Source organism: Molothrus aeneus, chromosome 11 (genome assembly GCF_037042795.1).
Source record: "Molothrus aeneus isolate 106 chromosome 11, BPBGC_Maene_1.0, whole genome shotgun sequence".
Taxonomy (NCBI): Eukaryota; Metazoa; Chordata; class Aves; order Passeriformes; family Icteridae; genus Molothrus; species Molothrus aeneus.
Window position 1 is genome coordinate 20767676 of NC_089656.1, and position 71615 is coordinate 20839290.

The following is a 71615-nucleotide window of genomic DNA, read 5'->3' on the forward strand; positions in this document are numbered from 1 at the left end:
AATTATATTCAAAGACAGTTTAATTCCAAGCTTTCATTCAGATCTGCCTGGAGACAAGAGAGGCAGAACATCAAACAGGCTCTGGCGCTCCTCAGAATCCATGGGTTTTTTCTCTCAAACTGAGCTGTAAGTGAGATCCCCTGCAAAGGCTCTGCTGGGCCCAGGGCAGCAGGAGCCTGGGCTGGCAGCTGGGGTCCCTCAGTGCCAGCCCTGGGTGCTGCAGCCTCCCTGCTCCTCCTCAGACTTTCAGAACCAGATTCTGCTCACAGTCTGCTCAGAGGTCACAGGAAACGGCCCAGAATGCTACAAATGCAATTAAAAGAAATCAAAGGTATAATGAAAGCTTTTGTGTTTACAGGAATTAAAGCAGCAAACATTTCTTAAAATTTCCAGAAATAACTGAAATTTATGTAGGTATAATAGGACAGGTTAGGACATACTGCTTACACTGAAAACATAATTCCAAAAATTATATCGATGATTTCTGACAGTTTTCTACAATTTGATAATTACACAACATTTGGCTATTTAAAAAATTATTCCTGTTGTTCCTTTTCAAGCAAAGAATAAGGAGCCATGGCTGTAGTCCTCGGAGGCGGGCTGGCCTCCCCCCAGATTTGTGTTTATATATCTTGCAATATTTTTCAGTAATCAAGGCAATGCCTTTAAATAAAACTGAAAAGTTATGTGACCTTGGTTGTCAGACTCAATTTAGACTCTGCTGCAACACTTTGCATTTTATTTTTTAAATTAGCTGTTGCCATCTTTTACAATTTGTTTATAGGCAGAAAGAGCCACATGGAATGGGAAGTATCAGGGAGGAGTTGAGAGGTGCTGCTTTGGCCTCAAATGGAGGTATTTTTAATAACTTTAACAACTTTTTCTTTTATTTTTCCCTTTAATCTCTTTTCTCAGGTGGTGCCTTGATTTATTCTGGTTTTCTTTGCAAAAAATTTGTTTCCATTTTGAAGAATGTTGCGGTTCTGTTCCCCCTTCTGAGGGAGCACACTGAATTTTTGGGAAGCTCACTGTTAAAAGGTGTGCAAGGTAATGTTCCCTCTTGGGTTACACTTACCAAACCATTTTGTTTCCCAGCTGTTTTTTGCCTGTTACCAGGATCAGGAAAAAGGGAGTTTGCTGTTCCCGTGGTGTCCATGGCCTCATGCTGGCACCACCTCCCTCCAGTGCCCCATTCCAGGCTGGATTTTTCTTCCTTGGACATTTGCACAGGTTTTGATATTGACTCCTCCCTTCCCTTCCCTTCACTGCCAATATCCATGAGTTTTCCCCACCTTTATGGCTGAAGTAGGTCATCTGCTTTGCCAGAGACACCAATCAGCCCCTTTTGTATCTGACTTTTATTTTTCATAGGATACATTTTGAAAGCATATGTAAAATAGGACTGAAAATAGCATTCCAAATGTCAGCAGCCCTGTAGCATCTTGGCTGAGCTGCTCTGCTTTACTGTTTGGAACAGATAAAGTCATTCTGCTCAATGAAAACCAAAAGCAAACATGAATTGTAGCAAAACTACAACATTTTGTAGTTGTGGCCTGGCACACACGGCGGCAGCCTCTCTGCTTTTGAGGGTGGAATAGAAAAGGGAAAGTTTGAGGCTTGCATTCATGAAAAATACAAGAACTGTTTTGACCTAAATAGAATAAGAAATTAAGGAAGAGGAAGATCATATGGCAAACCACAAGCATCTGACCATGTTGTGCTTCTCTGGCTCCCTTTTGAATATGAGAATTCAGTGACTGTAAAATCAGGCTCTGACTGAAGACGGGGTGAGGGTGTGGGCAGCACCCCCAGAGCTGCTGCACAACAATGACATGGACATATCTCACATTTATCATTTCAGCCTTTGCTCTCCCACAGCTCTGCATGCATTTTCAAAGGAATTGGTACATTAAAATGCATACTGGGGAGTATTTTAGGCTTGATAGAGTCAATTGGGTTGTTCCATATGACTCTTCTGCTACCAAAAATTATAATTAGATCATTTCAATTGGTTTTAATTTTGTACTTCTAATAAGAACAAAACTCTTATAGTCTACTTAAGTAAAAGTAGGAAATTAACACACATTAAAATACATCTTTAAAGCTTTAACCCAGCCTATCAGTGTGAGAGACGATGGGCTGCCAATTACTGTGTGATGCTGTGGCAGCACCTCACAGTTTGTGACTCTCTCTGCAATCCTGTTTGGGGACAGTGTTGCTTGCTTTTGAAAAAGGAGCTTTTTAAGATGCTGAGTGCGCGGCCGAGCTGAGGAGGCACCTGCTGTTCTCGTCGGACCGTCAGAGCCACCACATCTGGAGCAGGAAACGGCGGTGAAACGTGGCTCACCCAAAGGGCTCCTTTCTGTTCAGGCCCTGCCGTGCCCTGCAGTGGCTTTGCCTGTCTGTGCCCTTTCCCCAGCCCCAGGCTGCTGCTGGTGCTGCAGGTACGGCTGGGCTGGCTCGGCCATCAAAGAGCCGCCGGCTTCGGAACGCGGGGCCGGGCCCCCGCCCCCTCTTTGAGCATATTCTATCCCCACGTTATTGCATCAAACATCCCTTCTAATACAATACCACAGGAAACTAAGGGCCCTATTCAGAGATTACATGCACCCCATGGAAGGGTGCTTTTCATCTATTGGAAACCTGATTTAAAACCCAGCCCTACGTGACTCTTCCCTGTACTGTAACTTGCACAAAACGGGGAGTTCTTGAGGTTTCCTGTATTAGTCCCTGCTCCTTTGACACGCCTGGCACAGGCCCGACAGGGTCTCATTGTGGCATTTTTATTAAGAAAGAGGATGCTGATTCTTTTTTCTCTGTCAGCTGCTGAAATAAGAAGGTTTTAAGAACAAAGAAAAAACTTGTGCCAAGGGGAGACACAAGAGGATTATGATTCCCAAAGGAATGTGGATGTTCCCCACACCAAAACACCGTCCTAATGAGCGCATGGGTTTTTCTGGTAAATATATTTAGGGAGAAGTACATTTGGGTGCCATCTCTACTCATTTATTCTTCAAACTGTAATGCCACACATTTTGGGTTTCACTATATTGCATTTTAAAACTAATGATGCATTCATTCTCCGAGCAAATCTTATTTCTAAGCCCTAATTTAATAGAATTAAACTCTAAGCTGAATTGGTTTTATGAGATAAAACTCTGAAGTTGATAACTGCATTTAGGAATAGTTCAGGTATTGAGTTTCTAATTTGCTTCCTGAGCATGGAAATCCCTCAGATAGTCAATATTGACGCCCTGTAATTGGTAAGAGTGGGGCTTGCTGAGTTTCCTCTCGGTGCTGCAGCGATGCTCGGAGCACGGCCCCGGGGCTGCGGCCAAACCCTGCCCGGCCCAGCAGGGCTCTGCCTGCCAGGGGCCAGCTCCACAGCCCTTCCCAGCACCTGCTGTGCCAGCAACAGTCCCTTGGCCTCCGAGGAAAATGGTGATTCCAGCTTTGCTGGGGGTCCAGCTCAGACATGGAGCCGTCACTTCGTGCTGCCGTTTTCCTCAAGAAGAGCGAGACGGAACTTGAGGAGACCATCTCTAGATGATCTAGAGTTGCTATTCACATCTAACCCAGGTCTTAATTCTGCTGCTCAGAAGCCCCTGGATGCTCTCTCAGGAGATACCAGCCAGGTGGGGAATTGATGCCACTTATGCTTTGTGGCACCTCCAGATTTTGCTCTGTGTTCCAAAGTACTTTGTTTTGCTGCTTTATTACAAGAATGGTTTGGGAACTAAGCCTGAAGAAGAAGAACAGACTTATAAAACATCTGGATTTTGCAAATTTACCAGTGTTTAATTACAGACAGGGAGAAATGCAAATAAAGTACAACCCTCTCTCAGGGAGATCACCAAATACTTCATTTGGAGCTCCCTGAAGCTTTGGTGACTGAGGGTGTGTGGACACAGATAATGCAGCAAGTTTCCACTTAGTGAAGTTTGTTGGTGGGTGGCTCTGTGGAGAAATCAGTTATCGAGCCTAGTTCCAAAAATAAAGTAAATCACAGAGTTGTGTGATTTAAAAAAAGAAGGGGAGAGAAAATAACCTCTTTTTATTGTAGTTGCTTAATAAAAGGGTTTGGTTTGTACCTAATATGTAATGATGTAAAGCATTGGGAAGAGGTTTGCCAGATAGTTTGTCTCCCTCATTAGGGTAATGAGATTTTTATTGAAATTTTCCCCAACCTTTTCCTGTTGCTCCAGGTATCTTCCTTGCATTTAAAACCCACTGTATAATATTAAATGAGGGAGAACACAGACCAGTTGATGCTTCCATGTTTTCTCAGGTCTAGAACCAGGCAGGGTTGATGATGTAAGGTCAGTTCATAGAGTCACAGAGTCACAGAATGGTTTGGGTTGGAGGTGACCTTAAAGATCATCTAATTCCAGCCTCCTGCTGTGGAGCAGTGGCTGGGCTCCAGTGACAGCGATGGTGCTCAGTGCCTGCTGGGCAGCCTGGAGGGCTCCAGGGGCTGATTCTCACTCCTGTGTCATTGAAGCCTGGGGCCAGGGGTGCTGGTGGCATTGGGAAGGGCTGCGTGGCATGGCACAGCTGGCTGGAGCCGTGCCAGGAGGGGAGGCTGCTCCGGCAGGGAGGAACGGCTGTCCTTGGCTCTGTCCATCCTTGGCTCTGTCCATCCTTGGGTTTGCCATCCTTGGGTTTGCCATCCTTGGCTCTGTCCATCCATGGCTCTGTCCATCCTTGGCTCTGTCCATCCTTGGCTCTGTCCATCCTTGGGTTTGCCATCCTTGGCTCTGTCCATCCATGGCTCTGTCCATCCTTGGGTTTGCCATCCTTGGCTCTGTCCATCCATGGCTCTGTCCATCCTTGGCTCTGTCCATCCTTGGCTCTGTCCATCCTTGGGTTTGCCATCCTTGGCTCTGTCCATCCATGGCTCTGTCCATCCTTGGCTCTGTCCATCCTTGGCTCTGTCCATCCTTGGGTTTGCCATCTGTGGCTCTGGCCATCCGTGGCTCTCTCCATCCATGGCTCTGTCCATCCTTGGCTCTGTCCATCCTTGGCTTCGTCCATCCTTGGCTCTGTCCTTGGCTCTGTCCATCCTTGGCTCTGTCCATCCTTGGCTCTGTCCATCCGTGGCTCTGTCCATCCTTGGCTCTGTCCTTGGCTCTGTCCATCCTTGGCTCTGTCCATCTGTGGCTCTGTCCATCCGTGGCTCTGTCCATCCTTGGGTTTGCCATCCGTGGCTCTGGCCATCCATGGCTCTGTCCATCCGTGGCTCTGGCCATCCATGGCTCTGTCCATCCTTGGCTTTGTCCATCCGTGGCTCTGTCCATCCTTGGCTGTCCTTGGCTCTGTCCATCCTTGGCTCTGTCCATCCTTGGGTTTGCCATCCGTGGCTCTGTCCATCCTTGGCTCTGTCCATCTGTGGCTCTGTCCATCCGTGGCCCTGTCCATCCTTGGCTCTGCTTTGCCTCTCTGTGCTGTGACTCAGCCAAGCCCCTAATGCGAGGTTTCGCTTGGCTCTCAGCAGCGACATGAGCGGTTCCCTGGAACGCCTGGAAATTTCAGTCATTTTGTGAAATGACTGGTTTCATAATCCCACGGTAACACGTCCACTGAGCCGGCAGTCGGGTGACAGGGTAACGGGGGCTGCTCTTTCCTCCTGCAGTAAAGGCAGCTTCTCTTCTGCATGCTCAGGGATTAAAGTTTCTTCTCCCTACCAAGAGTATAAAGGCGGCTGTTTAGTGATAAACAGTTGCAAATGATAAATAAATCAATATTTGTTAATGTTATGATGCACTCGCATCTCTCAGATACACATGGAATGATTTATAGAGTACAGCATTTCAGGGCTGACCCTTGCAGGTCTCAGAAAGCACTTAAAAAATAAATTTACCCTGGCCTCTCTCACCCCATTTCAAAAAGGGTGACAAAGATGAAGTAATTTATAAGTCACACTTTTATTAATGCTTTTAACTTTCATATACTTGGCTTTCTTGCCCTCTGAGCAGCTAAGTGCAGCTCTTGGTCGAATGGTAACCTTCGGTGCTTTGAGAGGGGTTTTGTACAAATGATCAACTCATAAATAGGTGCTGTGCTCCGCATTATCCTGCCATAAATTCCCAGGACCTTTCAAGTACATCAAGAAAGAGCAACTTGAACTAGGCATTCTGCGCTCGAGTTTACAGACTAATGCAGTCCTAATGAGCAGCTGGGCAAAGGGTTTCCAGAGCATGTCTAATGCTTTCTGTGGTGATCCTGGGCTGGGAGAGCCCATGAGGCAGGCGGGAGGTGGCTGTGGCAGCAGGGCCCCCATGGCAGCGTGGCAGTGTGGCTGGGAAATGTGGCAGGGGGACGTGGCTGGGGGCCGTGGCCGTGGCAGGAGGGGCATGGCTGAGGTCACCTCCCCTCTGCAGCTCAGGCACGGTTTTTGTTGTGAACTCACAGTCATGGGCAGTACAGGGAACGTTAGCTGGATTAATGCCTCTTGACTGTTTATCACCCCTCTGGTTATAGGTGTTGTTGGGAAAACATTGATCTAAAAGAGAACAATACACAGATAAACTTCAAAATGCTTCTCATGGTGAATTCTTGCCATGTGTGTAGCCCTCACACCCAGCCAGTGCTTGTGTGGCTGCCTACCAACATCTCCAGCACATTTTCCATACAATAACCACCTGCTTGGGGAAGGGTTGTGTGGTGATGCTTGTTTGAATAAAATCCTGCCTGTACCAAACAGCTTCTGCAGCCCTTAGCAGGTCTGGCTGACACAAATGAATTGTTCAGCTTCAGCTCTCCCCAGGTAGTACTAAATGTAACCCAGCCTGGGAGCTGCTGCTAAGGGAGAGCTCAGGCCATGGAGGGGAGATCTGCTGGTACACCTGTCCTGTCTTCTTGGTGAGCCCTCAACTGGGGAGCAGGGGCACAGCCTGAAACCCAGGAAGCTCCATTTCAACACCAGAAAAGCCTTTTTCACTGTGAGGGCAGTCAGACTCTGGCACAGGCTACCCACAGTGATTGTGTAGTCTCCATCCTTGGAGATTTTCATCTGGACATGGTCCTGGACTCCTGCTCTGCGTGTCCTTGCTAGAGCAGGTGGGTTGGACTGTGTTATCTGCAGACATGACTTCTAACCTTGGCTCTGTGACCCTGTAGTCCCCTTTTTGCAGCATCATGTCTGGGGGTTGATTTATTCCAAGAAGCAGAGCCAGCTCTTCCCAAGGGGAAGTGTCATCAGGACCTGTTCTGCCTTAGGAGAAAGAATGCTGTGCCCAGCTGCAGCTCCATGAGGCAGCCAGACCCCATCTCTGCTAGATCTGAGTGGGAGGCTTGGTCACTGGGGTCAGGTGTCTAATTATGAGTAATGAGGGAAGTGTGGCAAACACAAAATTCTTCTTTTCTGGAAGAATCATGTTTAAGGCCTCTCTGGTGCACTTCTGCTATGGGAGCCTATTGATAAGGAGCTTATTTTGGACTTAGGGCTGTAATGATTCCTCTGGGTTTATTGCTAATTCTTTTAGGGTTTTTTTAATTGCAAAGGGCTGCTTCAAGAGTGAGGGTAATGGGCTACACCTGGTCCCTGTGTGTGACCATACGAGCATCAGCTGCTGCTCGTTGGTGGCATCGTTACCCAGCCCTGCTCAGGAGTGGGAGCACAGGTGTCCTGTGGGCAGGAGTGAGAGGAAATATGTAAGGGTAGAGCAGGTGAGAGTTCTGAGGAGTCCTGGAAGAAGGAGGGAAGGAGCTGCTCTGAGAGGAGTTAAGGTACATTGAGTTTTCTTGCTCTGGTTTGCTTGTTGAGCTTCTCTGCAGTTGTAGGAGTCACAGGATAACTTTAATTCCAGGTGTCTCTGATGAAATGCCCTTGTGCAATGTAAGTAACCCGAGCAGGGAAGGTTCTGCTGGAGTTTGCTGTTCTCAGCCAGCCTGTCCATTGTGTTTGGAGTGCTGAAGTGGTGCTTTGTGGTCCCTCTGTTGAGGAGGCTTTGGGAGACCTGTGTGGTGGGGCTGGGACTTGAGATTTCTTGAGCCTTGTTCTAGTGAGAGAGCATATCCTGGCAGATCTTGATACTAAGTCCCCTTCAAGCTCCTGCTTTGTCTCCTTCCCCAGGCAGTTATGATTTTTTTCCTGGTATTGTTTTCACTGTTACTGTCTGAAATGTAGGCTGTGTGCTCAGGTGTCACTTACCTGGTGGCTGTGAAACCACCTTGAGCTGTGTGCAGCAGCAGCTCCTGCTGGGGTGTCCAGTGGAATACTGTGGGCTTGGGTATATGATGTAGCAAAAATACGCGTGATTTTTACTTGAAAGGAACTTATTTGTGCACATAAGACTTTCATTATTAATACTGTGAAAGCTGTGTTGGGTTTTTGACTTGATTGCAGGGAGACTTGCTGCAGCAAGCTGGAGTTTTTTAGAAGAAAATCTCCCATGAAAAGCTGTAGGAACTTTAATTTTAAAAAAATGTCCACAGACCCTTGTGTAATAAAGCATTTGAAGCTGGGGCAGAGCAGCATGGGTTGAGGCTCTTTGAGTGCATTGATTACCCTTTTTGGAATCAGATCCATCTGCCAATTACCCCAGAAGTGGGGAGAGGGGAAAAAAGCTCTTATTTTGGTATAAATATGTAATGCAGTGCATAGGAAAAGCAAATTCCCTGGATTCAAACCATATGGCCGGGCTGAACATGGGCACTGTCTGGTCTGTTATTAATGGATATTGTTAAGTCTGGGATCAATGTGGAGTTGCCCCTGCATGCGGTGTCTGGTGGCCAGGAAGAGCTGTTTGAGGTAGTTGAGGGGCAGCAGGTGGGGCTTGGAGGGTTTGGAACAGAAGTGGCTTTTCACCATCACTCTGTCCCGTGTGCTATGTTTGGAAAAATGTAGTCAAAGGAGAGAAGGGACTTTGCTTGGGATTTTGTGCTTTATTGAGACTTCATACAGTTGTGACACTTGATTTTTCTTTTTTGAATAGTTAGTGACAACAGTAGGGGTGTAACAGGTAGGAAGTTATTTCATCTTCCTAAGGCGAAGATGATGGAGACAACCTCAGTGAGCTGGAACCCACAAAGTTCTTGCTGCTCCTGTCCTGCTTTTCTTCTCTCACTTTCTGGAGTCTCTGGGGGTTTGATTTACACCAGTGTGTGATTTACATCTTTGCTGCTTGTGATTGTACAAGGTGTGTGCTTGGCAAGCATTGTCATAGTTGGTGGAGGAAGCCATGCTCCTCCCAGTCTGTGGTTTGTGCTGTTCCAAGGTCTTGGGGGCACCTGCCCAGCCCTGGAGGGTCCAGGCAGCGATGAAGGTGACGTGTCCTCTGTTGGGCAGCTCCAGGCCACTCACTGAGTGAAGGTACATGAGTGTCAATCTGTGGGTGACCACCTAAAGGAGCTTTGCCAGCTTTTTTCACCGGTATTCTCATCCTAACTTCCCCTCAGATCAGCAGTGAAATGAAGCAATGACATGTTACATACAAGCCTTTGTATGTTAAAGCTGCCCATTCCAGCTCTCAGTTGGTGTAATTCTGCTGTTAATAATTTAAATGATGAAGTAGAGTCGGTGAGAACAATAACCGTGAAACAGATGGAGCTGGGAGCAGCGCAGGGCATAAATCCGTGAAAACTCGAGGCTCTGCTGTGGAGCATCCGAGTGGATTAGTGGCTCTGGGAGGGCAGGGGAGGAGCCCCAGCAGCTCCAGCCCTGAGACAAGCCCACAGAGCACCCAAGGCACACCCAGCTACAGAGTAACTTCAGTAATACTGGGAACGAAGCTGCCTGTGGTGCTTTGTGCTGCTCTTGGTGTCTTGAAAATTCCCCCCTCCTCAATGATGCTTTTTATTCACACCCAGGTTGATTCTTACTCTCAGCTTGTCCTCAGTGTGGGTGGAGGGCAGGGATGGGTCAAATCCTTCAGCTCACATGGACTGACACCCTAAGGTCACATTGGTACAATCTCCAGGTTTTAATTAAAAAAGTTTGAGTGAAGCCTTGGCAGACAGGAGCTTCTGCACTCTGTTCTCACAGCTCTGTGGATTGCCCAAGTAGCAAGTGACATGGCAAGAGGAAACAGCCTCAAGTTACACTAGGGGAGGTTTAGCTTTGGTACTGGGGAAAATTTATTTGTGGAAACCCGTGGAAATATTGTCCAACGCTGGCAGAGGCTGCCCAGGGCAGTGCTGGAGTCCCCATCCCTGCAAGTGTTCAAAAACTGTGTGGATGTGGCACTTGGTGATATGGGTTAGTGCTAAACATGGTGGTGGTGCTGCTGGGCTGAGAGTTGAACTTGATTATCTCAGAGGTATTTTCTAACCTTAATGATTTTATGATTCTCTGACTCATTTGGATATTATACTTGCAGAGTCTTTAGGTCTCTTAAGTGGGAAGGAACAGGGTCTTCTTCCCATCCAGCCCTTGAGCTGTGCTGCCATGGCTCCAACAGCTGGAAGGTGACTTGGTCTCTGCTCTGTCCATTCCTGCAGTTCTCCAGAGACTCTTGGAAAAGAGACTAAAATTTCATGGTTTCCAAGAAAGGATTAAAACAAATCACCCCAGAAGTTTAGATAAAGAATCCTGAAGTGGGTGTTTTTGGGGGGAATTCCATGCTTTCCAAGCACCTAGACGTGAATTTGCACGCCTGGAAGTGTCTCTGTGCCCGGTGAGTCCCAGCAGTGGTGCTGTCCTTGGCTGCCCCAGCTGGGGCTGAGCCCAGCTCCCCTTGCCCAGCACAGCTCCCTGGCACCACAGCTCACTTGGAATGAGATCAGGCTTGTCACAGGACGAGAGATGAGGTGGGATTTGCAAATTGCTTAAGCTTACTGCAGTTAATTACAGGCAGACCTGCGGAGCAGCTGAGGGGGACTGTGGGCTTCGTTAGCCGGCTGTGCCACGGCGGAGCTCGCCAGACTCAGGGCCGCGTCCCTGGGCCGTCCTTGCACAGCGATGGGATCTGGCCGTGACATTTCATTATGCTGATTTTAACTGGCATGAGGAGAACTTGTAGACAGGCTCCAGTCTTGTGAGGGAGAGGAAAGAGTGGAAAAAGCAAACCATAAATTAAAATAATAACAGTATGGGCCAACAAACAGCACACACATGTGCAACAAAGAGAGGCGACCTAATAAATACATTCACTTTGATTTACGGTGTTGTGATAATCCAGACCGTCATCCTCGCTGTGCTTGGGAAGGTTTTTGTGTGGTCATGAAGGACAAAATCAATGGTGGGTCTTTTCATTCTTTTAATAAGAAGAAAATAATTCCCCCTCTGTGTTCTGCCAGTCTTGGGACTTGGCTTCAAACCCGTATAAATCTGTAAAAATGTAATTCTGCCTTAGGAGCCTCTTCCTCCCACTCCTGAGGAGGGTTTTCCTGGAGGTGTTTGAGCTTTGGCTCATAGGTCTGCCTGCTCTGGCCCACCTTCACCTTCCCCTCCTGTTGGCTCGGCTGGGGATGGCCTGTCCTGCCCTTGATTTGATTTCTTTGAAGTGAATAATGCACCTGAAATTCTGCTGCAAGAGTAGAACAAACATCCTTTGGGTCTGTAAGAGACAGGTATTCATTCTTAATAGCACAGAATCATGGAATGGTTTAGGAAGGGACCTTACAGCTCATCCTGTTCCACCCTCTGCCATGGGTGGGACACCGTCCACTATCCCGGGGTGCTCCAAACCCCATCCATCCAACCTGGGTTTTTTTGGGTTTTGTTGCTCTCATTGCATGAACACAGTAGAAAACACTGGGTTTAAATTGATAAAAATATTGATAAAATTAGCCTGTTTTATTTACATGTTATTTTAGTATAAGCCTCATCATCATGTGATATTTCTGAAAAGAAATTACAGCAATCTTAGCAATGCTTTTCCAGATATAAATCAAGATTCCTTCTTTGCCTGCCCTCAACCAAGGATATTTAGAAAAATTAAACATATAAACTCTTTTCTTCTCTCTGTGGAATTAGCTGATGAGTAATTTAATATATGTGCTTTGTGATGCATTATTGTGAAATATATTTTATTAGCTTTAAGTGCATTAGCTGATACTTTAAATTCTATGAAAATGGGAGTGTAGTTTTGAGCTTGAGCTTTTTGCACAGTGTGGGCACGTTCTTCCAGAGTTGGATTAGCAAACACTTCGGTGTATATATAGCATAGCCCTGGAAGGGAAGTTTTGAAGTTTGTGCATAGAAAACACAATTATTACCAAACTAAATTATCAGGGTAACAAACCTAAAAAAATAAAACCTAATAACCTAATAGATGTTTGTTGGTTTTTGTTTGGTTTTTTGTTTGTTGTGGGTTTTTTTTTGTTTTGGTTTGGTTTTTTTTTTAATGTAGGGAACCCCTGTTTTTTCGTTATAAATGTGTTCATGGTGTTCTGTGTTGCAAAGGCTTTTCCTGCTGTTTGGGAGGGTGGGTGTGTTATGTGTGTGTATCCATAATATTGCACAGGCTGGATTTCTGGAATGGGGAGATGGAGTGAGCAAAGGTGGGATTTCCCCACAGGGCAGCGTGGGGGGCTGGAGTGATGCTGGACCCCCAGGTACCACATCCCAGGGTCACACCAGGGGCTTCCCCTCACTGGGATACAGCTGGGCTTCTGCACCTACCAGACTTTCTTTCCAGCCCCTGAGCATCCCTGCTCTTGCTCAGGGTCCAGGACCTGTTCTTCCACGTTCTGTGTGATTTTTAAATCACTTTCCTGTGGCCTTTAACCCCCACAGATTACATTTTGGGGAGCTGCAGAGGACAAGCCTGCTGTCAGAGCAGAAAATCAAATTTTTTGATGTGATGTTGTTGCATTAAAAGGGCCAATCTCGTGTCATGTAACATGTGAATAATGGGACTAGCATGTGATGTCAAAAATTTCCAACTGCCTCATAAATAAATGCAGTCCCTCCCCTCCCCCCAAAAGGTCACCCTGCTTGAACCTGGGCTCGCATCCCAAATTACCAACGCGCTCAGAGTCAAGGTTAAAGGTACAGTATCCCCTTTCAAAAGGCACATGTCAGTGTCTGTGCTGGGAATGATAAATAATGCCTGGAACAGGCTATCAATTTCCCAGGGCCCTGCCTCCCCTTGCTGCTGAGCCCTGGGCCTGGGAGGGAGCAGATTCCTCCTGGCTCCCAGCCTGGCCTTGGTTTTGGCTCTGCTGGCTCCTGCCTCGGACCAGGGGCAGCTGCTGTGTGAGTGGAGCCTGTCAGTGTCACCACCCTTGGCCCAGAAAACTCCTTTGGAGGGCTGATTTCACACATTTTAGTGTTCAAAGCTTTATGTCCCCATAAGTCATTAAGGTTTCAAAATCAAGCAATGAAGTGGAAATTTTTGGAAGTGCTCAAGTTTGCACAAAAACCCTGACTTGCCCTCCCCGAGTGGATGTGTCTGATCCAGCCTGAAATGCCATTGGTTTGGGGGCCTCCTCTTGGGGAGGCCTTGGCTGATGTGGGCACAGGGAGCAGAGGTGCTGATGATGGGAACATCCCACCTTCTCCTTCCCCCTTCTCCTGCCTCTGTGTTATTCACTGTAGACAAGCTGAACAACACACAGGCCCCAAAATTTATTCTTTCCTTCTCAATTCATCACCTGTTGAGCGGCATTGGGACTTAGTTGGGAAAATACCCTCAACACTTCCTTGTGAAATACTGTTATCATATTGTATAAAGCCAAAATAAATTGCTTTTAAGCCCTTTTTGCACACAGGCAGCAGAGTTGCCATGGTTAAGGTCCTGTGCGGGAGTTATGTACCTGAATTTGGTTGGAACAAGGCTGCATGTCTACAACCAACAGAGAACTTGGTTGGTGATTGAGCAGCACCCCATAGCACACCTTGCTGTGCTCATTAAATGGGGTCAGGCTCCTGGCCAATGACGGCAAATTAGCATCCAATTCAGGCACGTGTAATAATGCATATGCAACACAGGGACAAGTTAAGGGTGAACAGGTAAACTTAATGGTAGTATTTTCTCAGTTTTTGCAACTTAAGCATTTTATACATAGTTTTTGTTGTTTTTTTTTTAAATAAGCACTATGCATAGTTCTTGGAGGGGACAGCTGTAAAAGCCAGGGGTTACCATGGAGGATGTCCCAGTGTAGACACTGGGAAGGTGGCTGATTCAACTGGCTTGGCCAAGGGGCTCCCATCAGCTGTGGGGCTGGAGAACACTTTCTGTTCATCTGCTGTGTCTCTGGGTTTCATGATCTCCAGACACTTTTGTTTTCTCGGCTGCCTCTGTGTTTGGAGTTTTGCTGTCTCGGGTCTCTGGCAGTCTGAGCAGTTGGGGTGCCTGTCCTTTGGCACAGGAGCGCTGGCAGGGTGCGGGTGCCACCTGGGTGGTGTCTGGTGCCAGTGGAGTTGGGTGCAGCTGTTTGAGCAGCACTCAGGGCTTGGTGTGGGCACAGATGAGCCCTCTCAGGGAGCAGCTCAGATGGGTCAGGGCACTGCCTGTCCCTCCCCAGGGAGCTGTTTGTCTGTGGCCTTGGCCATCCTGTGCCACATGGTCCCCTCCTGTGACCGTGCAGGGAGCAGGGGCTGCTGAAATCAGACTTCCCAAGGAGCCGGGTGTCTCAATGGGGACAGCAGCCCACCCTGCCTGTGCCCCCAAACCCTGCTGGGTGCTCAGGGAGATGGATGGATGGGTGACCTCAACCCTGAAGAACGACACATCCCTGGTGCAGCTGTTGGCTTAGCCAAGGGAGGGAAGGAGCTGATGTCACTGGTCCAGCAGGGATCATTATCCAAGTATCTGCTACTAACCAGCAGCTGTGATTGAGCTTCCCAGTCTTTAGATGATGAGGTGTCTGTGTGGTACCTCTTTGCACACGTTTTTATCTGGTACCTGCTCAGAGTTATTTCCTGGCAGGGTTGAATTTGTTGCCTGATAGCCAGCGTGAGGACCTTCGGAAAGAACTTGAAAAGGTTGATAAGTTCTACAGCCTTTTGTGAATTTAAAACTTCTTCTTTAAAAAGTGCTTAAAAATGCCTTTTCTATCCCTGGCTCTGTGCTAATGAAATGCTGAGTGCCATGTTTGTGGTGGGTCACTTCCCTGAGGTAGGATGATAATTTGGGAGGTGAAGCCTGTCCCTGCCAAGCAATACCCTGTCTTCTCCTTTTTACTGGTAGTGCTATTTTGCTAAATTATACTTAGACTAGCAGTAGATGAACTACATGGGCACATGGAACCACAGATTGATTTGGGTTGGAGAGGACCCTAAAGCCCCTCTTGTTCCACCCCCAGCCAGGGCATGACACTTGCCACTAGAATTGCGTGTTGGTCGCTCACACGGGAGGAGCAGGGTGTTGGGGAATTGGGTGCAGAGGAGGCTGGCAGGCAGCGCAGGTCTCGCTGGCACTGCGGGGTGGCTCTGGCTGTTGGCAGCGCTGCCCGTGCCGTGCCCGGCTCTGTGGCACTGCTGCCGGCCCGGCCGCGGCGGCTCCATCTGGTTTGGCTTTGTTTGCCGGCAGAGGGGAGGGAGGTGCTCGCTGTGGTCAGGGGCCAAACTACATGTCATATTTCATTACCTTCATTAGCTACTACAGAAGGCTGTGTTAAAAGGGAGAAGGTTGTGTTTAACTCTTCAGCTGCCAGGGGCTTATTTTCTGAATGCATTTTTAATTTTGCTTCCTGATCTTCTCAATGTGTCTTTACCTTTGTTTTGAGCTTATCAAATCCATAAATCGTGTTTCTGTGCAGGGTTCTGCCCCTTGGTGCTCAGGAGGTGCAGGCCATTCCCAGCTCGCTGCTCAGGCAGCTGCTGAACCATCTGGAAAGAGTTACAGGAGCAGGAGGGTAAACCCAAAAGGGAAAGTGTGTTTAGTGTTAATAGAACTTTACTTTTTATTTTGTCCACAGTTGTCTTTTTCTTTTTCACCTCTCATTGTTCTGGTGATTTAATGTTGCTGATTTGTCCAGAGAAGCTGTGGCTGCCCCATCACTGAAATGTTCAAGGCCAAGCTGGACGGGGCTTGGAGCAAGCTGGGATAGTGGAAGGTGTCCCTGTCCCTGGCAGGGGGTGGAACAGGATGGGCTTTGAGGGCCCTTCCAACCCAAACCTGTCTGTATTTCCATGATTTCTTTTGGGGGAAGTAAGGGCAAAAGGACACTTTGTGAACAAAATGTCATAGAATCGTGGATTGGTTTGGAAGGGACCTTAAAAATTATCCCATTCCAACACTTTGCCACGGGCAGGGTGTTGGCTCTAACTGATTCCCATTGTAACCTTGGCACTCCCAGCAGAGCTCACAGTGCTCCCTGGAGCTGTGGCTGTTTCCAGAGGGAGGCAGGATGAGCTGTGGAGAGCCACAGAGTGGCTGGGATGGGCAGGAAACTCTCAGGTCCTCTCAGCTGCTGGAAGTGCTTTTGGGTGTCACCCACATCGTGTCTGCCTACAAAAATGTAGGAATGGATTTACAGCTCCAGATGTTTTCATTGGTACTTCTGTTACAGATTTACAGTAGGACCAAAACCAAATTGTGTATTAATTAGTAAAAAAATTAATGAGCAAGAGACTATAAAGCCAGCCCCATTTCCCTCTCACTCTGTAAATCTCCATTTTCCCAGGCAAGTAGCTGGCTGGTGTTTGTTCCAGCATTTTGCAGAGATAGGCTGCGGCGTAATCTGCACCGAGGCAAGATAGCAGGGAGGATTAAGATTTAGCTTTTTATCTGATAGCAACAACAGCACATCCAGTATCTCCTCTATTATTCTTAAAATTCTGAAAGCCTGCTTTCTGAAATTACTCAAATTTTTAAAGGGCATGTGTGAGGGGCATTTGTGGCTCTGCCTGTAATGTCAAGCCTGCAGTGCTTTTTCTGAAAATTTAATGAAAATTTAGGTTTGGAATGAGGTTTTTACCTGGCTGTGTGTTGTCTGGGACAGATGATGGCTATGTCAAATTGTAAACCTTCAGTAAAAGGTGCTTTTTGATGAGAGCTCACACTACCATAGCCAGAGCCCTGTGAAAAAATTAAAAAATGAGGCATAACAGCAAAATACTGCTTTTAATTCATCATTTAATGTGGAATAAGGCTTGTTTACTTCTTTTTCATCTCCTGTGCTCCTAAGTCTTTCAGCCATTCTTTTGAAATGTATTTTATAGTAAAACCGTGGTGGTTACATTGCCTAGGGGTTTAGTGTCCGTTGTCAAGTAAGGGAGTATTTTTAACCTTAAAAAAATATTCTGCTGACTGATTATGTTTCAGCATTTGAGTTGGATGCTGCTGCCTTGATATATATACTTATTATACCAGCAATTTAACAATAATTCTTTGGGATCCCATGAATTCAGAAGGTTTGGTAATGTGTGTGCATTAGCCACACAATGGAATTTTTATTCTATTTCAAGCAATTAGTTGAGTTTTACATGGTTGCTGTGTGCTGTAGTTATTTTTAATAATAGCAGTAAATCCGGTTGCACATGTGTTGGATGATGTGTCCAGCCAGTGTCGAAGCAGAGGTGCCCTTTGGTGCCGGGGACTGACGAGAGGTGACGGGCTTGAGTCCCTGCAGCCCCGGGGCAGGGCTGCACCCTGCTCCTGCCCAGGGAGGGTCCCAGGGCTGCCCAGTGCCCTCTCCCAGCAGGGCTTTGCCAGCCCCATCGGTGCCATGGGGACAGGGAGCTCTTCCTGCCCCTGTGGGCCTCATCCCAAGGAGAGGGAGGAACGTGGACCTGGCAGGCAGGATCCTTCTCCAAGGCTTTTTTGCTGGAGTCCAAGTTGATCTTGTCATGTGCAACAATTTTTCTTTGCCCTGGGTGCTGTTGGTGCAGCCCAGGGTGAAATGTGTGGGTTACTCCCACGGCTGTGCCAGGCTCTGGGCACGGTGTGGTGATCCTGACCCAGCCCAGCTCACCACAGAGGTCCTGCAGCTGATGTGGTGCCTGGGAGCTGTTCTAACCCTCAGGATGCAAACGTGCAGAAAGACAGGGATTGCCAGGAGAAGCCTCTCAGGCTGTGGCTCTTGCAGCAAGACCTCAAATTAATTCTCCTCCATGTCAAGAGTATTTGGCCTTAGACACAGCAGAGACAGTCACATCTCATTGCCAAGTCAGGTTTCAAAGCCTGTTTGCCCAGGTGCTCATCCCGTTGTCCTCAGTGGAAGGACCTCAGGCGAGTCTGTGCTGAGCAGGAACGAGCCCTGGCTCACTCCCAGGGCCCTCAGGCCTGATCTCTGCCTGAGCCTCGGCCCAGCGATGCTCCCAGCAGGAATCTGAGGCAGGGTCAGTTGGCATGGGCACAACGTGCTCAGGAGATGAGTGGAGGGTAGATCCTCCTTTAACTCTCCAGTTCCCCCTGAAAACTCGGTGGAACTGTAATCCTACATCCTCAGTCATGTGGCAATTCCCAAACCACATTCCTCTTGTTTTTCCTGGGATGAGTAAGCATCTGCATGAGTGCTGAAGATCTCCTGCGAACGGCCGTGTTGTGAAAGAACAGTTACTGAATGTGTTCTCTAAAACCAGCTCTTCCTCAGGGCTACAGCTGGAGAGCACACCCAGAGTAGGGATGTTCCCACACGAGGAAGGCTGGTAATTATCATGTGCTACCGAGTGTTAATGCCTTGCATTATTTGCACAAGGTTTGCTTGATTTTTCTGGGCATCTAAACAGAAGGTTGAGTGGGAAGTGTGGAACGAGACGTGACTTCCTGGCTGTGAGAAGACACGGGAGGTGAAACGTGGAGGAAGGCGCTCGGGGTCTGCAGAGATGGGGGAAGGCATTTGCCTCTGGCTGCATGAGGCTGCTGTTTCCACACAGTGCCACTTCAGGGTTCCCCACTCACCGTCTGCTGGGAAAACCCAGGGGTTTGTCTTAAAGGTCAAAGAAAAAGTGGAAACAATAAAGAGCACTGAGTCCCCAGCAGCACCGTGGCTGTCTCCAGCTTGTGCCCCAGGAGCTGGGGGGGCTGTGCCCACCCTGGTCCACAGCTGGGGCCAGGTGTTCACCAGGAGCTGCTTCTCTCTGCACAAATTACCCAAGTGCATGTAAATATGGCCAAGGAAACAAAACACATAGAAAATCAGTGTATGCTGCAGCAGTCCTTTGATCACAGGTCTCTGTTTTGTCTTTCCAAGACTGGTGTTCAGGGGTGGAAAGGATGAGGAGTGTGGTACCTTGGCAGGACCACGCAGGGCTGGAGGGATGGTGCTTTTGGGCTGTGTAATTTAAGAGTAGGAATGTTGCTGAGGTGCTGTACCGAAGTGCATCCTTCCTGCCTCTGACTAGAGCTATCAGTGTATCACTTTCAAATGAGCAGCTGAAATTAAAAGCGAAACTAAATGAAACCTGGCTGCATCTGGGACTTGTCAGAAGCCTCATTCAGAGATGCCATTGTCACATTTTCCAAGAGCCTGAAGATGTGGAAGATAATTATCCCATCCCATAGACAAGTCTATTTGTTCCTTACACCAGTTGCTGTGCAATTTGAGTATCTCCTTTTTTTTCCTCCTTATTTAAAGGGTCCAATAGATGGTCCAGGCTGCTGCTCAAGTAGATTCCCTATTTGCATATGCTGCCAACATAAACATTTGGTAAAGCTAAATTTGCCTGGATTCCCCATGTGCCCATTCACCTTACAGATCTGCAGGTAAATCTGCTGTGCTGGTCCCTGGCTATCTCTGGGCTCCCATCCTGCTTGACAGATGTAGCAAGTGTCCCCTGAGTTTGGTCAGGCTGATCAGGCAGATGCTGCTCAGTCTGGCTGTGGTGTAGCACAGTGGGATTGGCTTTGTCACATCTCTGGGGCCCACAGGACCATCCACGTGTTTTAGGGTAGTGTGGAAGGTCCCCTGTGGGTCTGAAATCAGTGCCTGGACTGGCTCCTGCATCCTGACCTGGGAGTTTGGGGCACTGGAACAGACCCAGATCTGCCCTGTCCCATGGGCTGCCCTCCCTCCCTGACATTCCTGGTGTTTGGACTTGCCAGCACCAACACATCAGAAAGGACTTGTGAGGAGTGAGCTGTTGTGGTGACCTGATGGTACAGAGTGGAAATGATGTCCCCAGATTCATCACACTCTTTATTTAATACTCTTATTGCTTGGATTGAAGCCTCTGTAATGAACAGGCTGTGTTCTCACAGTAGCAGGTTTGAGGGGTGGATTCTTTTGTATCAGAAATCTTAGTGTTCACAAATATGGAGTATTCTGCAGAGAAAAATCACTCAGGAGAGTTTGTGCTGAGGTACATTTTATCTCTGATGGAGAATTTTCTTTCTGAATAGGCAGTCAGGGCCCAGCATCCCACACGTTCCCTGCAGAGTCTGGTGAGGCAGGCCCAGGAGCACCTGCATGGGCTGAATGACAGCAGGAGCTGCTGGGGATGGGGTGCAGGGTGGCCTCAGCCCCCCAGTATTATCACAGTAATCTTCACATTTGGCTAAGAGAAAATTGGAGATGCCCGTTTGTACTGGTGAAGGAGGAAATACAGATTTCAGGAGTGGAGGGAAGGAGGGGAAGGGATTGCCTTTCTTTGCATTAATATAAGATGAAGATTAATTCTGCTAGCAGGATTCTGTCTGCTTGTCAGAATTCAGTGATTTTCCATTTTGGATCAGTGCGGTGCCAGAATATAAATCCCACTGCCTTGTGTCTTTCAAAATAAAATCAAAAAGCCTCCCTGATTGCTTATATGGGCAGCTAGCACACCTTAAGAAGTAAGAAAGGTTCAGACAGGAATATAATAAGGCCCAGGAAAGTGGCAGCATGAAAGGGATGACCTTTATTTGCAATCATAGCTGAGATTTACAGTTTATTACTGATAGCTTTTATAAAGAGCCATTCAGTTCAGAGGTGAGAGGTTTGTCATCTGGAAATGCAATTAACTTTAGCCTTATCCCAATCCCCCTGGTCTTAGTGTGAGAGCAGCACTTGAGCAATATCATGATTTTCCCTCTAATTTCTTTTTTCCCTATATTTTTGTCTCTTCAATCCCTTGTTCTTTGGCATAAATACAGGTGCATGTTTTTTGCTGCTATTATTTCATTATTATTAGTTGCACCTTTGAATTGATTAGCTGCAACTTGATTATTGAATGAGAAGATTTCACAGAAAGAGTGACATTTATACCTGAGAATAACTAAGATCACTCATAGAAAGGAATTGTGCTATTTATGTCAAAAATTAATTACAGACATGGACAACCTAAAAAAAAAAAGTGTGTGTGGGGAAGAAGAGAAGAAAGAGTTGCTTTTTAAATAGCAATGCTTATAGCTGTCCCCACAAAAGCCTGTGTTCCACACCATCCTTGGGAATTTGTCTTGGGTGTTTGGTTCTATGCCCTTATCCACGATCCGGGTGCACCAGGAACACCAAGGGGTGTGGAGTGAACAAATAAAAGGAGTTTTGGTTTCCCTGCCGTGTGCACATGGGAAATCCTGAAATGTCTGTTTTGGTTTCACGGGCTGGCTTCTATGGCCCCCCCTCCCCTTGTCTGCTAAGTCAGGTCTGTAGGAATTTAAGAGCAGGACTCAAAGGCAAGAATTCAGTGTGCTCAGCCCATTGCTCTTGGGTTTTCCCCATCCAGCCCAGGAGGTTTTCCACAGTGGGCTCTGCCAGACAGAGCAGCTGGAGGCACTGACCCCGTGGGTGGCAGGGCAGGGTCCCCCAGCCCTGCTGTGCCCTGTGCACGGCCAGAGGGACCAGGAATTCCTACAGGCTCTGCCTGCTCCTGGGTAAATGAGAGCAGAATAATTACTGCCACTGTGGCTTTCATCTGCTTTTATTGTGCCTATTATTTTCATCAGTGTTAGAGGTTAATATCCCTATTTTTCTCCTCTGCTGCCTGAGCACAATGGGGGCTTAGTGCAGCCCCAGCCCAGGTAGCCGAGGCAGGACAGCAGCTCCGGTGAGCCCGGATCAGCACATCCCTCCCGAGGGTCCCAGCCCGGCTGGGAATGGCCCTGCTGCACCTGGAGCTGGGGGTGCTGCGGAGCACTGGGGGCGGTCTGCAGAGCACTGGGGGGGGCTGCAGAGCATTGGGGGGGGTGCTGCCGAGCATTGGGGGGGGTGCTGCCGAGCATTGGGGGGGGTGCTGCCGAGCACTGGGGGGTGCTGCAGAGCACTGGGGGGTGCTGCAGAGCAGTGGGGGGGGCTGCCGAGCATTGGGGGGTGCTGCCGAGCATTGGGGGGTGCTGCAGAGCACTGGGGGGTGCTGCAGAGCACTGGGGGGGTGCTGCAGAGCACTGGGGGGGTGCTGCAGAGCACTGGGGGGGGGCTGCAGAGCACTGGGGGGGGCTGCAGAGCAGTGGGGGGTGCTGCAGAGCACTGGGGGGTGCTGCAGAGCACTGGGGGGGGGCTGCAGAGCACTGGGGGGTGCTGCCGAGCATTGGGGGGGGGGGGCTGCCGAGCATTGGGGGGGTGCTGCCGAGCATTGGGGGGGTGCTGCCGAGCACTGGGGGGTGCTGCCGAGCACTGGGGGGGGTGCTGCAGAGCACTGGGGGGGGTGCTGCCGAGCATTGGGGGGGGGGCTGCCGAGCACTGGGGGGTGCTGCAGAGCACTGGGGGGGGCTGCCGAGCATTGGGGGGGGGGCTGCCGAGCATTGGGGGGGGGGCTGCCGAGCATTGGGGGGGGCTGCCGAGCACTGGGGGGTGCTGCAGAGCACTGGGGGGGGCTGCCGAGCATTGGGGGGGGTGCTGCCGAGCACTGGGGGGGTGCTGCAGAGCATTGGGGGGTGCTGCAGAGCATTGGGGGGGCTGCAGAGCACTGGGGGGTGCTGCAGAGCACTGGGGGGTGCTGCAGAGCATTGGGGGGTGCTGCAGAGCACTGGGGGGGGTGCTGCAGAGCATTGGGGGGGGGGCTGCCGAGCACTGGGGGGGTGCTGCAGAGCATTGGGGGGTGCTGCAGAGCATTGGGGGTGCTGCCGAGCATTGGGGGGTGCTGCAGAGCGCTGCTTCCTTGTCCTGGGTGGAAAGGACAGGCTGAAAAAAGGTACCAGGCATCCAACCTTATCCTGCCTCTCGGCCCCTCCTGCCCCACCCAGTGCTACCCAGGGGTCCAGCAGAGTGGAGAAAAGGCAGCTGGGCATCAGTGTCCTTAAAAACACCTTTGTGGGGTGCAAAGGAGTGGTGATGTGTGAGGGGAGATCGGCTCAGACAGGAGAGTAAACACTGCCCTTTGCTGCAGAAAGCTTTTGTTCTAGGCTGCTCTTTATCTTGATGATATTCCAATCCAAAAAGCCTCCTTCCTGCCACTTGGCAGCAATAAAGAAACCTCGGTTGTACTTATAGATTTTTATTTTTCCCCCCGAAGATGTGGGGCTGAGCTCGGGTGTCCTTGGGAGTGATGCCTTTTTATTTCCTGCTCTTTTTTTGTTCCTTTATTTTAAGTTGAGTGCTTTTATCTTAAACCTCCTGGTTGCACAGGAATGTTCGTGCTGCTTACAGTGCAATTATTTATTTTGTTTGGAGGCAGAGGATCTGATTTTCCTGAGCTGAGAAATGGGATCGGTTTGTACATCCTGAGGTAAATCCACCCAACTCCCACAGAGCAGGAGCAGCAGTGGAGATGCTGCAGGTGCAGCAGGACCCAGCAGGGCTGGGAAACAACTGGGTTTAGAGGCTCCTGGTGTGGCATGGAAATGGAATAAGCTAAAATGTAAATAGCTGATAAACATTCATGTTGTTAATATTGGAGACAAACTGTTCCATCCTGGTTTTTGTTTTCCTATTCCGAGTTATCAGGGATGAACAAAAGAGTTCACGGCTTGTCTGGGACTCAGCAGCTGGGTGCATTGGTAGAAGTTCTTGGTAAATGGCAAAAATAAAGGAACACCAAAGGAAAACTCGTGTTCTGCCTTTGGAGGTACCAGGCTGATAACCTCAACAGGGCTTGCAGCAACCTGCTCTAGTAGAAGTGCAGGGGGTGGAACCAGAGGAGTTCTAAGGTCCCTCCCAACTCAAACTGTTCATGATTCTAGTGAAAGAAAATCAAACAGGGCTAATTGAGATGGGCCCCAAAATCAGAAGTAGGAAATGCCAGTGGGTCAGAAGCTAACTTTAGGAATGCAGAGGAATAAGAAATATGTACTTCAGGTACAAAAATGATGTTCAGCCCAAAGGAATGAGTCAGAAAAGGGCCTGTCATGGGTTGCAATCACAATGTCAATGGCTTTTCCCCGTGTGGATGTGCTGGTGTGTGCTCCTGTCCAAGGTGTGTCAGGGAGAGTGAGGCAGGGCAGGACATGGCTCCCCTGGGAGAGCTCTGGGAAGTGCTGAGCTCCTTGGCCAAGGGAAGGGAGCTCAGGGCAAGGCAGGAGCTCAGCCATGGGCCCTGGGGCTGGGGCAGCTCTCCTCTCCTCCTGTGCCCTTTGCTTCCACTGCCTGGGACATGTGGCAGCTAAGGAATGGTTAATAAATTTTATGGTTTCATTTAATCCACTAGTAAATATATTCCCCATGTGCACTGAGTGAGTAATCTGTTACTTTTTGATCACTTGAGAAGATAAATGAAAAGAAATCCTGTGTTCTCATCCATTGAAGCTTTACAAAAATAAAAAATCTGATTTCAGTGTAATAAATAAAAGTGAGAGCATTCAAAAAACTTGCAGGGGCCATAAGGCTGATCACAGTGTGGCTGCTCCAGTGTTTGTACCTGTGTTTTCCTTAGGAGTGGGAGGAACATCTCTCTTACTCTCACTCTCTCCAAGTTTGTGTTGAATTTTAGGAAGACTCAGAGCAAGCCCCACTGGGAAAGTCTGTGGCTGAGGGAGCTGGGCTGCTCTTTGGTTGGCTTCCTATTTTCATTCTGGCAGAGAACATGGATTTTGGTACCAAATAAATATTGGTGCCTCCACTCCCTGAAGGTCCCTGGGAGGCAGCAGAAATGGTGGAGCTGTGTCTGTGTGGGGGCAGAGCCATGAGACAACAAAACAAGCACACCTTAGAGAGCATCAGCTATTTTCCCTTCCTCATTTGCAAATGAACACAAATGGGTTCACGTGAAACAGGGATAATAGCCAAGATGCGGTAGAAAATTAATTAGAATTTATTTATAATTACACACCTAACTCAGACCTATTAGTTACATTATATATGTTTTAATTGCATTCCATTTGTGGATTTCTTTGGATTTAAAAAAAAAAAAATCCTATTTAATTCAAGCATTCTGGGAAATTTATACCTAGAGGCATGTTTCATCCAAGTGGGGCAATTTTCTGCAACTGGGAAATTGTTTTGAAGAAATGCCCAATGCTTGACCACTGTTCCCCTCATTGAGGAAAGACACATTAAATATTATATGATGTTGCTACATTATTAAAATTCTACCTCATGGATTTGCTCAAACTGATAATTTCTGGATGTTCTTTAAAAGCAGTCGAGAAATAATTATGCATACATTAGATTCTCTCCCAAAAACTAGTCTGGTTCTCTCTCTGCTTATTGGTATAATTAAAGTTATATTAGTTTATTAGTTGGATGGATTATAATTTCCTTGAGTCTTTAGGGAGTTTTGTCTCTTGTGACTGCCCCGTCCCCAAATTTCACTGTTACAAACTGGCTCATTCCAGTCAGGTTTGGCCATGGTTTGTTCCTGAGCCTGTCTCTGGTTTCTGACTTGTACACGAGTGTGAGATGGGTTCTGTGATTGGTGAGACCTGAGTGGGAGCAGAAATCCTTCAGATTCCCCGCTCGGGGGTGAAGCCAGCCCAGGGTGAGTGGGGATACACGAGGGTGGTTTAAAGCACTTTGGGACCTACACCAGCAGGTGTGGCCCTAAACTGAATAGTTCTGCACTAAGGAGCAGCACTGGCAAGGTCAGCCAGATTTTCTGGAGAGAGGGAATATTCATTTCACAAAAATACTTTAAGTTCCAAGCTATTGACAACATTATTTACTCATGGTAGCAGCACTGAAGATATTCTATGAAATTCTCCTCTACTGACTAAAGCAGCTATGCTAAATGAAAAGATTAATTGTATGAATCACAACAATACCCACAAACACATCACATTTGCAACCAAATAGAATTTTGTATGAACCCATCAGCCAAACCCAACCAAGCAATCAGAAATGGTGGTTTAAAAGGGGTGTAAAATGCAGTATAGACAGTTTAAAAAATGTTAAAAAGTACAAGCCTTTTTACTGAGACAGGAGTTAGGGCTGGGGCAGCCACAGCTTCACTGGGCAATCTGTGCCAGGGCTTCCCCACCCAACTCAGAGACAGCCCACATAATAAAGATACAGGTGAGAGTGGGTAACCAGCCTGGCAAAACTCCTGGTTTGGACAAGACACTCTCCTGTTGCACTGAGCAGACAGAAGAATGATCTGGGTTGGAAAGGGCCTTTAGGTCATTGAGGCCAGCCATGGTGATGCTCTAGCACAGAGCTGGCAGCTCTGCATCCTTTCTCCATGGCACCCTCAGCACTGCAGAGGCAGAAATGCTGTGTGCTGGTCCTCAAGAGAGTGAAATATTCTCAGGATTGTGGATGCTGAGGTCTCCCAAATGTCCCAAAGCATGTTTTACAGCCAGGAAAGCCTGTGATGGGTGAGAACAGTCCAAGCTCAAGTAAACAGGGTGGTCAGTGTGGCTTATTTGGACCCAGAGCAGCTGTGCTGTTCTTTTCTGAGAGGTTGTCAAGTAAAATTGAAGGCTTTAAGTGTCTGACCTTTTGCAGGAATTACTTCAACAATGGCTTATTCTACTGTGTCAACTGTGGCTGTGGTTATAACAATGGATTTCACTTTGAGAATGCAAATTGAGTTCCTGATTGTTGGATTTAATCCGGGGTGGGCAGTAATCACTGAAGAGTTTTGTTCCTGCTAAAGCATTTTAGGTTCCTGCAAGAGTCAAAAGTACTGCTCCAAAGTTAGAAATAAGATATGTGTGGGGAGAAAAAAGGGAAAAATGGTGCTGTTCAGGGGAGCAGTGCTAGCATGGGAAGGAAAAGGCTCCAGGCTTTGTGAGACAGGGCAGTTTTAGATGCATAGGTGCAGATGTTCGTGGGAGTTCCTAAGGGCACCCACACAGAGAACATCTGGGCTCACTGGCATCTCCAGGCAGTGGCCACAGAGGAAACCACATCCTGTGGCTGGCAAATGTGGGCCATGGGCAAGCCAACTGGGCACCTCTGCAAGTAAGGGATTTAATTGATGTTCAGCTAAATTCTGGGCTGTTTTCTGCCATTTTTCATTTTAGTTCTGAGAAAACAAGTGGAAGGACTTGGATATCCTTTGTGTCATCTTTTAATTGCTGAGGATGTAGCTCTGGAAGAGTTTCTGAACCAGGCACTCAATATTTTTAGGTCCTGCAGTTTCACTGTGGGCTTTGCCAGAGATGTTGGAATGCCCATGTACATTGAGCAAAAATCCCCCAAATGGTGATTAAATACCACTTTGTGAGGCTGTACAATTAAATGTGTTTTACCTGTGAAGATAAAGATTTAGTGGAATTTCTTTGTGGTTTTTTCCCAAACCAAGTGTCTGATTTCTGTGACTTATCAAGAGGCTTATTTGGATAATGACTGCAAATTTGAAACTACTTTTGTACGTCAGAAGGCATCACAGAATTCCAGTGTTATGCCCTTTGGGTTCACACACAACCAGAGTCTTTTACAGATTAATGAACCCTGTCTTGCAAAGATTAATTTATGAAATATTTGTTGTCTGTTTCTATGAAGTCACACTGGCACTGTCTGCTTCAGCACAGTGTGTGCGAACGGCTGAATTTAAACATGAAACGCCAAGAAAAATTAACTTCCTGTGACATCAGGTCATGATTTCAGGAATGACAGAGCATCCTGCAGGAATGGGAAACGTTCTGACGTGAAACATCCTCCGCTGCTGGGAGACGTTAGATAACGAGCAGGAGGATGATACCCTTGCCAGTTCCACCAGATTTACTTCATGTGCAGGAAATATAAAGCTGGAAACAGTGTATAGGAGAAGCTTGGCAGCAAGTAGAATATGTAAAAAAACCAGTAAAAACTGAAAGTTGTGGTTGCCCCATCCTTGGGGGTCTTCCAGGCCGGGTTGGATGGGGCTTGAAGCAACCTGGCCTAGTGGAAGAGGGCATGGCAGAGGGGTGGAACTGGATGAGTTTTAAGGTCCCTTCCAACCCAAACCATTTTATGATTCCATGATCAGCAGCAGTTGGTTTTTATTTCCCCACAAGTTGCTGTAAAGCAAGAAAATCTAATTACAGTGAGTGTTCTAATAAAGAACCCTTTGAACACTGGGATCACCAACCTCACCCCATCTCGGTGTTGATAGATCCATCTTTTGGCTTTCTGGTGGCTTTACTTGAACTGTTCACTGGTTTCAGGTAAACAGCTATTTTCACTAGAAATTCCAATGCTTTTTTAGTGCATGTTTCCATAAACTTATGGATAGTTCAAAAAAAGTAATTTTCATGGGAGACAATTCTACTGTTAAACAGTCTGATGGAGGATTTTTAACTGATGATCTGTGTGTGACATTGATGTATCAATTTCCACTCATTTTTTTAGTTTATTTCTTTTTAATGAAACACTTCTTTTGACTATTATTTGGGTTTTTCTTGAAACTCCTGTTTGTCCCAGTTTGGCTCTTGGCAGCCAGGATGGTGTTTCCAAGTACCCTGTGCTCCTGGGGCACAGTGTGCCATGGGACCATTGTCTCACTGTGCCCAAAGTTGTGTGAGGCTGGTGTCCCACAGGAGGGGTGGGATGGTTTGGGGTGAGCCTTTTGTCCCCAGTTCCAGCTGCAGGAGGCAGCTGGGCCCCTGCAGGGTTTCTCTTGGCAGGAGTCAGAGGGGAAGGTGCAGCTTATTGGATTGGTAAACATGGGAGCAGGCAGCAAAGGCAGTGCTCTCCAGGCAGGATGGAAAAGCCATCCCGAGCAGGTCCCGTGCCTGTGCAGGAGCAGCTGAGCTCTGCTTTTGCGCTCAGCCTCGCCCGGCTCCGTGTGCAGCAGGGTTTGGTTTCACTGAATAAATCTTAGGGCCATTGCACGAAAATTAGACAGCCTGCAAAATGAAATGTAAGCATCTGGTAGATGGCTTGTAAAACAAAATCTTGGCAACCACCTGGATTTTAGGGGTGTGGGTTACCTGAACCGAGAGGAGGTTTTCTGGTGTCACTGACCTGTGTGAGCTTTGCTTTGGAAACCTCACGTGAAGCCAGTTTTACAGATGTTCACATTGCTGTGTGTGTTCCCCAAATGCAGGACGTGGTGTCACCCCGGTGACTGCCCCATGAAAAAGAAGGCTCACATGCAGCTTGAGGATTTATGGGGCTCTCATAGCTCATCTGAGCAGCTGCCCTGGTTGAGACTGTGGGGGTCTGATGGGAGGGGAGCGGGGATCAGCCGTCCATCCCTGCACAGCCCCTGGACCTGGGGGACCACAAGGACAGATGTTGACTTATGAGTTAGTTCACACTCCTCTCCTGGGAAGTGGTTCTGTGCTCATCCCCTGCTGGTGCAGTTCTGGGGCTCTGTGAGTTCCCTAGGTCTGTGTGCTCTGCTGATTTATGAAATATCATTTGGTAGTGATTGTGAACAATCAAGGCAGCAGAGACCAAGAACTGGCTCTAAAACAATGTTTCTTATCAACAAAGGAAGTAAAGCACAAGTAACTCCAAATAATGATCTTGAGCTTCAAAACTGTCACTCAAACTATATTAGGAACTCTGAAATTGTATTTTATTCTCTGAGACATCTGCTTTGTGTCTCATCTTCCTCCACAGGGTTAGACCAGTCTTGACTGGGCAGGATGAGCCCACATGAGTTTGCATCTGAAGGTCACGAGGACCCTCCTGACCAGACTGCAGGCACGGGCAGGCTCTGCCCAGGGGATTGAGTCAACTCTTGCACGTTTTCTTATGGAATCAATCGCTGTGGAATCTCCTCCTTTTACATCCTTTTGGTGATTGCCTTTTACCTGACAGATCCCTTCTTGCTCTTCCTCTGTGTAGGTTGTCACTTGTTATTTGAGAAACTACTTGAGGAATTCGGAGTGTCGTGTTATACTTTGCACATCATCGGTTTATGTGTGTGAGCTGCAGTAAAGCACAGTGATTGCTTAAAAACACTATAGTTACTTAAAAGAGATGACTTTGATTGTGTGTTTTTTGTTCCCATCACAATAACACTTTGCAGGTGATTATTAAATTAGAGATTTTCTTTGTTTTTTGAACAAAAAAACCCCAACCTTTTTCATGTCAGTGCCAATTATGAGTAGTAATTTTTCACATTTTACAAAAGAATTTTCTGTCCTGCCTCCACGCCCCCCCAAATAAAGAAGGGCTTTGACACTCTATGACAAGGAGGTGGGGGGTAGGGTTTTTTATTATTATTTTTTGCAAACACAGTGCTTTTGACTTTTCTTTAAAAAATCTGTTGACTCTATTGAAATGTGACAGGGCAATATTTAACCTGAATAGAGGCATGTTGACTCCTCTTATTAAAACTGACAGTTAAGGACATTTCTCTCTTTATTCCTTCTGATACACGCAGACAAGTCTTCACTGCTAACTAGTATACAAAATCAAAAACAAAAAAATACCGAGTGAGGAGATGAGTACCTTATAAACAATATATGAATGACAATTGCAAGTTTAATCTAGCAAAGAAACCTTTTTTTATCCTTTAAGAAAATTAAAGCCCTTTCAAATTAGCTTGATATATGAAGACAGGCTGACATCATTAATTTTCAAGTATTCATTCTTCTTCCCTCGCACACGGATGCGTTCCAGGTGCTGGATGGGTCCACAGCGACACCTATAGCGAGAGGTGCCTCGTGCCGAGCCTGGGGTGGCACAGGTTGGCTCACAGGTGGCACCTGCTCATGCTCTCCCCTGGGCCCTTGGTGTGGGCCTTGGGTTTCTTTTTGAGAGGAAAGACAATCCAGTGTTCCACGGTGAGCTGCTCTCCCTTTGGGTTGTGAAGAGTTTGTGGACTCGCCATTCCTTGGAGCGTCCGAGGCCAGGCTGGACAGGGCTTGGAGCAGCCTGGGACAGTGGAAGGTGTCCCTGCCCAAGGCAGGGGTGGCACAGGATCAGGTTTAAGGTCCCTCCTAAGCCAAACCATTTTATGGCCCCGTGGCAGCCTGACCTGCACTAGGCTCTTTGGGAAAATGGAAGTTAATTCTGACTTGTCGTACTCAAGGCTGAAATGCCCAAGATGTTCAATATTTTCCTGCTTGTTTTCTGAAGCAATTGTGTAAATATCTGTGTCCATGGGGTGTGCTGGCTGCTCCTTGCCCGTGGGAGGTTGGCGCTTCTGGGGTAGCGGCAGCATTTCTGAAAAAGGAATTGTTTCAAAGTAGCATTAAATGGAAGTTTGTACCCTTGAATGTCAGGGAGTTGTGAACATCAGAGAGGCAAGAGCCTGGAAACAGCTGGTTCTTAACCTCATCCCCTCTGCTGAAGTGCAGGAGTGAAGCTAGGCATGAGGTGAACCAGCAGTCATGGGGGTTTGACCAACCCTTCTCTTTGTACCAGCTGGTTCACTTCAAAGAGGGAATGATGTGTGCTCTGTACCCATCTCAGAGGAGATCGGGGAAGCTCCAACAGCCTCGGGCATCAGCTCAGGCTGTCTCAAGGAGGGAGCTGGCACACAGTGTGTCCTGCAGGGTCCATGCTGGAATCTGGGCTCTCCAGACATTTGCAAAGGCTTGAGAGAAGGATGACTCTTTGGAAAATCCTGGATGGGCAGTCAGTAGTTGGAGAGAGGACTGAAAGAAGAGACCAAAACTGGGGATTAGAAAATCTATGATGTTGGACCTTCTGTAAAACCAACTGAACTTAAGGTACAAGATTTAACATCTTTATAGTAGGAGTCATGTTTCAGAATTAAGCTGCTAGTGAATTTTTTCTGGCGTAATCTTGCTCCCAATACCTGTGTGTGCTTCCAAGCCACAAAAGGTGGTCCAAATCTATATGGAAAATGTGTGATCTGATGCCTTGGTTAAAGTGTGTGGTTAACAGCTGTGTTTCTACAGATAACATACGGATCAAGGACTGTGGGCAGAAAATTCCTGTATGCTTAGATGCAGGGACAAATGGAAACTTCCAGGTGATTGGTACAAGGGATGGGGAGAGGAGATGGTCTTGTAAAGCAGAGGTGGTAATTTTGTGCCAAATGGTGCTTTGTGCACTGTTCATGTTGTGTTGCTGTTTCTGCTCTCGAGACTCCCCCAGGTGCTATGGGAAGCATGGCTGTAACTGTGGCACACCAGCCACAGGCTCTGCTTTGTGTCAGGGCTGGGCACCGTCCCTGCTCTGGAGCCCAGCCCCATCACGGGCAGCCATCGCCGGCTCCCGGCCCTGGCTGCTGCTCTGGGATCCGCACAGATCCGCTCGGGCGGGCGGTGTCGCAGCCCTGGCTAAGGCCCGCTTTTGGCTCCGCTGCACCCAGCAGAGCTCTGTCTTTCTTTCAATCCCCTCGTGCTTTTGCCAGGGCTCAGCTCTCCGGTGTGGTTTGGGGTGGGGGCCCACCCTCCTCATCCTTTTCAATTACTCGTTTTTCTGATGAGTGTTTTTGCACCTTCTCCCGTGGTGTCACTAAAGGGTGAGAAAAGCACAGAGAGTCTCCAGAGGCACCGTCCTCCCTCCTTTTGCCTCTCCTGAGCCCCTCGGTGCCCACTGAAGCCTGCAGTCAGCAATGGCTGAGCCCCTGGTGAGCTCCCACGCAGCTCCCTTGGGAATGGCTCACAGCCAGCTGAGGGGAGCCCATGCTCTCCCATCACCTGCCTGCTCTATTATTTACGCTCCTCCAGGAGCTCCTTTTTGTATCATTATTATTATTATATATTACGCTCCTCCTCTTTGAAGGCTCTTGGATGCTGGACATGGGTCTAAGTGGACATTTGGAAGGACCCAGTGCAGCCCTTAGTGTTCTCTCCTCCGTGCGGTAGTTTTGGGAGAGCAGAGCTGCAGCTCAGTGCTGTTTGTGTGATGTATTGGAGCGATCATGGTCCAATCTGGTCACGCTCTCACACTCACAGCTCCTTGGACTCTAGCCCAAGCCCAGGTGGCCCATCATGGTGGTGGTGGCCATCCAGGAGGCTCTCAGAACATCGCTGTGGATTGGCATGTGACAAGAAATGGCCTTCAATTTGCTGGCAGTGTTCATCTTGGTCTTTCCAAGGATTAGCAGAGGAAGGTTTTAATGTTGAGGGCAGAGCACAGTTAGAGGCTGATTCCCATTTGCTCCTTGTCTTTGTCCAGTCCTGCAGCTGAAGAGAGGCTTGGTTTAGAAACCTTAATTTCAGGGTTGTATATAAAGCTTTTAAAAATAAGTCTTTCTTCTTCAAAAGAAGTGAACTTTTATTGCGCTTTTTCTATTGTTGTAAATTTGATTGGCCAGATGTTTAGGTTCGTTGTGGTTTTGTTCAGAAATTCTTTTTGTAGATTTTGATGGGGGCCTGGTTTGGTGCATGAGGAAGTTCTCAAAGGAGGAAATAATTTTATTTTGTTGCACCTTAGCTTCTGCAGATGTTGAGTTCTATGATTTCCAACATTTTCAGCACATCTTTGCTTTAGTTTGGTGAAATAAAATATCCTGGGTCTGCAGAGGTGATGGGTGACAAGCTGAATGTTCTCAGCTGAAAATTTTCTCCCTGGCAGAAAACTTCATCTGTAACTGTAGGTCTGTCCTGTGAGAAAGGGGCCATGGGTGTGTTCTGATCCCATCTCCTCCTGTCCCAACACCAGGCAAGTGTTACACAACCAAGGGCACAACAACCTCTTTGGTAGTGCATTAGGAACCCAGTGCAGTCTAACGCTGGTGGCCTTCAAACACAGAATTTTAACAGTTCATCTTCCCTTGGGATGATGGCAGAGATGCCTTCCTGTCACCCAGGATTTTCACCCCTCTCAAAAGTCTCTTGCTGTCCTTGTCTTACTGAAGAATCTTTGTGGTTTCTTGGTGGTTTCCCTGAGCACAGCGATGGGCGACAGCGAGTGGAAGGAGCTGAGGGACAGCAGGTGCCAATGTCCAGCACAGGCATGGCTGTTGGCATGACTGATATTCAGTAAAAAAAAATTCATCACAGAAGAATTTGTCTTAAAAATACCCGTTAATTTAGGCTTTTCTTTAAGAATAATGTTAATGCTGTGGCAGCCAGTTTGGCTGCTGCTGAGAGTCAGCATCACTGAACCACAGCCCAGCGAGCCACAGCGTCCGAGACCAAGGGTGTTCCTGAACCCTCATGCTATCCTTTTGGTCCCCTTTGGAATAAGAAGGGTCATTTGAAAGACAATGCTGTGTATGTCTGTGGGAAATTACGTAACATTCTGATCCAGAAATAAAAATTAGTCTTCCCTGGATGATAACTGCATTTGAATATGCTGCTGTTGAAGCATTGTCTGCACCTTTGTGTTCCTTATTTCTGTTGGTGAGCAGTGATGCAGCCTTCACCCCTGAATTAGGATGTTTCTCTGCACGTTCCAGTTGGAGTCATATTAACGAGAATTAACTTTGGTAGCCCCACACTGGAGCAGGAATGGCTCTCTTAGCTCGGCGCCGCTTGGGGTCCTCAGGTCAACCTCTTTAATTAAGTCTTGTAATGTTAAGAGTGAATTCAATACCCATCCTACCCTATCAGAGCTAACACTCTTTCCTGCACTGCTTTTATCAGCATGCCCAATTTTCCACCTGGAATTTGTTTTAACGAAGCCCAAATCCTATTTTGCCGAGCGCTGGAGGCTGTGTGGAACATTCCGCCTGTGATTCCGTTAGCCGCACTCTGGAACTCAGCACAAACAAGCTGTAAGCTGTGTTTTGATGTCAGGTTAAGCTATTATGGTACAAATTGTGTTTAATATATTTTTAAATACTTTCTTTAATATTTTATAGGGTTTTTTCCCTATTGAATTAGCAGTAAAACAGCAGTGCTTCATATTTCAGATCTTTTTCCACCTTTTGGAGGCCTGTGTTCCACATGATCTGGTTACCAGCTGGACAGCCAGAGGCTGAGCACAAAGCAGCACAGCAGACTCAATTTCTGCCCTAGTGTTTTTCCAAAAATAACCCACTTTCTTATGTACTCCCTTCCTAGTTTAATTCCACCCAAAAACCAGAGATATATTTCATTCTTCCTTCCGAGGGCCACCAAACCCATGGAAATTTGATGCATGTGTTTTTATCTGCAAGTAGGGTGCATCACTCACCCTATTTGCTCACTTAAATATCCATTCAAATTAGATACTCAGATCTATTTATCTCTAAGATGAGCAGTTTTGCTAATTTCTCTTTATATTTTATTTGTTTAATGATAACAGTGTGCTTGAAGTGTAGGTGAGAACTGTGGCATGACACTGCCAGACTTAACAAAACATGAAAAGAAACAAAGTTGTTAAAATACAGGTTTGACAACAGCTGGATTGCCAGCAGTGACAAACCCAGGGAGTGTAGAGGGACATGTGAGAAGTTAATTTCTCTGTCTCAACAAAAAGAAAAGCTTTGGGAGACGCCAGCAAATACTGTCTGGCCAAAGCAAGCACTGGTGCAGGTGGATCACCTCTGGTAAGATCCATGTCAGTCACTTGTGCGAGTGTGTCCTTGGAACTGGACATTGTCCCTCTTTTTGCCCCTTCAGTTAGACCTGATGAGAGCACGGTAAACATGGAGAATTTGACATGAGTACTGCTGCACATTTATATTAGCATCTGCAGTGATGTGGGATCACAAAAATTTGGCAAATAGCTGTTTTGTCACTAAAGTCAATGGGCTTGACCGTGTTTACATATGGGGAGGGAATCTTTGAGTATGAAGTTGTAGTTTCTCTTGTGATTTTTTTGAAGCAAAGCCACACTTAATGCTGCAGCTGGAAGGAAGAGGGGTGGGTCTGCACGTGTTCCATGTCCGCAGTGAAATCCCATTTGTTCCCAAATGCAAACATTGGCGTCAAACCCCTGAACTCGTCTGGTTTTAGCACTTACTCCTCCTGTGATCATGCTTAATTTAATATAGTTTAAAATTAAAAAGTTAAATGAAAGCTGTTTTTCTGCAGGCTGTTTTCCAAATTTTCCCAGTCCTCCTGTTTTTACTGTGGTTGTTGCATTAACCAGCAGCCACATATGTGTGTGTGTGTGTGGGTACATCTGTTCCGGGTGGGGATGGCTGTGTCTCAACATATGTAGGAATGAAGTGCAGCTCAATATTGGCTAAATGACAGAGCCAGGAGGTGGCCACCTGCCCTGACACGGCCCTTGGTGTGGGCAGAGTGAGCAGAGAGTTAGAAACAATTACAATCTCACATGTACTCGTTAGAGCAAAGGAACAAACTAAACTAATTTCAACTAATGTTTCCCCTAGGATGGGAATTCATTGACAGGATTGCCCTGTTGTTTGCACAGCAGAGAGTGTGAGATACAATTAATAAACTAGCAAAACTGTCCTGATATGTTTGATCTGTATGACAAAGTTTATTTTTTGCTTTCTGGTGAGAAGCCAGGATTTGAATTCCTATAGATACCTGAGGTAGATACAAAGCCCGTGGGTGGGGTGTCACTGTGGGGGCTGGAGGTGGTGGAGCTCCAAAGGGAGAGTGCAGCACTGCCAGGCCTGTCTGTGCCTGCTGTCCCCATCACTGCTGCTCTGCCATCTCTCACTTTCTTCCCATGAAATCATAGACTCGTGGAGTATCTTGAGCTGGAAGGGACCCACAAGGATCATTGCAGCCCAGCTCCACCATGAAAGGTGCTGGCTGTTTACTGAGAGCAGCAGCATCATCTCATGTTCATACACGTGTAGCTAGGATGACCCAGCTATTGCCTTATGTTTCATTTTCTTAATATATAGGGGTTTTTATATAGATATGTCCAGTGAGAAACAGACCAGAAATATCTGCAGAGCACAAAGCTATTGCTGTGATGGCTGTGGGTCCAAGGACACAAGGTGCCAAGGCTCTGCTGCTTGTCCTCAGTCCTGAAGGGCTCGCGTGGGGAAGTCGCTCTGGAGTAACCTGAGGTGTGGATTTCAGCTGGCTTGGTGCTGGTTCTCTGGGTGGGCAGGCTCAGGGCAGGGACCTTCCCTTGCCATGGGCAGCTGGCTCAGTTTGCAGCCTGGTGGGATGTGCTGGACCCAAGGGCTGTCCTTGGGGAACAGGGGTGGCAGATGCAGGCACAGGGACATCCCTTTGCAATGAATTCAAGTTTCAATATTAATGTGTAAATCTGCTTGAGACTCCAGAGGGACAGGACAGATGAGCTTTAAATGCTGGAGGTAATAGGAAGTCTAGTTGTTCTCAGGGTTCCTCCCTGCTCCCAGGGAATAAGGGACAGGACAAAGGAATCAGCCTTAAGCTGTGCTGGGGAGGTTCAGGTTGGACATCTGGCAGAATTTCTTCATGAAAAGGATGACCAGGCATTGGCAGAGGCTGCCAGTGGTGGGGTCCCCATTTCTGGAGGGATTTAACAGCCATGTGGATGTGGCACTTGGGGACATGGGTTAGTGGTGGCCCTGGCAGTGCTGGGGAAACAGCTGGGCTTAATGATTTAAAATCCTTTCTCAACCCAAACGATTCTGTGATGTTCACAAGTGCTTGTGTGGAAGGGTCAAAAAGCCACGTTGTGTCTCCTTTAGTACCAGTGCTCCTGGAGGATGGGTAGGGTGATTTAAATTTTGTCCTGACAAGTGTCCTTACAGAAAGCACCACGTGGAAACAAACTTCACAGATCCCTCACTCCTTACCAAGAGCAAACTTGCTGCTTTTCATTAAGCTGTTTGATTGCTATCGAGCTCCTCGTGTCAGTGCCAGAGGCAGCCAGGGCTTTGTGCACTGCACTGGGTAATTGTGCCGTTTCTGTGGCCCGCTTTGGAACAATGGCTCATAAAAATCTTAAGCAGCTATCACTTTTCATGGCTAATGAACTGAGGATCTGGGAATTAGATCCAGAGCCAATTCTTGGATTAAACCTTCTGAGCCCAAAACAAGGCTGTCTTCAGGAATAAAAAGCAAGCGAGGGCTGGTGGAATAGGAGAGTACAGAGTGTGACCTTCAAGATGTGAGATAAGTGACCAACATGAAGGGTACAGCAAAAACTAATCAAGGAGGAGGGATGAATACCAAAGGGCTTGTCGGAGAGTCAGTAATGCAGGCGAGGCACAGGGGGGAATTGTTTGTTTTTAGATGTGATTTCTAAAAGGCTTTTTTAGCTTCAGAAATATTTGAAGTAAGTGTCCCACAACATTCACATGCTGATCAGGGACAGAATGAGTTTGGTGGCCTCAGCCTGCCCCAGAGAATGGGGAGTGGGAGAAGCCCCCAGCCCCGCACAAAGGAGTGAGAGCAACGGTAATCCCGGGGCGGGTGGGTGGTCTGCATTCACAGGGAGCTTTCACGGCACATTTCATCCCCCAGACCAATAATATTTAATAACTGCATCCCCAAACCCGCAATCTCCTCTACGCCCTAAAAGCCAAAGTAAATATCTGTACAAAGTATAGATTTCAGCACTTCCTGAGAAATGAGAACATGAAGAACAACTGGAAGAGTTGTAAATAGCGGCTTTAACAGGAAAATTCCAGAATGTGTTCAAAGTAAATTAGCTCCTGCCATGGCTCCTCACACCCCCCTTCCCGTCCTCCCCCCAGCCCACTTTTATTTGCTTTGAATTTCCCTTCCACTCTCTTAGTTGACAGCATTTGCACTTATTTCTGTTAGGGAACACGGCCATTCTTTTTTATGGCAAGGTGAAAATAATTTTATTTTCATCACTTTTCCCCCACTCCTGTGATGGATTTACTTGAAAAAAAATAATGACGGTCTTCACAAACTGGCCTGACAGTTGTGATGCAGAGAGTGAGCTGGCTGAGCGGGGACAGTGAGGCATCTCTGTACCTATTATGGCAAAAATCGATAATGCTTTCTGTAAATTGCTCCTCCCAAAGGAGATGAACAAATGCAGGAGACAAGGGAAGCCATCATTCTGTATGAAAGCCCTGCACATTTGGACCAGTGCAATTATCAGGAAGGGCTTTTTTTCCCCTTTTCTCTCCCTTTTTTTGGGGGGGTGGAAAGTGAGAAAGAGTGGGATGCGAGAAAGGAAAGACTTATTTTTCCAGAAGTGTAAATTGAAGGCAGAGATTCTGTGGCTTGTCCAAACAGATTGCTTTGGCACAGAGCAAGGAAGGAATTAAGATAATCTTGGAAGTACTTGTACTCTTTGGATGTCTTTAGATTCCTGTTACACATTCAGACTTGATTTTTTCTGGGAAAGCAGTTCCCTTCTGTTGTCATCTGGAACCACAATGTTAATACTCCCCCATGTTCTGTTACCCTGAGTGGGAACACCAAGGACATGTTTTTCCTATTGTGAGGGTCATATAAATTCAATATCAAGTGGTATGGAGGGTCATCAGGAACCATGTAGGAGGAGCCTGTGATGACTTTACTACTGCAGGGACTGGCTGGAGTAAAGTCATTATTTGTCCAGTAAACAGGGAATAATGAGGAATATGAGAGAACATTCCCTTTGTGAATCTCTTTTCTTGAAGAAGACATGAGCTGACATGATCCAAAACAGGTGTAATATACAGTGGGTGAGGGTCTCCGTCCTTGGGGCACCACCTTACTACTGGTTTCCTGTGAGGCCTTTGGCAAGCCCTACAGTTTCACCAAGTCTCAGTTCTGCCATCACACAAGTGAGTTCATGATGACATTTCCTGGGTTAAGGTCTTCAGTTCTTCCAACAGCAATAGCTGAATGCTGATTCTGTTACTGATAGAAGCTCCTCTGCCCAGCAAATAGACAGTCTGTTCTTGTGAGACCCTTTGTGCTCTGAAAGAGAAGCATGAAACACAGCTCTTCAGTGACATGATAATAAAATATATGAATTTGTGCTGTTCTGTCACCTTTCTCTTAGCCTGACATTGCTGTTTCAGTGAGGAAACAGTGAAAATACCACAGATGAATGAGAAGTATATCAGAGTTGTTGTTTCTTATCAGAGATGGAAGACAAAGAAGAGAAACCGCAGGCAGGTGCTTGAATTTCAAGTGCCCTGAAGTTCAGAAAGACTTTTTGCAAAGACATATTTGGAAAGGGCATTCAGCAAGTTCGGAAAAAGCCATGGTAGGTAAAAGAGTTCAGCACCTATCACCTTGAATTAAATCAGAAGTGAAAGGATAGGCACTGGTGGGAGATGTTCAGCCCTTCAAAATGTGTCTCTGAGCTGTTGTCCCAGGAACACGGTGAAGTGCTCAGGGCTGTGTTGCCAGATGTGGGCACGTATCACCAGCAGGACTGGGGAGAGCACAGGGAGGCTCTCGCTGTGTGGGGTGTGTTGGACTAGTGACGTCATGTCGGAGGAGTTAAGCTGCTTTTCCACTGCTAAGAGATGGATGTTGAGTGAAGATGGATAAATAACAGATGGAAGGGTTGGGATGGAAAAGAGGTTTTCAAGATAAACTGTTTATTTGCATGGATTTCCTAAATTTATTTTTTTAAATTAGTAAGTCTTGACTTTTTATTAATTTCAGTTTCATTGGCAAGTGTTTTGTTCATGATTTCTAGGTGTCCTTCTGGAGGCCTAATAGTTGCTTCAGAGCTGGAGGAGAATGTGGGAATGAAAGCTGACATTGTCATTCCAGCAAACGGTTTTGTTAGAGCTATTTCATGGTTTGTTAAAAACACAACAGCTGTTTACAGTTTGTGTCCATCTCCTGCACCCTGCAGACGTGGTGCTGGTGAGAGCCTTTCTGTCCTGTGATAAGCACAGAAGGACTGATGAGCTTCTCACGTCGCGTTCTCAGAACCTGAGAAGCAGCTTGAGTTTCGTCTTCCTAATGCCTCTGGCACGGCCCCGTGCCTGCTGGTTGGGAGATGTGGCAGATCAGGTTTCTGCTTTGGCTGTGGGACGCCATGAGGAAAATGCCCGAGTGGGTTTGGCAGGGCAGTCTGTGAAGGAACACGTTCTGTTGTTCCCACTGTTGGGAGGTTGAGGAGTTATGGTGGAGCAGGGAGTGAGGCCACTCCTCTTTAAGCCAGTGTTCTGTCTCCCTCTCATGGAAGGGAAAAGCATGGCTTTGCCATTTATCTGAGCCGAGGAACAGAACAAGCAAAAGTGATTTGCTAAAATCAATAATTCTCATGTCATCTTAATGCATCTAAAATATTTAAAGGAAATATGTTTAAAAGCTATTATTACGGTTTACATCTACTGCAAGTTTTAAATAATGAATTTGAGAAAGGCTTCTGAAAAATAAGGGTGGTTCTCATAACCAGGAGGCAAGTCTGGGAACGCAGCGGGCTGTGGGTCAGGAAAGGGCAACTGGAAAGGTGACATCCATCACCCCGCTGCCAGCGGCGGGGTGTTGGTGATCTGCCTCCGCCAGCAGTAGTTATTCTTCTGAAGGGAAAGCCTTCTAAACAAGGCTGTGAATTGGTTTTCATGCTCGCATTGACAGATTGGGAAAGCAGTTTGTTCTACCAAATTTAACAATGATATATCATTATCACAACTTTGGGGGAAATCTATAAAATCAATAAGTTTGTAGCCTGAACAGGATTTGTATCGCTTGCTTGCTGTGCTGGTGTCAAAGCGTGAGCATATGGATTGAGTCACAGCCTGAGATCAATGGAATTTGTGGACAGTAAGCTCAATAACAAGCCCTTCTGAAAAGAAATAGATGTAAAAAGCAAATTTACTAGAGTATAAAAAAAAAGCTAATATCTTTTCCGCGTTGGCTGCAAAGTGCTGCTAGGCTGCCGTTGGCTGCTGGTACTTTGAAAGCTGTCTGGGGTATGTGCTCGCAATGCTGAGTGCTGCTCCCGGCTTCCATGCGTCGCATGTACAGTTGGATGCTTCTGTTTGTAGGGCTTGTATTAGGAAACTCGCCAAGAATAGGAGGAGGGGGGCAAAAATAGCCCTTTATATTGTAAACTGAATAAAGAATAAAAACAGTCAGTGTGTCTGCTGGGGAAAGACCATGGTGGCTTTATTTACTTTGTACTGGCAGGGCTTGCTAATGGAGAAAAATAAAAAGGCATAATTAAATAGTTTAATGAATTCGCAGCTCTTTTGTTTGAGTGGGGCTGGGAATGCATGTTCCAGAGGGCCTCACAAAGAGCTCGGCTGGTAGTGAGTTAAAAGTAGGAAATCAGTCCTTTGAAGGCATTTTTATACTTCATTATCCCAGCATGTAAAATGACTTGTACTAAACGATTGAGGATTTTTTTTTTCACTCTCTCTCTTTCTCTCTTCTTTTTCTAAACAAAGGAGAGCATCAGGGCGGCAGGAGCATAATTCCCCTCAGTGTCCTAGAGCCAATAGATCAGCTTGTCAGCAAATTGGTGGGCCTGTACTTATGTTTCAGTAAAATATAGGGCTCTGGGAAACTGTAGTGAACAACGAAACCACAAGCCAACCACCACAGAAACACACACATTCTAAGAGATCCTGGGGGAACGGGGATGATAACACCTCCCTTTTCACTTCAATACTTTGCAGTAGGCAGATACTCACTTTTAAAGATTTTTTTTTCGTGTGTGTGTGCAGTAAAAAGAATAATGTTACATTTCCCCCCTCCCAGGTTTTTTATTTCTTTCTTGTTGTGGAAGAGTAAAGTGGGATCAGCAAAGGTGGACTTCCTTCCTCAAAGTATGCCAAGAGGGTTTAATGAAATTAGTAGCATTCCTGGGTATGCCCAGGCAGTGTGTGCTCTCTGGGTGGCCGTGGAGGTGGAAGGGTGGCTGTGCTGTGGAGCCAGGTGCAGGGACTGCTCTGGCCCTACATCTGTGTCCCTGCTGTTCCCCATCAGCCTTTGGCGCTGGCTTTTCAGGGGCTGGTCTTCAGTTTCCACATCTGCAGCATCCCTGGGCCATGCTGGGCCGGGCTGTGGAAGTGTGGATGCTCCATCTCTGCTGCCCTGCTACTGGAGTCAGCTTGGGGAGGCTGCTCCTTGTTGTGCTGGCGTTACTGGTGCGGTCAGGCTGCACTGCAGGGGAACCCTGAGTCCTCCTGGGGCTCAGCCTGATGAAATAATTTCACTAAAACAGAGTACATTGCAGTGCTAAGTAAAAATATGGGCAATTCCTCTTAACCAAGGTAGCAGTGGGAAACCAGAGTGTACTGAATTTGGGACTGGGTCCAAGCACTCTGCCCTATGCCCCAGGGGCCTCGAGCAGACTCTGCTTGACTTGCTTGCTGCTGGGTCACAGACTGCTCTTCCATCTCTTGGCAAGGTCATGGCTTAGCAGTGGCCTTGGCAGTGGTGCATTAATGGTTGGACTTGAGCAGCTTAGAAGCCCTTTCCAACCTAAACAACACCAGAATACTGTGAGTAGTCATTGTGGCCCTTTTGGGTACGGACAGGACAAGGGGGTCATTCCATGCAGTGGAAGGGAAGACCTGTGAGAAGAAACACCTTCAGCAGCAAGTGAAGGTTTTGTCCCTGCTATCCTTGGGCACAGCCACTGGCTCTGATGTCACCTGGAGCTGGTCACACCGTGTGTGTGAGAGCCAGCTGCAAGCAGCAGGGAGCTTCCCTCCAGGACCTCACCTGGCCCATGGACGGGCATTTACAAAGCATTCCCTGGATTTTACAGCTCGAGTTTGCTTATAAACAACACTAACTGTTTGTTTCTTGTTAAAATTTACCTCATAAACAAATTTTACTGCCTTAGTTCCAGGCAATAATTGTTTAATCCTGACTTTCTTTTACCCATAACGCAGTGACTGTAAAGCTGTGGTTGGCACTTTATGGAATTTCTTGGTGCTGTCTCCAGCCACGTGCTGCCCCCAGAGAAGTTTTGTTCCTGGGAGGGTAACTATGACCCTCCCCACCGAGGAGGCGCTTAGTGGGAATGGCATAAAACCAAGTGCAGTGCTTTGCTCGGCCAGAAAGAATCAAAACAGAGAAAATCCCAAAAGAAGCCCAAAAGTCAAAAATAAAAGCAGGCTCCTGTTTCTGAAGTTTAACTTTGTGATGTAGCACTGAGGCTGTTCTGCTATTTACAACCTGTGGCACTCTCTCGTCCTTCTTGCTGAGTAGCAGGGAAACGCTGTGGAAGTGACTGCTTATATTGATTAGCGAGACAAGAGAGAGCTAGAGACCCTCAGCACTGCCACTTACAGTGGGCAGGAAACCCAAATTGACCAGTAATAAAGTGTTTGAGGTTGGCTGAGGCGGCTCCTGGGGAAACGGCCTTCTCGGAGTGGGGATGCTGGGGGTGGAGAGCTGTCAATTACCCGTGTTTGATGGGACTCAGTAAACGTGCTCTAAAGGCAGCCTGTTAAATGGGAGAGAGAATGTGCTGGGGCTGGGCTCCATTTGCAAAAGTACTACTGCAAACTTGGAGGAATGCATGGTCTTGGACCGTGAATAAGTGCTGCCATCAGCAATGACTGCAAGCCTGGGCTTGATTTTTCTCTTTGCTGTGGCCTCCAGTTACAGACCAGGAAAAAGTGACAATATTGTTAGTCCCCCATATACCAGTAGAGCAAAAAACTTCAACACTTGCTGGAATGTAGAGCGGATGTGTCAAAGGAAGGCAGAAGGCCAAGCCAAAACTGCTTGGGCCATCACAGGCAAAAGGGCAGCAAGTTTTGAGTTTAGTGGGCATTAAAACTAAGAATGATCAGTGACAGTGAAAGTGTTGGACACCTTATGTGGCAATTACTGGGAATTATTCAGACCCAAAATCTGAATAATTACATAAATGGGACCTTTTTGTCAAATCCAAACTATCCTAGTGCTGAGGATGGATGCCAGGTGTAAGGAACCACCTTGCAGACTGGTATAAGAATACTTATGGGCAGAGCACATAGTGATAAAACCAGAGAGGCCAAATCATCAAATAGGATGCAAGATGTGTCAAAATGGCAAGAATAAGGCTGCTAAGAGCATGAGGAATGGGAAAATAAAGAGAAGTGTAGGATCACCATTCAGTGGAGAGCAAAGAGAGCTTTGAGACAGCCAAAAGTTTCTGTATCCTCTCTCTTGAAGCTGCCCATGGCACAGCAGTTGCCGTAATTAATGCCCTTGCCAAAGGGGTGAGATCTGAGTCCTGAAGAGAGAAGAAACAGCTTAAAGCATCTAGGAGAGCTGTTGGTTTCAAAACTCATTAAAAGAATATGTAGAGCCAAAATAAACTCAGAACTAGAAGTGGCTTGTTTTGAAGACTTGTGCAGGGAAGGTGAAATCCTGGAAGACAGTTCAGTGTCCTGACTTTAGACAGGAGTTACAGACCAGTCAGGTAATCTCCAGTTCCTGCTAAACCTCTGGGAAAAGCAACCAAACTATTTGTGAGCGCTTGGAAGATGACAAGGGAATGAATAACAAACACAGACTTGACAGAAAAAACATTGTCTAAGGCACAGAACAACTTCTATAGCAGAGTAACAGGTGTGGGCAGGGAAGGAGCACTCGCTGTCGTAGATCTCCAGTTCAGGGAGGTTTTTGGCTCTCCTCACACCAGCTTTATTCATTAGCAAGCTGAGGAAATTTGGTTGAGATGAGTGGTGTAGACCAGGTTGAAGAATCATTTTTAGAGCAAACTTATCACTGTCAGAATGCAAGGAGGTATACACTGAGTTTTGGCAAGGGTCTGCCCTGACCCTGGGTCACTGCAGTGTTTGCTTTAATGAGCTGAATCACAGAGTAGGAAATATATTTACTGAGCTTTCAGACAACAGAAAGCTGAGCTAGTGAGTGCATTCAGTGATAGCTGCACAACTGAAAGTAATCTGACAGGTGGGAGTGATGGTTTGGCAAAAGCAGAATTAAATTCTGCAGGGACAACCACAGGATCTTCTTAGGGAAAGTTGGTCATGTGCACAAGGAGTGTAATGTGTTAATAGTAGTGGTTTCTTGGCCAATTGCCCTGGTGGTGGCTTCGTACCTTTTGTTATCCTTCTGCTTTGAGAACTGAAATTTTCTACCTGTGTCCCTCCAGCCTGGTTTTGTTTGTTTATTTAGGAGTAAAGTCCAACACCTTCCATGAATCCCCCTCGGATCCTTGAATCCGTGTGTTGCACGAAGCCATTCAGTTACAGGCAGTGACGCTTCCTTGCTTATTATTAATTTGTTACAGGCAAAACTCCATCTCTGTTTTGATGATATTTGTGGCACTGTGGATGCTCCCTCTTTTCCCCTTCACTGCCCCCCAAAAGCTCACTTCAGCAGTGTGGAGTGAACCATGCTTGGAGTGTTGTTAAGTAATATTCCTTATTACAAAAAGCACAGGGCTCCCTTTAATGAGAGCTTCAGTGCTCCCAGCTCGTGTCACTGTCTGGGGAGCCCCTTTCCTTTGTCCGTAATGAGCACCTCCTCATTTGCACTGTCCCTGGATTTATGGAGGGACGGGAGAAAAAACCCTTCAATTTATTATGTCTTAAATGAACTGCTCCCAAAGCAAAACCAAAGAGAGCAGTAAACTGGTGCCTCTGCATTATATAGTTTGATTTTTATGGAGCTGTATCGTGATGTTCTGCCTCACCTTAGCAGGGTGAGCACAGGCTATAATTACCTCTTGTGAACCCCATTTTCTGATAACCTCCCTGGCCTCTCCCTCTTCAGGATGTTGAATCTGTCAGTTAGGGGATTTTATTTGTTCTCACTGATGGAGCTGGATATGGTTAGAAGCAATAAAGCTCATTTGATATCTCATTTACCTGAAAAAATGGGGCTTGCTCCCTGAATTTGAAACAGGGAAAGCATTCCAGTTTTGTGAATTTTACTCTACTATACTTGAATTATTTCTGTTAATTCTCTCTCCTTGTGTTCATTCTCACCTGCTCCAGCTGCACTCAGTTCCCCTCTTTGGTAGATATTCCTGCATACCCTAAGAGTTAACTTGAAAGAAAACACATTTTTATTGATGAATCCCAGTTTTAGAAAAAAGGGCTTTAAGGTCAAAGCCTTCCTATGTAGAGGGAACAGCCAGGCAGTAACAGCCGTGTTCCTGGGCTGAGATTAAATCCACGTCTCTTGTGCAAGATGAGCTGACATAATGGTGTTACTCCTTGCTTTTCTGACTTAGGGAAAATGTACTAATTCCCAGTACTAAAATGTACTAGGAAAACGAATTCCTTAAGGTTTTTTTATAATTTAACTTCTTCACAGGAGTGTTTTGGATAAATGTAACTGTGCCTTTGATGTGATCAATATGAAATAAAATTTGAGCTGTAAGAAGGGGGTTTCATGAGGGTGGGTTTTGTTTGTTTGATTTGGTTTTCTTTTGACTTTGGCTCACCTTAGATTTCCTTGTGCTCCAAAATGTGGAGCCACCTAAGCCATATTTTTCAGCTGGATATCAGCAGTCCAGAGCTGTCTGTCTAACCTATGGCAAAAAGCAGAGATCAATAATAAATGGTCTGGTGCCTTCCTGCTTTTGCTGCAAGTGAGTGTTTTCTCTGTAGTTCAAGGGTTATAGAAATTACAGTTGACAAATCTCAGCTACAAATAATATTCCTAACATTTTGCATAAAGTCTTAAAACCTTTTTATTTATTTCCTTTCTTGCAAGAGTCAAATAAGAGGCTTTTACATACCAAGGGAAGGTTTTTTTTAGACTTAAACTTCAGAATATTTTCAATATCTGCAACATTATCTTTTGAATAATAATTACCTCTTATATTAAATTATAAGACAGCAGGATTCAGGATTAGATCTCTGCATATTATTCTAGTGAAGGAAATTATGACAGGGGTCATTTTTTAGAATTATGTAGGAGGGTAAAAGGTCCCAGGCAGCATTAGAAGGGAAGGCGTTTATAATTAAATTGTAATTTAGGCCCATGATTTATAGTTTTCCCAATGAAAAATTTGGTGCTGTAGAGAGATCCTAGGAGGAACTTTAGTGAGATACAACTTAATGAAATAATAAAAAGAAAAATGATTCTGGAATAGACTGTATTGCGGTGGTCCCTGGCAGGATGCTGCAGTGGAGCTGCGAGCTGTCCCCGCTTCCCTGCGAGGCTCCCTCTGCCAGGGCCGCTCTCCAGGCACTGAAGTTTGTTTGGACTGAGACAAGGCCTGCAGGGTTTCAGATCAAGGCCATTTTCACAACAGATACCTTTTAACTCATTTAGCTCATTAAAACTCAGGGAAGTGTTCTAAACCATGCAAGTTGTTAGTTCAGGACGAACTGCTGTTTGTTTTTGTTGTTGTTAGTCACGAGCTGCAGAAAACCCCGAGCCTTGTTCTTCGTAATTTGTGAAGCCGTTAGAGTGTGGATGCTGAAAATCTGCTCTGAAATAGCACCCACTTACCTAGAAATAGCTCATTTCTACCTAATGTGCAGAGGAGTTTGGAGTTTCAGTATTATTCTGCAGAACAGATCGCTCCTGGATTTAAAAAAAAGAGTATTTTTATAGTTATTTTTATTAATTAATGGGCTAAACTCCTCCCGACCATGATGAAGAACTATTCTACTGGCAGGAAACCATTAATACAGAAAGGTTAAATGGTTTGCCAAAGGTAATTGAGGCAGTCAGTGACTGATCTGACACCAGGAGCCATCTCTGACCCGATCTCCTCTGGCGGTAAAACTCTGCTGGACTGGTTTGCACGGTGGCCAAACGCTCTGGCTTGGGCTAAACCACTTTTAGGTTAGGAAGGACTCATTTGCATTAAAAATACTTTAAGGAAGGCATGTAGGCTCAGACATTGTTTTTAAATACTATTTTCTTGTGTAAACTCAGCAGTTGTTCCTACAAATGGTAGGAACAGTCTGGCTCAGGCTATAAAATATCCTTTCTTTTTTTTTTTTTTTTTTTTTTTTGCAATTACTTGATTTTTGTGTATGGTTGTAGAAAGTCAACAGGTAAACTTAGAGCATGAGTTTCAAGATCAGCTCCTGGAGTTTACTATGTTCAGATTAAGGCACTGTATTAATCTTCTGGTACTTAAATTTTTTGCAGTAACTTTGAATGCAAGTAAGTATCTGATTGAAATACATGTACTAATAAGCACCCTCTGGTATAAATGAAATTGTTGAAATTGTGTCTGGACAAAGTGTGACATTTTCCGTGTCACAGAAAGATGGGGGAAGGAGGGCGTGACTTAAAAGTACCAGATACGGAACTTCAAAAGAAGGAAAGATTCCGAACCAGCAAAATTCTTTTGCCTGCCCTCTGAGAGAGTTGCTGAGAACTCAGGAGCTCCCTGCAGGTCCAGCAGGGCTGGGAGGGGAAGGGTGGGTTCCCGAGGGGCTGAGACAGGGAGCACCTGCCTTTGTCCTGGTTGATACTATTTGTATCTTAAACATTCACTTGAAAATTCGCCAGATATCTGTTTATTTAACTTGTGCACAGAATCCTCCCAAGTATCCAAATTTAATGAAAAAACAATCAGCTTTTTAAAGGCTGTGTGTTCCTTTAATGAATATTTAGGAATGTTAGCAAATAATGTTATGTATTAGAAAAAAAATCTTAACACAGATTGTTCTTTGGTTTCTGGGTAAATAACAGCTACTTTAGAATTTATCTAAATGAAGAAGTTATGCCACAGGCTCTAGGATTTTCAGAGGGGTATTTCATTTTTTAATGTGTCAAATTAAAAATAAAACTCAGGGTAGCCTTTTCTGTTTTCCAAGCTAGCCTGAAATAGAAAAGGTTAAGACATACTTGAAAAAAGGGATATTTCACCCTACAGAAGAAAACGTTTCTTCTGCTATTTGCAGAAAATTATTCTTTTTCTTGTAGTTTTGTGAGCATTGCTTGCGGTAAGTGTTGATTATGGAAACATTTGTTTGCGATCTCGGTTTTTAACCCCTGGCTGCCCTCAGTGGCGGTGCCGTGTTTGGCTCCTTTGTGTGGGGCGCGGGATGCGGGAGCGGCGCCTTTGTTCAAAGCGAGAAGGTCGCGATGAGAACGAGAGGAGTGCGGGGCGTCCCCACGGCCCCGAGCGCGGCACCGGTGCGGGACAGCGCGGGACAGGGGTCACTGCCGGGACAGGGGTCACTGCCGGGACAGGGGTCACTGCCGGGACAGGGGTCACTGCCCGGGACAGGGACAGAGCGGGACAGGGGTCACTGCCCGGGACAGGGACAGAGCGGGACAGGGGTCACTGCCGGGACAGGGACAGAGCGGGACAGGGATCACTGCCCGGAACAGGGACAGTGCGGTGTGCGGGATCACTGCCCGGCCCAGGGGTCACTGCCCGGGACAGGGACAGCGCGGCCTAGGGGCCACTGCCGGGACAGGGACAGCGCGGGACAGGGGTCACTGCCCGCACAGGGGTCACTGCCCGGAACAGGGACAGTGCGGTGTGCGGGATCACTGCCCGGCCCAGGGGTCACTGCCCGGCCCAGGGGTCACTGCCCGCACAGGGGTCACTGCCCGGCCCAGGGGTCACTGCCCGCACAGGGGTCACTGCCCGGTCCCGGGGACTCCGCGGTGTGCGGGGTCGTTCCCCGGCTCAGCGCTGAGCGCGGCCCGGCCTGGGCCCCTCCGCCGGGAGCTGCCGCTCTCCCTTCAGCGTTTGTAGCTCCGCAGCCTCGCGTCCCTGCTCGCGGGGCCTGCAGGGATGGCTCCCGCTGCCAGAGGAGAGGGATGGATGGATGGACGGCAGAGAGGGAAGGGATCCTTCCCTGGCACGTTGGGCAGGCCCTGGCACAGGGTGCCCGGAGCAGCTGTGGCTGCCCCTGGATCCCTGGCAGTGCCCAAGGCCAGGCTGGACCCTGGGGCTGGAGCAGCCTGGGACAGGGGAAGGTGTCCCTGCCATAGCAGGGGTGGGATGGAATGGGCTTTGAGGCCCTTCCACCCAAAGCATTGCCTGTGACTGAACTTTGACTCCCTTGACTGTCGCCACCAGCCGAGGCCGTTCTGGTGCCGCTGTCGGGGCCCGGCGCTCTCAGAGCCCCGCGAGGGTTCCGTGGGCACGGGGGGACCCCAGCGCGGTGCCGCCACCCCGCAGCTGCCGGCGAACGCCGGGGACATTGAGTTCCCGGCCAGGGAGCAGCGAGGCCTGCGGGGGCTGCGGGAGGAGGGAGCAGCGAGGGCCGCGGGCAGCCGGGCCGGGGCTGCGCCCGGGGAGCTCCGCAAGCACCGCCCCGCTCCTGCCCGGGCCCCTGTGCCGCCTGGGGCTGGAAAACACCCGGGAAAACCAGTCAGCAACCAGTGAAATGCTGGGAAACGCTCTGCTTCACAGGAAAACCATCAAGTCTAAGGTGGCTTAGACTGGATACCCAAAATTAATAGACATATTTGACCTTAATCTGTCTTCCTGGACAAGTTTAATTATAGCAATTTCTTAACTTCAGCTCGAAATCTTGTTTCAGAAGTGTTAGTGTTCTTTCAATGTGTGGGGTTTTGTGTTTAATATCACCGTGTTTTCTAAGGAGAGGCAAAAATTGACTCGACTGGAATCACCCAGGACTGTAGAGATGCCTGTGATTAATTTCTCTTTCTAAATAAATTAATGTTTCTGAGATGAGATTGAATTGGGGGCGAGGAGAAAGAAATTAGAAATACTGTTTTAGAGCAAAATTTAAAAGGGAATTTATTTTGGAATGATTTTATTCCCTTTGCGCTCGCAGCCTGTCCTGGCAGGAATCTTTCAATGTAAACCATTTGGCATGAGCTGATGATTAAAACCTGATGATGTACATGTTGATTTACACCAACTGGAGTCATAGCATTTGTTTTAGCCTTTATTTTTTTGTCTTAAATAACTTAAACAAAGATGTAAAGGTTGTAATATCTCTGTGTAATTTGAAATATAAATATTTGAAAGTGCAGAATGTGCTACCACGCAGGGAGTTGTATGTGGGTAGCAGCAGTACGTGCTATAATGCACCCTCAGCAGTGCCAGCTGCGGAGGTGCTGCAGCTCTGGAGCTGCTTTTCCGTGCCTCAGTCCTGCCTGCAGCCTTGTGGGGAGCTTTACTCTGCCCCCCAGAGCTCCAGGCACTGTGACCCACGAAGCTACAAAACCAACGGCTGGCCAGAACAGGGGCTTTGGGTCAACTCTGGTTTTCCTTAGTTGGTGTATAAAAATGCATTTCTGATTTTCTAGAAGTTTTAAAAGAGGTGTTTTATCTCTTACAGAATAGATATGATTTTACCATGTTTTACTCTTTCTCTGTTTACAAGAAAAAGCTGAAAATGCAAAATTTTAGACGTGAGAGGCAATTTTGCATCTCTGTTTTCATAAATTTGACACCTTTTATATGAAATAATTTCAAGTTTTCTATTAAAATGGAAAGAAACAATCAGTGCCTTAGATTGAAGCCTCTAAGAAAGCAGTTTTGAGCCATGCTGATGGTGTAGAAAAACTCCTGGGTTATATAAATAAAAGAAATTAAATTGTTTTCCTCTTTCTTTGCACGGGGCTGGTTTGTGAGTGGGATTCTAACAGAGCAGATGGACTCGTTGCTTGAGTGCACTTACTTTAGTTCCCCATCTTCCCCAACTCCAGGAACTTGAACTTGTCATTATCAGCCCCAGAAGGTCAATGCATTACCCAGGGTAGCAGCTCTTTCATGTGGCCTTTCTGAGGAGGGAAAAACCAGCTTTTAATCTTGGCTTTTATAAAACACTCTGTGTACTGGATACATCCTAACTTGTCATTTCCTCGTGTGTTTTAGTGCTGGGGAGATCTGGAGATGCTTTGTGATGCCACACAGATACACACGTCCGCAAGAGGCCTAATCTGAAGTGAATCTTCTATAAATAATAAACAACAAATAGGCTCCTTTTAGTTATATTAGCCCCAAAATAGGTCATGTACATTTGTTTTAAATGCAAACTTAACAATAAAGTAAATTCCCTAGGTGGAGAATTTGATGTGTTTGTGCAAATTTTCTGGACATAGTACAAAAAAAAGCCAGCACCTATATTTTACCATTTAAAATATTTATACATTGTCTCTTAAAGTCCTGTGTTTGAAATACTGTTTATAATAAACTGCCTAGGAGAGAACTAATAGTCACAGGTAAACACTTGCCATTTGTTAACTTAAACACAAAGTAATCTTCAACTTTTTAAAGAGAAGCTTGGTGTTTCTCATTGCTTCCAGAAAAGTTTGTTGCCTTTGTCAGCTTCCTGCCTCCAAATATTCTGATTTTTCACCTGATGGTCCACATAGCCTTGGAGTTCCATGGGTTTCTCGAGGAAGGTGATGAAGGAGAGTGAGCCTTGTGTCACCAGCCTTTCTCCCTCTGGGCCTCCACTGGAAATATTAGTATGATTTTTAAATAAGAAAAGGCTGCCTAGGCCATTCTGTTAGTGCTCTCTCATAACATATAAAATGTTAAATTCTGTGGTAGCTGATAAAAGAAGGAATATCTGAGCAATGGGTGATTTATTGCGGTTGGAATTAAAATGGCTATGACACCTATTGTAACTTTCATACTATTTCTGCCTACTATAGCTGTGTTAGGTTTTAATTGGCATCTCTAAGTGCTTCTGTAATACAAATAATATATATAGGATGTCTCACAGTAGAGCTAGACAAAGGTAAAATGCTCCAAACTGCAGTGCCACATTTTCAGCTGGTGTTGTTCTGTGGAGCGAGGCTGGATCTCAAGTTGTGGTGTCAGCCATTGTAACACACATAATTTCTCTGTCCCTATTCATTTTCATCCCCGAGATGCATTGTAAAAGTGTAAATCCATCACTAGATAATTTTCAGTTCCATTATTTACCAAAATGAATAGTTAAGGAAGTCATTGTTATTAGTGGGATGCTATTGTTGTTTCGCAGAGATAGGGCCTGCCAAGGGCTTGAGTGATGTGCACTTGAGTGTTCTTTCAAGATCCTTGTACCTGTTTCATTTGGGAGGAGTTTCACTCATGTAAAATCAAACAGAAACAATTTTAGTAGCCTCTGAAAAGAGAAGAAGGGAAAATGGATATTAATGAACTATTTAATATTCTGCTATGGCAGAGATGCAGTGATTTTGCTGTTGACACTTTTGCATGGAATTAAAGAGATCTGGTGGTTGTTTTACTCGTCTGTCTTTGTTCCTGAAAGACTTTTCAGTGTCATCAGATTTGGTTTTGTAACCTGAGAGAGATTTTACAGACATGCAGACAAGAAAAAAAAAAGCGCTTCTTTTTCATGAAATTCATTGGTATTCAAAACATGGTCCTTTGATGAATTAGAAATTTTGGCTAAAGCTTTAATGAGATTTTTATTTTCTGAACTTATGTTGGAAAACGTGTGAGCTGCACAATTCACAATTCTGAATAAGGGTGGGCTTGGTTTTTCTGTTCAAGAATATTTCTGGCTTGTTGTTTATTGCTCAATACTGTATTGATTGGTGAGTTGAGAAGTTCATGATGAAGTGGAACAGTTTAGAGCTATGGATCTTTACTTTGTGGTGCGTGACGGGTGGGGAGCCTTTGGCTGTGGGTGCAGCAGGGCCTGGGGGAGCTGTGCAGGGATCGTGCAGCAGCGGCTGTTCCCTGTTCTGCCTCCCTCTGGCAGCCCCGCAGGGCTGGGGGTGCCCCTGGGGCTCTCTGCCCTGGCCTGGCTCTGCCTCTGCAGGTCCTGAGCTGGGCACACAGGCTGGCACCTTCACAGCTGCCTGCACAAATGGAGCCAGAGAACCCTTTGGGGTTATTTGTGGTTAATAGAATCTCTCATTGTGTGGGTGGTTAGTGGGGACAAGTAATTTGGGAAGCTTTCCAGAAACTGTCATTGAGTGGTCTTAGATTTTATAACGTTCCTTGTGTTCCCGTGCTGTGCTACACACAAAAATTCTCCTGACTCAAGAACATTTGAGTGCTCTGACTTACCACATTTTGAAACTCACGTGTGTTCCAGCATGTTAAAAGTATTAGGAATATTCAGGTAATCATTGTACCTTGTCTTTTAATTTACTTTAAATCAAAGGTTTTTTCCTAGTGCTTACAAAAATGTTTTGGTGTTGACTGAAAAGAAGAATGCTATGGAAGATTTTTGTTAGTCATGTGGCCAAGACAAAATTCTGTTTGTTCGCATCCAACCCCAGCTAAATGTGTGTTTTCCATTTCTTTGTGCCAGCTACTTTCTGGATTTATCCTAAATGAGAAGAGGAATTACTGAACTAACGCCCAGGCAGGGAGTGTCCTGTGTTAGATGCTACAGTCCAGAAGTCCTTCAGAAATGGTGAGTAAACCTCTCTCTTTGGATTGCCACACTGAGTTTTAAGTGAAAGCTGTCTGATTTTCAGCTCTCAGTCTGGAAATTTGTGAATTGTGGCCACAGTGTGCGTTGAAGTATTTGCACGTAGATTATGGCATTCTGTATTTTCAGAACTTATCTCTATATTCGAGCATTGAAGGCCTATTCCAGAAATAATAAATGTAGCAATAGTTGTGATCTTTATTATTTTATCTGGGCAGCTGCAGCAGTCAATGATCTGTCTGTGTGAATGGCTCCAGAATACAGAGATCTGAACAAGTGGTTTTGGGAAGAGAAGGTTTTGTCCACACTCTTACAGTGTTCTGGGAGAGGGATTTCTGAAAATGTGACATAAATGCAAATCTGTGTTTAAAAATACTGAAATGCCTGTGTGCTAATGCTAGTTGCTTGCTGGGGGATGTTTGGGGTAGGTTTGCTGATGGTGTAGTCAGTGTAATTTTATTGTGAAGTATTCAAATAGAAGATGCAGTATTATTTGAGATAATGAGGTCTTTCTCTTCATTATCTGGTGCTAAATGCTGCTTTGCTTCTCTGTTGTCAGTGTTATGGCAGTCTGCTTGTGTGTTCACTTTTGGCCAAAATACCCTGAATTGGAGGGGGCTGGGAGAGAAGAAGGTGCTTGTAGACAGGTTTGTGGAATCACTGCAGTAAGTTTTAAATGATGTATGAAATGAAAAATTCCTGTCTGATGCACAGGGCGAGCAGAGCCATTGATGTCTGTGAAATTGCTGCTGCAGAGGCTATTTCAGAGACTCACAGGGTGCTTTGGGTTGGGAGGAACCTCAAAAATCATCTCGTTCTATCCCCTGCCATGGGAACACCTTCCCCTAGACCAGGTTGTTCAAGTTTTTTTAATAGTATTTCAGAAATGCCAACTTCTAATTTTTTTATAAAACTCTTCTGCTTTTGAAAGGCAGAAGTCTTTCACAGCAACAAAATTCATTAGAAAAAACTTTCAAGATGGTGCATCAATAAATATCCTGAGGCAGTTTTCTAGGTTTGGGTGGGTTTCTGAGCCTGAGCAGCACTACTTTACAGAATGCCACGTGGCTGTGAGGGTGCTATGAGGATGCTTTGAACTGTCCTAAAGTGAGAATTTTAAAAGTTGAAGAATGGGATTCATGATTAGGAGCCCAGTGGTTTGTTTAAGAGGTAGAGTGGGTTTAGGAGCTGGAGTGGAGGAAGAGCTGAAAAGCCAGGAGTGCAGGGTTTGGGGGAAGGATGGATTTGTGTGGCTGATACACAGCAGGAGCTGCAGGGCAGCAATGAGACAGAACATTCTCTGTTTCCAGCTTAGTCATCCAAACTGTCCTCCTGCATCTCATGATGTGGCTCCTGTAGGGAGAAGTAAGGTGGTTTCAGTTCTAACAGACTCACAGGGATGCAGAGCAGCAGCATCCTGGTTAGTCAAACATCTGCATTTCCTAGCAATGGAGTTTGGTACGTCTGTGCCAGTCTGCAGATGGAGTTGTGAGAGTTTAAGGAATGTGTGCACAGGTGACTGCATACACTTCTGCACTTTAGTTTTGTAGACGTTCTAGAAGTGCCCTTCAGCACCCTTTCTGTGTAGTCTTTGCATATTTAAATCTCTTATCAGAGAGTTTTGTTGTATTTTTAAATTGCTGATGGTTGGGATTTTTTTACATTTTTATTGAAAACAATAGTGGAAGAGAAATAGTTTTTATACTGTGCCATCAGGTTCTTTAGAAAGGAGAACACAGTGTCTGAAGAAATTCAGAACACTTTCATAAATCCTGCTTTGGTGGTTTTTTCCTCTCTTTTTTTTAGTTTGTTTGTTTTTGGTTTTGTTTTGGGCTTTTTTTTGGCACTTTCAGTTGTGTTTCTGCTCTCTAAAAGCAGAGACTTCCTTCCAGCTCTGCTGTTGTGCTGTGCTGATGCAAGCAAGCTTTTGAGTGGTCAGAAGTAAAAAGGATAAGAGAGCAGCATATACATGGCTTTTCAAGGCAGCAGCTGATCTGTTTGTTGCCGTGATAGTCAGAGTTGCCCTTTTTTAGCTCCTCAGAATCGTTTCCTTCATTCAGTATCTGGGGCTTCTGAATTTCCCTGCTGGTGAGCTGGGAAGTGGTGAAGAAAGCCCTGAATTCCTGGGGCTGGCTGTGCTCTCACAGCTCCCCAGCTCCTCACCCCTCCTGCCCCAGGTGTCCCAAAGCAGGGTCCCAGGTGTGCCCGTGGCCCTGGTGCTTCCAGCCTGTCTGAGCTCCTGCCAGGGGGCTTGGGGGGCCTTGCAGGGGTGGCCTCTGGGTTGGGGATCTTGTTGAGGTGTTTCATGGTTTGTTCTTCTGAGGAAACAGTTCTTCCTTCCAGGCCATGGGCATCTTCTGGCCTTGGCATTGAAAATGAAGGTGTTACCTTTATGATCATTTACTGTAGGTAGTCTCTTTTATGTGCTATTACAAATATTAATTAGACTTTGTTTTACTTGAAATGGAGGGGTTTGGATTGCATATGCCATGGAAAAAAGGAAATAAGGAGTTGCATGATGTTTGCAGGGCAATTATGTAGCAGACCATGATAAAATAAGAGGCAATAGCATGAATAAACCAGATAGTAATTTTTTTTTTTACTGAAATTGTTTGACACAGTAAAGGACTCTCATTACTGCAAAGCATTTAATACTGAATCTGAACAGCTTTTACCAAATTTGGGTGTGGATCTTACTCTCTGAAAAATATACCCGCAAAAAAGTGCTGCAAGCTGTTCTTTCTTGAGTCCTGCAGAGCAACTGGTGCTGTCAGCCCATGGAAAATGCTTTTTGCAGCAGATTGCTTGTAAGATGTGTTGTGCGAGAAGTTTGTGGGACTAAAGTGAATTTATCAGGCTGTCTGGAAATTACTTGTTCTTCAAAGTTCAACCTTCTTTTATACATATTATTTGTAACTCTTCTGTATAAGTTACCTGTGGTTTACTGGAACTGGGCTGAAGAACCAGGTGCTAGGAGATGCTGTTAATGGAGCAGGAGCTTGGGATGTTAAATAGGAAGAACTGGATGACTTGGAAGAAGTGATGAAAATAAGGTGACATTGAATAGATTCAAGTAAGAATGGCTTTTCTGCTGGCTGGAAGGGTTGTGTTCTCTGGGGAGGAGGGGCCAGGAGCTGACTGAGGTACGACTGTGCCCCCAACACGATGTGAAAAAATCAAGTGCCACTCTGAGACAGGCGAAGGAAAAAGTAATTCCAGAGAAGTTTGCAAAATACTGGTGCCGTGGTAACAGCAGCTGGCAGGAGCTCATCTATTTACAGAGGAAAATGTGAAATCAGGACTGTCTCTTAGTCAGGGAACAGTGCAGGGGGATCTCTGGATCTCACCATTACTCAGGGCTGGAACAATTAACACTGAGTCACGACTTTGTTTTCCTTTAACAAGGAAAGGACGATGGGTCATTGCTCCTGATGGTGCTCCTGAATGCATTCGAGATAAATGATTTGGGAATCTGACAAATTGGAAGAATAACAAGAAGTGTAAGATTACTTTTTTTTCCAACTGAAATGTGTTAGAGCCTCTATGACACTGGTAGCAGGTGAAAGAGGAAAACAGTTCTTGAACTCTTTGCTAAATTGATATACTAATCAGAGTGCCTTTTCCAGAAAAGAAAGAAGAGCCCCATTTTGCCTGGACTCTATCTTTGCTATTTCCCTTTTTCAGAAATAGAAGATTAGGAGGTGTCTGCACCGATGTGATAAAACGTTCCCCTGGAATTGTATTGTGTTTTTGCCTTGAGTTGCTGGAGAAATGAAGTTGTTGGCTTTCAGTGCTGCTTTGTTTTTGACCCCTTTTTGTGAATTCTCTGAGGAAAGAAACATATTCCCATCTTTTATAGTAATCAAATTTATCTGGCATCTCTCAGCCTCTTGCATTAGTTATGCTACAGTTGACCAGCCTTGGGAAGGGTTTAGCGGGTTTATTTATTTATTGTTCTAAAGTGAAGGTTTTTGACTTGAGGTCCCCACGTAGTCCATGGGGATTTGAAGAGGAAAAAAATGAAAGTGCTTTCTGCCATTATTTTGATACAGTTATTTTCTGTGAAGCTGTTTAAAAAATACCCCAGACTACCCCAAACCTAAACAAAGCCTCCCATTAGTCCAAAACCCCCAGGAAACACTGAGAGAGGGAAAAACTTGATTATCTTAGTTGTGTTGGAAATTCAAATTTGTCAACTTTCTTTTGCAGCTTCTGTTTATCTTGCTGTTTTGTCATCAATTTATTTAGATGATTGAAAAAAGTAAAGGTTGATTAGAAGGGAAATCCGGGGTGTCATCAATTATTTTGATTTCAAATATGATTTATTTGACTAACAGCCTTAAAAGCTGGGACTGATTTAATTTTGTTTTATGCTCATGAAATCTACAGAAGGCTGACCTGGTCATCTTCCTCATCTTCTGCTTTGTAAGTCCCACGCAGTGTTTGCCCTCTGATTCTTTGATTTTATGCTCTTTGAGGAGCAAACGATGATAGTGTGGAAATGTTCATATTATGTTTCAGATGTATATACCCACGTAGAAGGATTTTTTGTTGCAGGAGAAAAATCAAATCCTTGTCACCTAAACTGCTAATTATGTTTGATAAATGTATGGTATATGTTTAATGCAAAGAGAATTTAAGAAATAATACACCTTGTGTAATTACAGCGACCGAGCTACTTCCATCAATCTAATTTTTCTGATTCAGGTTCATTTGCATTGCATTATTTTTATTAAATGAGCTTTCAGTGGAGCCCTGCTCTCTGTCAAGGGGAAGAATCAAACACTGCAATATTTCAGAGTGCACAGGGCAGGTTTGCAGGTGGCACCATGGCAGTGCCCACCCGGCTGGGGCAGCAGGGCCCGGCTCTGGCCCTGGGCAGTGCCCGCCCGGCTGGGGCAGCAGGGCCCGGCTCTGGCCCTGGGCAGTGCCCGCCCGGCTGGGGCAGCAGGGCCCGGCTCTGGCCCTGCTCTGGCCCTGGGCAGTGCCCGCCCGGCTGGGGCAGCAGGGCCTGGCTCTGGCCCTGGGCAGAGCCCACACAGCTGGGGCAGCAGGGCCCGGCTCTGGCCCGGCTCTGGCCCTGGGCAGTGCCCGCCCGGCTGGGGCAGCAGGGCCTGGCTCTGGCCCTGGGCAGTGCCCACCCGGCTGGGGCAGCAGGGCCCGGCTCTGGCCCGGCTCTGGCCCTGGGCAGTGCCCGCCCGGCTGGGGCAGCAGGGCCTGGCTCTGGCCCTGGGCAGAGCCCACACAGCTGGGGCAGCAGGGCCCGGCTCTGGCCCTGGGCAGTGCCCGCCCGGCTGGGGCAGCAGGGCCCGGCTCTGGCCCTGGGCAGTGCCCGCCTGGCTGGGGCAGCAGGGCCCGGCTCTGGCCCTGGGCAGTGCCCGCCCGGCTGGGGCAGCAGGGCCTGGCTCTGGCCCTGGGCAGAGCCCACACAGCTGGGGCAGCAGGGCCCGGCTCTGGCCCTGGGCAGTGCCCGCCCGGCTGGGGCAGCAGGGCCCGGCTCTGGCCCTGGGCAGTGCCCGCCCGGCTGGGGCAGCAGGGCCCGGCTCTGGCCCTGGCACAGCCCAGGAGCTCTGTCCTGCTGCCCTGGTGCCCTCGGACCCCAGCTCGGCTGCTGATCCAGGCGCCATGGCTGAGGGCAGTCAGCGCCCAGCCGTGGAGGAGCTGTGTTGAGGCTGCTCTCCTGTATTTCCCTGTCTGCTCCTCTGGATCTTTGCACTTTTCTGTCCTTTCTGTCTCTGCAGCACTTGGGAGCTGTCACTGTTTTTCACCATAATGCAGCCCAGGAATTCTCCCGTCTGATATTGAGTGCAAACCAGCCTCTCTCGTTCCCCCACCCAATTTCCAAACTTCCAATTAAAAGAACAATAATTTGTAACTCTGTTTCTAGTCACAATACTGCTAACCTTTAGTGTATGTAGTTGTAATTATTATTGAAGGTGAATATAAACTTAGGTTAGTGTATGTGTGGCTGGGAGAGAGGGACAAACAGGGCTCTGCTGCTCTCCTTGGGAGCGAGCGCATTGATCTTTGTGTCTGGAAGAAGGCGCAGTACAACAGAAGAACACTTGCTGAAGGTCTCCCTGAGCCGAGCCACTCCTCCCGTGCCTGTGCCCTGGGTTCACGTCCTGCTTTGCCCTGCTGCAGGGTAGTGTTGCTCACAGAGCAAATCTGAGGCTCTTCCTTGTCTGGGACTCGGGGTGGCTTCGCTCAGCAGGGTCCATCGGGTATGGCGAGGTAGGAAACCCGAGTTGCTTTAGAATGGTCCTACTCAGCTGCAGATTAGAGTCTGGAGAGTTTCCTTTAAAGGACACCGACTGCAGCTTGTGTCACTTCAAAAGAAGCAGGGGATGTTCCACATACCTTCCCTTGGTGTAATGATTGTTAAAGACGTTTTCCCCCTTAAAATTGCTGGAATTCATTAAGTCAAATTAATTGGCAAGGAATCTGGGAACTGAGTGTAAATTATTAAGTCTCAGGACTAGTTAAAAATAGTTCATCATGTGCATTAATTCTGTGGAAAACAACAAAAAAAAAGAGTAAATAATTTCCATTAGTTTAATGGAAATGAGATAATGGCAGAGTTTCTCCAGTGTGTTATAATTACACAGTTTATTTGAAGAATAATATTCTAGAGTACTCTAAGGAACTCCGTATGGTTGTTACTACTGTAAACAACCATAATTATTAAAGTAGAAGGTTTTTTCAGGTCTGCATGGTCACTGAAATTTGTTAAAACTCTTGCACAAAACTGATTTTTAATTTTTTTAGGTTTTTTAAAATGCTTAAACCAATAATTTTCAGCTGGAGAGAGAATGTGGAGGAATAATTTGAACGCTGCAGTTTCTCGGTGGTGCGCAGCAGCTCCGCTGACGTTTGGGGATGAGCTGGCTGCAGTGAGCTCAGCAGCCCCCGCTGCTCTCCGGGGGAACTGGAGCGGGAGGGACTCGGGTCCCTGCTCAGGAGCAGCGCCCTGGGAGCCACCGGGTCCTTCACAAGAACACCAGAGCAACTCTGAAGTGCAGCTGATGGATTCTTTCATTGATTATAGATTTGAAGGAGTGTGAAACCATCTAATCTGACATCCTGGCTAGTGTGTGCCATTAAAATGAGCCCTGTTAATTCCGTATGAGCCTTAACTCTGTGTTTAAATAGCCCGTGCTGTGCTGGTTCAGCTCCTGCTGCTGTTTCCAGGAGAAGCTGTTCTCCCCTCACCACTCAGACCTTGCAGTGTAAATCTTTGTGTTGGAGTTTGTTCCCCTTCCCAGGCCAGCACATTTTAGATTTGGCAATGAGCTCATTCTCACAGAAGCCCAGAGTGGTTTGGGTGGGAAGGACCCTAAATCCAGTCCCATCCCATGGGCAGGGACCCCTTCCCCTGTCCCAGGTGCTCCCAGCCCTGTCCAGCCTGGCCTGGGACACTGCCAGGGATCAGGGGCAGCCCCAGCTGCTCTGGCCAAAGCTCTGCATAGTTTCTGCATGTGCAGATTATTGTGCAAATGGGTTAATTGCATCTTTTATTGTACTAAAAAATAAGGGAGCAGTTTTAATTTTATCCTTCCCAACACTGCCAACTAAAATTGTCATCTTATCAAAACTAAAATCTGGTTGTTGTCTTTCAAAATCCTGGAATTTTTCTGTATCATTGTACCATGGTGAAAGAAATTAGCTCTGTGACTACTCTGAGGGCTTTGTTTGCCATTAAATATATTTCAGTCTAAACAGGATAATACTTGTTTCTGTTTTGTATAAAACAAAATATACACGTGGTATTGTTTTGACAAACTCGAACACTGAGGCTCTCTGTTCTGTCCTAGTATTTAATGACATCATCCAGATTTCTTGGTGTCTTTGATGCTGTTGCAGAACTACCTACCTGTGTGAGAAGGAAAATATTTTGTAACATTAGAAAAACACTATAAGGGAAGAAAACGCTCACTAAGCTATTTCAGTGATCTCCAGAGAAAGGGCTGGGAAAAATAAATTACTTTCTAAAGTTTGGGATGCACATTTAAAATGTGATCTGGCAATTTTATTGGATTATTTGAATTTTCTTTTTAATTGGTTCAATTTTATTGAACTACTTGAAGTTTTAAGCTATATGGTATTTCTGCTATTTGTGTGTTATTAAGCTTCCAGTTCAATTAGCTTATGGAGCAATTAACAGGGTGTTAGCAGGTGATTTAACAGAGGATTAATCCCTGCCATGGTCTGGGGCAGAGCCTGGGAGGGTAAAGGCACAGGGCTGACCTGTTTGTCTCTGGTTATTAAATAACTTCTGTGATTGACTCCTGGGTAAAAGAGCTCAGTACAGCAACTTGGAGGGTTTATTTTAAAACAGATTGTTTCGTTGGTTAAATTGGACCTGAAAATGTGTATTTGGCAAAAATTGCAGCCTGTTTCAATCAAATTTTTCAGGCTAATCAACTATAGTTTTACCTAATCAATCACTGAGAAAATAGTGTTGTTTATAACACTGAATAGGTTATGTTTGGAAAAAAAATATATTAATCAGTAATTCAGAGAAATTAAAATCCTGAATGCCATGGAAGTGCATCTCTGTGGATGTAATTGATTATGCCTTTGAAATTAAAAGCCTTTATAACAGTTTCCTTATCTGGTATTGCAGTTTCCCTGCCGTTCACCAGCAAACCAGATTTTCTAACTAAAAAAATTAACTGCAAATCCCTGTGAACTGTGGTGTTGGCTTTGGTACAGGGCATGAAATAATTTTTCCATCTTAGCCCGCCGCTCTCCGAAGGTCAGCCTTTCAATTGGGCTGTTACTGTCTTGCTGCAGAGTTTCCAGGCTGCGTTAATTTTTGGGCTGCCATTGATGGATGGAGCGGTTGGGATTGTGACACGCAGCAGCCTGACTGCAGTGACCTGCAGAGGCAGATGTCGGCCTCTTATTTCATGCCCGTTTGTCAGAAAGAAAAAACAGCTTTTTTTTTTTCCTTTTTCTTTTAAAGCAGTCCTGCTTTTCTACACGGAGAGAGCACTTGTGGGTGGGTGTGCTCTTGGTACACATACATAGAGAGGCATATAAAAAATCCCATTTATTTATCATTGCTGGGAAACCTGGTGGAGTCTCTTGAGAATTCCTCAGTGCCCAGTACCAAGGATGTGCATATTCTCATATTCTGGCATTTTCTGTGCTGCAAACCGGTGTGCAAGAATTGTCTTGAGAATTTATTGTTTCATAAAAAGCTTTTATTTTGCCCACAGACAAGCTGAGAAAATGCACATCGTTCTTTTGTGGTACCTGGGAATTTACAGTTTCAAAAGAATTTCCTTTGTGATCTGCTTTTGAAGATTCATGGTACATCAGAAAGATTTTCTGTTCCTTGTCCAAAATTTCTCTGTGAGGATGACACAGACCCTTATTGGGTGCACCGGGCTGGTCCTTTCATGTGAGAGCCAAACCCTCATCCAGAAATTATCTTGGGGAGGGAGTTTTTCATTAAAATATAAAAATTCAGTTTAAAGGACCGATGCAGACAGAAAAAGATGAACTTTCCCACTTGGCTTGTACAGAGTCCTGAGGGAGACGTAAATTATTTGGTTGATATGGGTAGAAAAAAATGGAAATATTTAAATTAAAGAATGAAAAATCACTGTAACTGTCAGGGTTAAATGTGAGCAGATCTCAGTGAAGCCTTCGAGTGCCTGTCCTGCCTTGGGACTCTGCCGGGGACGTGGAGGGAAGGAATTCTGGGGTGATTCTGTCACCTTAGTGGAGCAAAGTTTTGCCATTGATTTTGATTGAATTAGAATTTTACCTTGTGACCTTTTCTTTATTTCATCACTCTCCAACTGAGATTGCTTTCCTTTTTCTAGTAAATTTTAAATTCTTAGTTTTAATTTTGGAACTCATTCGTTGTTTCTAAAATTCACAGAGGACTTAGAAAACATTAAAGAAAAAAACCCATAACTTAGATCTGTTGTGGTCTAGTTGGAATCACATAAGAGTCAACTCATTAATCATAAAGGTATGAAAGAGTTGTGCAAACCTGCAGATAATAAAAAAAATCTATTGTAAAGTAATGATGGGTCCAGGTCCATTTTAGTGACAAACCTAAATAATTTTTAGGGTCATCTTTTATCGTTAATGTACATTTTAATACTTGAGAATCCAAAGTTGTATCTTCATTTACAGAAAATAAAGAACTGTAAGCTGTGAAAATAGGAAAAGAGTGGGAGCCTTGTCTGTGTATAATGTAAATAAATAAAAGATGTGTGTTTTTTGCAGCACGTGTCCTTGTCTGCTAAAGCAGCATCTCTAGAGATCCTGTGGTCCCTGTCACTGGATGCCTGGAATTTCAAGGCTGGAGATTTTTAAGGTTTTTTCCCGTGTAACTGGAACAGCTAAAGCAGGAATGTGGATTTGGTGCAGAGATTATTGCATGGGTTTCTTTGTTCACGGTTCTGTGGAAGACAGACAATATTAAAAGGGCTGACTCTTTTCTAGGTACTAGCAGTCTTCAATTTCTTGAGTCTTTCAAAGTCAAAGCAGAAACCAGGGAAATGCTGCTGGTGAGCACAGGGTTAGTGGAGGTGGAGAGCCTCAAAACACAAAAAAGAGCAAATTTCTAGGAATGTTGCTAACAGCACTTGGGCTTCCTAGTAACTGCACAGAATCCCTCTTTGCAAATTATGCACAGGTGTTTATTGTAAAATTGGTACTGAAAAATATACAGGACTTATTTAAAAATAAAAACTACCAATTTAATTGTTCTGTGCCTGAAAAGAGAAACCTTCTCCCCATGGCTGTGTACCTTGGGATTCTCCTGAGCTCTCAGGCTGTGAAGTCTCTGGCCCCTGCTCTCAAGTAAAGGGCTGTTTTTCTTGGGAATTCCATCACTAACATTTAAAATGCTAAAAAGTTGCTAAAATCCCTGCCTCAGGGGTGCTGCAGTGCTATGACAAGAGCTGAGCACACAGTTTTCCTTATTGCTGGAAGATTTCTCTGCGTTGTTGGTATCCCTAATGTTTTGCCACAGGTGGGAACCCCAGCGTTGCAAATCTCAGGTGTGTTTAGAAATCCTTTTCTGTGTATTTAAAAAAGAAAGTCTGTACAGGAGTGTCTGTCGTGGCAGCTGTGGCTGTGTCCTTTGGAATGGGCTTTGGCTCTGCTCTCCTCCTGCTTTTCCATTTCCATGTCATTGTCCCAGGTGAGGCTGAATGCTGCAGCCTGGTCTCGAGACTTGCCTCAAAGTGCTGCAGATGATCAGGACAAGTTGTCATTTCTGTTTCAGAAGTCACTGGTGGGGACTAACAGAGCCCTTTTCCCATGCTGTGCCCCCCGTTCCCAGGGAGCAGCTGAGGACAGGGACCTTGTACCTCACTGATCCATTGGGTCCTTGGTGTTCAAGGACTAAAAAAAGCTTGGTGACATCTCTCTCCTCTCCATGTTTGGAATGACAGGAGGAAATGGGTCAGTTGAAATTCTCTCTTTATGAGGTTATTACTATAAGCAGATGTTGAGGTTTTCCAAACATGCCCCATGGTTTGTCTTTGCTCTCCAATGCAAATGTTGAAGCCAATTACTTTGGACAGTGTTTCTTAGTGCAAAGCCAGGAGCCAAATCTGGCTGTGCTGCTTGAAGTGCCAGTTAAAGCTGCCTTGGTAGAAATAAACCTTGCTGGGTGTGTGGGGGAGTTTGCCTTCTGTTAGGGACAAATGTTCCCATCATCGTCATCCTGCTCATTCAGAAATCTTGCTGCTGCTTTGACTTGCTTTAGGCCATAAGTGCAGGTTGGTGACAGTTCATGCTGGTGTCCTGGGAGGGTGTCAGCCCTGGGGGGAGCTGGGGACAGCAGGGGTGGCTCAGGGCACAGTGCACATCCTCTCTCTCATGGGGTCGTTCCCTGTGCTTCCTGCCATGCAATGATGCAGGGAGCTGCTCCAGCTCACCCCTCCCACTGCCCTGTCCTTGGGCTCTGCCCTGGGTCACTTTTCTTCCATCACAAGTTGTCCTCAGAGATGTCACTTCCCAGAAGTGGCACTTCAGGTATTTTCTTTCCCACCGATACCAACTCGCTCTAGTGAGGATCCAGTAGCACCAGGGTGGTTTGGAAAAGGGGCACAGAAGGGTTTGATGGCACCACGTTCCTTGGAGATGAAAAGGAAACAATTTTTCCTGTGCTCAGGAAGAGAGTGGTAGGAGATCTCTGGGAGCTTTGCTTTGCAGCATGGATGTCAGAGATTTTAACTGGCTGGAGTCCTCAAGTGATCAGTGCTCTCTCAGTGTGTGATGTCAGGTGCTCCCACGTACCTGCCTGTTATCTCTGCTCATCCCTGCTGTCCCTGGCTCTCCTCTCTACGTGCAAAGCAAGGAAGGACATTTTTCCTATCTCTGCTTGTGTATTTTTTCAGCAATGGTGACACCACGATGGTGTAACCAGTTTTCTGAACATAACATGCTGTATTTCTTTCCACAGTCAAGCTTTCTGTGTGCCCACTGCTGCTGATAAATAAAGAATAAAATGCAGTATCAAGGGCCATATAGCAAAGTGGGATGATGATTTTTGTTAAATTTTCTTGATATAAGTCTTCCTGATAAACTTCTCATTTGGCTGATGTAGTGGAGCCAGATCAGAGCTGGCTGATCTGCTTTTATTACTGATGAGCTTTTATTACCATCAGATTCTGCCATTCTCCCTGTCCATTTTATTGGACAGGAAGTACAGACTGTTCCATGTGCTCATGATTCAGGACACGAAACATTCCCACCCTTTGAAAGATACAATGTTTATGCAATAGGATCCAGAAAATCAACTTAATAACAAAGATGAGCTCTGAAAAATACCAGGCAGTGTTTAGAGGAGAAACTGACTCCTGGATCTGAGACAGGTAGAATGGGGAGGAATAATTAATTATTCAGGTGTCATCCATTACTAAAAGTATCCTTTCACCAAGTCCTGAGAATTGTCTTCCAGTGGAAATTGTACAATTACCTGTGGAGTAAATGGTCTAGTGTACATTCATATGTCAAAATGTGCTTTGAGATGTATGTCAGCACTTCTGTGCAGGAGAAGGAAATCAATCAGAGCCTGAACCATCTCCCTGTGCTGGTGCTCCAACGTCCCGTTTCAGCTGCTGCAGCTACTGTGAGGTCCCTGAAAGGCTGATAAGGCTTCCTTGTTTTGTCAGGCTTCCTTCTCCTTTTCCCTACTTTTCTTATTTCACTTTGTAAATGAAGTGATCAAGTGCAAAAGTTTCTCTTTAAAATCTCTTACACTTTTTTCAGAGACGATTTCTGTGACTCTTTAGTTTGCAAATGATCGTCCTTCATTCTCTTGTGAGCCTGGGGTATTGAAACCCTTGATGAGTAACAACTGCTCAGAGTTCTAGAACACTTGTGGGCTGTTTTCATGGGAGAGCCTCCAGCTCTGCTCAGGCCAGACCAGCCCGAGCTGGGCAGCAAATGGCGCTGGTGTCTCCCAGACAGCAGGGCAGCTGCTGAGCAGCCATCAGCATTCATGGAGTTTTTCCTATGTGAGAATCCACCGGGGGACGGCAGCACGCTGGGGTTCCCGGGGGCTGGCTCCTGTCTGTGATGCTTGCACAGTTTTTCGCTGCTGTGCTGTTCAGAACTTTGATCTGGAGTGTTGCACGTGCTGTGGCTGGTCGGGGCTGTCAGCAGTCTGAGCAGGCTCCTGGCTCAAGGAGAGCACGGAGGTCTCTGGGTGTCCCTGCAGTGTCACCTGGCAGTGACACCCTGCACTGTCCCTGCAGTGTCACTCAGCTTCCCTCTCAGTGCTGGCAGCTGCTGTCTGACACCACCTGGCCTCGTCCAGCAGAACTCCAGTGCCCCTTGATGCCTGGGCTTTGTGGCTTCTTGGCTCGCAGGTTGCTTTTTTCTTCTGGAGCAAATGACTTTGACTATCCAACTCCTGTTGCTTAAAGAAATCATATTATTTCTTTTTTCTTAGCTCCTTTTGCCTCTCTCTGACAGATTTAAATAACAGCAAGGCTCCTATTTCAAATGATAGCATCCAGGAAATTAAAAGTTAAGCCATTCCCTGTCCGTAGCTCGGTGTCTCTGCTTTCCCCTCTCAGCTGTGGTGTAAATGAATGAAGAGGCTCAGCCTGGACTTCCAATTTCCTGGCTGATGTCTCTGTGTATCAAAGGCTGCTGTTGTGCAATCTTCATCTCTGGGAAGGATTCATACACAAAACACTATGGAAAACTAGAGAACAGTCAGAGGAGGAATTAAATACTCTGCAAAGGTTCTTATTGACCTATATTACCTCAATGCTTTGTTGAATAAGCAACAAAATTTAGAAACTGAAGTGCTGTAAGCAAAAGGCTCATCACTTGTGGGTTACTTAAAATTAGAGTTTGTAATCTCTCCTATCTTTGCTTTGCCTTTGAGCAGTTGAGGAGGTGTATCATGAGGGTGTGTTCCCCCCCAGCCTCCTGGCACAGGAGATCTTCCTGTGGATCTGAATTTGGAGTGCTCCCGGGGCCCTGGCAGTGCAGGGGGAGGACAGAAGGGGCTGCAGGTGGTGGGAAGGGTGTTTGGTGCCCGTGCCGTGCTCCGGGGAGTGACTGAAGGAGAGACTGTTCAGGAGAGTAGAGAAAATCAGCAGGTGAAAGACACAAAGGGCAAGTCAGATTTAAGACTGATTAATCTGTTGCTGCAAAAATGTAATTAAATATTTTATGAACTCTTACAAAACACTTCAGTTTCTGGTTAGATAAAGGTTGTTGGCCAAGAGCCCTGGCAGGGCCCATTCACACCTGAGCTGCTCCTCGTTGCCTATCACAGCCTACAAAATCCCTTCTCTGTTGCTGCTCCACTGCTTCTCCCAACCTGGAGAAGCAAAAACAACAGCTTTTTTATTGCTTTAAATTCATCGTATGACATGCATCTTTTGGTATGAAATGATAGATGAGCTCTCTTTTTTGTATCAATACATATTTTTTTCTGGTTTTAACTTTACCAAATATCTTCCCAGTCTGTTCCTGGTCAGGCTCCTGGCAGGTGCATCTTTCTTTATTGCTGTGAAAAATGGGGTGCCTTTATTCTTATTAAACTCAAAATATCTGAAGTGAATTTCAGATTTATACAGGGAAGTCTCGCTATTTGCAGAATGAATCATAAATGCCAGTAATACAATTTTAAAGAGATGTTTTTTCACAGAAGAAGAAAAATTCTTGAATCTGGATGTCTGGTTTCCCTGCTCTCACCAAAGCAGCTGGGAATTTTCTCTGTATTGTTTGTTGTTTCAATACTCCAAAGCTTAACAGCAACAGAAAAGAGAAAAAATATCGTTTTTTCTGTCTGTTCTGGAATTTGTGGGTATTTTGTGTTTGAGAGGTGCTGGAGTTATCCTCTGTGCTCAAACAGACCAGCACAGTCAGTGGCAGTGAATGGGAGAGGAAGATTTCAATTCCCATTGATTTTCAGGGCTGTGGATGATTCCTCCCGTGCTGTGTGTGCTGCCTGGGAATGAGGACACAGCCCTGGCTGCAGCGCTTGGCAAGGACAGCCCCTGCTCCTCCTTCAGAGGGATTCCCACCGAGCACAGCTGCCTCAGCCGAGGGAAGGGATCGTCTGGGACCTTTCTTGTGCTCTTTGGGATGTTGAGAAAAAGCTGCCGTTTGTGGGTTGGAGGGAATTGGGGCGGGGGCTTGCTTGATTTTTGTATCACTTTGTGGGACTGTAAATCTGTTCTTTCCAGTTAGATTCACAGATTTTATTCCAGAATTTGATCCCTCTTCAGTCATTTCACAGTAAAACTGGGAAAAACCAGATCTAAGCAATCCGTAGCCTAATTCTTCCCTTCCTACAAACACCAAGACATGTCCCACCTTATCTTTTCCACCTCTGCTTTCTGCATTTGCTGAAATTAAGGATCAGGTCCTGCCTGCTCCCAGGGCTCTTCTGGGGAGATACAGGTTGGGTGTGTTTGGGAGCTGCTCTTTTCCCCTCCCCTTTATCATTTCAGGAGAGTGATTTTCATCATAAACCAACATGTCAGCCAAAGCATCTACATTTTAAAAAAATATTATTTCACAATTTTCCACAGGCACATTTGATGTAAACCCTGGAGGTGTATTCCCCGAGTACCTATTACCTCCATTTTAGGGAAATTACATTAAATTATTAGTGACAAATTTACTTGTCTGCCAATGTGTTTTTCTTGAATTTTACTACAACATCAATACTTGGCTGTTTTATATGGGCCCTCATTTACCTGTCTTTGAAGGCAGTCACCCCTCTGGGAGCCTTGCCTGTCACTAACATGCACTAGGAAGAGTCTTTAAGTTTAACATTTGCTGTTTTGAATCACAGGAAAAAATATGTTGCACTTTAAATATATAATCTGTTTCTCCAACCTTTTAGTGTGTGCTGGCTCTTTTCTAGAGACCAAAGCCGGTTAGGAGGGCAGAGGAGATTCTGGTTTGTCAGTGTAAAGGTGTTCACCGGGAGGGGCTTCAACTTCCCTGCTCTGGTCCACCTTGGCTTGGGGAAATAACCAGACTTTGCTTGTGTTTGTGTCTGTTCAGGAATCCTGTCTGATGCCAAAATAAAAGCAGATGGGAAAAAATGTCAGACTGGGATCTAAATTCAATGAAATTCAAAGCTCTTCCAATTGCATGAGAAAATACAGCCACAAGGCATATGGAAAATAATTTAGGCTTTTTCAAGCAGTTCCGGCATGCTGGGAGTGAGGGTCAC